At 34.8% G+C, this 72089-nt stretch overlaps 1 protein-coding gene across 1 annotated transcript; it reads right to left on the reverse strand.

The window, feature by feature from the left end:
* Positions 1 to 38505: 38505 nt before the first annotated feature.
* On the reverse strand, positions 38506 to 43142 carry LOC120264909 (protein EFFECTOR OF TRANSCRIPTION 2-like). Its single transcript, XM_039272799.1, has 3 exons — positions 42919 to 43142; positions 40084 to 40452; positions 38506 to 39914 (listed from the first exon to the last, which is right to left on the reverse strand). The coding sequence occupies exons 1-3, from the start codon at positions 42985 to 42987 to the stop codon at positions 38802 to 38804; spliced, it is 1551 nt and encodes a 516-aa protein (XP_039128733.1). The 5' UTR covers positions 42988 to 43142; the 3' UTR covers positions 38506 to 38801.
* Positions 43143 to 72089: the final 28947 nt, after the last annotated feature.

Below are 72089 nucleotides of genomic sequence, written 5' to 3' on the forward strand. Positions count from 1 at the left end.
AACAGATTTGTATAATATAGCAACGGAATTTTGATGAATAGAAATGAAAACATAGCAACAGAATAAGTCTGTTGCTATTCCGTTGCTAGAGCTTACGCGTCCTAATTTTCCCACAAATTTCCATTGCTAATAAAGTGCTACGGATCTGTTCGGTAGCTATTTGTAAACATTGGTGACGGAATCTTCAGATTACCGACGGAATAAAACTTTAGAAGTTCAACTTGTTTTTATTTCATTACCAATGGAATTTTGATGGATAGCAACGGAAATATAGCAACGGAAAAATTCCGTTGTTATTCCGTTGCTAGAGCTTACGTGCCCTAATTTTTCGGTGAATTTCCGTTGCTAATAAAGTGCTACGCATCCATTCCATTGCTATTTGTATACATTGGTGATGGAATCCACGTCGGATTACCGACTGAATAAAACATTATAAGTTCAACTTGTTTTTATTACATTATCGATAGAATTGTAAAATATAGCAATGGAATCTAGATCAATAACAATAGAAATTATAGCAACGGAATAAGTCCGTTGCCATTCCAAACTTTAAAAAAAATAAAATATTAGTTATTAATATTTTTAATTTATATATTTCGCTAATACATTTTCACTTTTTAAAAATATTTTATTTTCCCATATATATATATATATATATATAAATTAAAAGATTAAAAAAAACTTAAGTCTCAAGTTAAATTAGTTTTTCTACATAATAATAAAAATAAGAATAGGCCTTAATTCTTTGGTTTTTTTTCTTTGTTTATAATGTGGTGGAGAAATCTTAGTGTCGCTAATGTGATGCGATTGTCCTTGTTTTTTTAAATTATTTTTTAATAATTAAAAAATTAAATTAAATAGTGGTACATAAATTTTAAAGAATTTAGCTATGAAGAAAAACTCAAGATGAATTTATTAATACTATAATATTGAATACATTATCAAATTAGAAATTTTAAATAATTTATCTTCAAAAGAAAACTCAAGATGAATTTATTAATATTATGAGATTAAATACATTATTAAATTACAAATTATAAATAATTTATCTTGTTGAAAAAACAAATTCAAGATAAAGTAGTTAATATTATGAAAGTTACTTGCTATCAAATTAAAAATTTTATTTTGTTTGGAAAGTTTAAGTCAAAACTGTGATTTTTCAATTTTTATAAATATATATGTAAATTAAAAAATTTATTCAAAAAGAAAAAGGCAACCCCTCCCATTGCACCATCAACCCTAATCCTCAATCCCTCCGCACCTGTCTTTGCTCGAGCTTTACCTCGTAATCGGTCGACAACTCCATCACCATCACCATCCTCCAGCACAATTGTTTATTTGATGGATTTTATATTTTTTTGATTTTTAATAAAGGAAGACATTGGGCAAGAAGAGGGAACAAAGAAACTCAAGGTAATTCAATGTATGTTCATTATGGATTTTTACTTCACTTTGTTTGTTTGGTGACTATTGTATTCATGAATTAGAGAATTATTGATGATGGATTTTTGGTTGTGATGGAATGTGGATCATTTGTATGGATTATTTATATTTTTGGTATGAATGAAATGATGGATTTTGGATTTTTAATGAGATAATTTTTTTTATGGATCATTTGTATGGATAATTTATATTATTTGTATTTGTATGGACAAGTTTTTCCATTTGTGTGATAAATTGTGCAGGTTGTGTGAAACCAAAAACGTTGTAGCTAATAGCTATGATTATCAATAACAAAAAATAACAATGGATATTCCATTGCAAATAACAAATGATAATGGAAATTCCGTTAGAAATGGAAAAATAGCATTGGAAATTCCGTTGCAAATACATATTTTGAAATTGAAAAATATAAATTCCGTTGCTAATACATAAAATTGCAACCAATATTCTATTTGCAACATAAAAATCACAACAGAAAAAAAATCCGTTGCTAATAAGAAAAGAGCAACCAAGATTCCGTTAGTACAAGGAAAATAGCAACGGAACAAATTAAATCCATTGATAATAAGAAAACAACAACAGAAATTCCGTTGCTACAAGAAAAATAGCAACAGAAATATTATGGATTTTGTAGGTAATGAAGACATAGAAATGGAACTTTCATTACAAATAAGATAATAGCGACTGACGTTCAGTTGCTAAAAATAAGAAAAATATTGTTAGTAAAATAAAACTTTTCGTTGTTAGAACAATAATAGTAATGGAACAGTTCGTTGCTATGCAAAACTAGCAACGGAAATATATCAATGAAAATTTTGTGAACCATCACAAAATGAATATTTTATTATTATATTAATGATGGAGTGCTTATGTTAGGCAACGGAAGTGTCTGTCGGCACAACATAAGAAATAACAACGAAATTTTAGAATACCAACGGAATTTGAATAGCGACTAGCCGTCGGAATGATTCCGTTAATAAATATTTATAGCAACGGAAATGTAGTTTTTAGCGACGAAAAAATCCATTTTCATTTCTTGTATTTCTTGTAGTTTTGCATTAATATCAACTACCAATGATGTACTGTTTGTAACTAATTTGGTATGATGCATTTCCTTTTATTGCACTATCTTGATAAGGTTGGAAAGTTGGATTATGAGATTTGTTGAAATTGTCAAGAGATGACTTTTACTTCAATTCAGAAGCCTTAGAATTATACACTTGGCTCACATGGACCATAAATTTTGAAAGGGTTGAGTTGAAGTTTGTGAGCAGATTTCTTATAGTTTTTTAAATTTTCATTGTTGTTTATGATTTTTTGGAGAATTGTTTGCAAGTACTTTGATTGTGTCTCAATCCTCATTTGCAATTTTTTTTGGAACTACAAAAATAAACACTAATCATGTTTGTTAATAATACGTAATAAAAATTTATTTCAAATCACAATAAAAACAAATGATCAACATAAAAAGATATGTGAATGCAGTAAATGTAGAAATATCATGAAACACAATTGGAAATAAAATATTGAACAAAATAGAATAAATCCTTGTATATTAATAGTTAAATTTTAGAATAAGATCTAAACATAAAATATAATAGTCAATTCTTTTATGAACCTTATTTAATACTTATTTTCAATTATAATACTATCATGCACCTATATATAAGAAATATTAAGACGCTATAACACTTGACTCTAATTGCTCATTCAAGTTTCTCTGGACTTCAATTTAATATCTTAAAATTCTAACATTTTGAAGTTCTCAATAAAATATAATTATATAGTATTAGTTGAGTTTAACAATTCAAATAACAAAAGTAATGCGAAGCATGTGAGATTGTTAATATATTATCTCAGATTGGTTGGCAAAAAGCATTGAATTAAACAAATATTGATCAAAATTAATATATTTTTCATTATTCTTCTTTGAAAATTAGCAGGTTAATTACAACACAGTGCATGTTGTTAGTGGGAACGCATATATAGTGAGTAGTTTTAATATATGGTAAATATTGAAGGAATAGTACTGTTTTTATAATCTTTTATGGCTCCTGTAGCTACAGTTTTTGAAGCAAACTTGCTCTTGCTTGGATCTTATTTTTCCTTTCTACTTTGCATTCTCTTAAAACTTCTAATCTTCATTCGTATCATTCTGTTACATGTATCCTCTACTTTATTGATAATTAGTAATAAAGCAGCATCTCTATTGCGACAGGCCCTAGCCACTAGAAAACCTATAAAAAAAATTTGTAATACAATGTTAGTAAGATGATTTGAAAGAAGACATTGTAAACCATAGTTGAATACTTGTTTCGAGCAGTATACATATGTTGCAACATAAAAAAAATAAGAATATAATAATATTTAATCAAAGAAGAAGAAGAAGAAGAAGAAAAGAAATAAAAAAAATTGATGAACGCACTATTCCTTTCAAAACATGATTGCAATAAAAAATAATAAACTAATTTTCAATTTAAGGTATCAAGAAACCATATTGAAAAAAAACAAGCATAAGTTAATCAAATGAAATTGGTATCAAAACATAAGAGAGGCACATACAATGAATTAATAATGTGAAGCTATAGTTATGGAGTTAGTTTGAGAGGATAGGAGATATGCTTTAATTCATGAAAAAAATGTGTATAGATAGTGGTTGAAAGAGAGAGAGAGAGAGAGAGAGAGAGAGAGAGAGTGAGAAGCAAGAGATTTCAAAGAAGAAAGTGAGATTGCAAGTGAGTCAGTGGAGCTTGACACTAAAGATTTATGTGGTCTTAAAGTTGCAATAACCAAACACATGGAAATCTACCCTATAACTGTAGAAATACACAATATAAAATATATTAAATATGCAACATTGGCACTAAATCTAAGAATTGATATGGATATTAAAATAGGTTTTAAAAAATTAAATGGTTTACTACATAAAGATTCTTGTTATCTAATTTCTTCATGTCACATTCACATACGCAAGAATAGAAGGTATGATTGAGAAATTGGACCATCATAGCTTCTTGGAATTTATGATTTAATATTGATTTTTTTCATTAATTAGTATTTAAGCTTTTATTAATATAAGTTTTTATAATATCAGTATTATTATTATAGATATAGATAGGTACTTCGTTTGGATTAATTTAATTTTTGGAAGATAATTATTAAATTAAATTTTGTTTGGTGACAAATAATGGGAATTTTATTGTCCAATAACATTTCATTGAGTATAATTTATAATATTATAATATTATGTTGTGTTTTTAGCGTGCAATAATATGCATAATTTCTATATTATTAATTTTTACCAACTAAATTTGGATTACATTATTGGCATATTATGTTTATGATATTATTTATTTTTTACCAACTAAATTTGTAAGAGTATAATTTAAAATGTTATAATATTATAATATTATATTATGTTTATATTATTATTATTTATTTATTACCAACTAAATTTGGATTACAATTATTGGTATACATATTTTGTAATAATTATATTAATATAAATAAAAAAATTATCTCAAACTCTAATATAGTATAATAGCACATGTGGTTTTCTTAATATATAAAGGATCACTTCATTAAGCATACTTACTTCATTAACCAAAAGGGAAAAAGTGTAAACATGTATTTAATGATTGAACTTCTTTAAAATATTAATGTACTATAAGTATGCATGCATTAATACAATGGTAAAGTAAACAATTTTTATTGAGGAAAAGTCACAGAATGAAAGAATGAATTTAAGTAAAGATCATTAAAGCTCAATTGTTGTTAGTGTGATAGATCTTACCAACATGCTCACATTAGCTTATGCCATAGTCAGTTTCCAGTTTATTTATTATTATAAATTTCTTATTTGAAACATAGCCTTATTAATTATATTTATACATATTATAAGTATTAAATAGTTATGAGGTAGCCATAACACATTCTTGTTAATGTAGCATAAATGGCTATTGCACACTTCTTTGTAATTATTTCCTTTTTCTCCACATGACCTTAGATTAGAAAATTTGTAATGAAAAAGATAGAGAGAAATAGTGGTGGAGCAAACCTTGAGGTGTGTATCATCATTGTAGTGAGAGGACTAATAGAAGTGAGCCTGGTGGTGGTCGTGGGTAAAACAGGTTGCTATATTAGCTATGTGGCTAAAAAATTGCTGTAAGGATATGGATAAAATTGTCGTGTGTAAACTTAGTGAATAGAAATAGATGAAATGTCATTAATGGATGTGTTTGCCGGGAGAAATAGTAAAAAGTACAAATAGTATTTTATGGGGACCTAGCTAGACATTGAACCACTCGATTCGAAGATCGATTAACATAGCTAAAACTCACATGACAAAGAGAGGTTTTACGTAGGAAGTAGTCTTCAACCAACACCCCATGTTGGTATTATCAAAAGACTCATATTGAAGTGCAAATATCACTTAAAGAGCATCTGATTCAATGCAAATATTTGACCAATTATGCCTCTTTATCCAATTTAGAGTTTCTTTAATAGATAGTGCCTCAACTTCAGCAGGTAGAAGGTAACCAAGCACAACTTTTGAGACTGCACCAATCACACATCTGTTGAAATCACTAGCAACCCATCCTATCTCTGTCAACAAAGATTGCCTAAATAGTGCAGCATCACATTTGACTTTCATAGCCAAGGGAGGTGGTTTCTGCTAATGGCCTGAGTAGTAGACCTTTGATTAGCAGATACTTTGTAGCTTGGGCCAACAAACATTGTTGCTCCATCACAAAACACATATTCAAAATACCCTACACTGTCAATGCTCTTTGCATCAAAAAAATTTCATTCCTATTTTTCCACAATCCCCAACAAAGGAGCTCACTTTTCTATGGATATCATCATCAAAAACTTACATGAACAAAGTGCAAAAACTCCTTTACCAAGCTCAAATGTACATAGGAGATGTCCACACCCACACCTTTGAGGCACTCCACTACAATTGGACATTGAAAGAGCATATGTTGTAGTTTCAATTTCATTCTTATAGATCGGACATTAGTCATTGATAAGGACACATGCAAGTGCACGTGTTGATCGAAATAATAATATGCTCAGAAGCAAGGTTGAATCTACAAGGACTTGATAGTAGTAGTACTAATTCTATCTATATTAGCTAACCAACGATTATTGATCAAAAGTTAAACTCAAAAAGAAAAATCAAAGATAAAAGACCAAATCAAGGGTGACAGACTAGAAACAATAGGAGTTAATGGTGCCTGGATATAATTTCACTTGGGAATTTAGGAAGTAAAGTAATTTCAATTTAATATATACTAAACGAAGCTTTAGTGAATAGAGGGATTTCAAACATACACCGGGTGCTCTGTCAAGACTCCCCAATGCCTAATACCATGTTACGGTAGGAATGAAGCTCTTCTAAACCTACTTCGACACAGTCCCATAGAGATATAGGAAATCCCTAAAAAGGAATTGGAGCTCTAGCAACATGACCCCAATTTGGAGAAATCACAAGTGGCCTATCTCTCGTGTAGATCTCTGGATGGATCAAGAACACGCTCCTTAGGGTATACGGTTTCATATACATGCCGTGTATCTCTTCATCTGGTTGTGTAACTCTCTGGATGAATCTTCATTTTAGCTCTCGAGTTACACGGCCATGAGCTTTGCATCCGCTTGTGTTCTCCTCTAGATAATGCTCTATAACTTCCTGAATGTACACGAGCATGTACTTCATCTATGTAGTCGTGTTCTTCTTAGTAAAACCCTAGTTGGGGAGTGAATGGTAATGCACACAGCATCCATGTATTTTTCTAGATTGCGCTCTTGTCGAAAAAGTACATGGGCAAGTATGCGGGTGTGTACCTTGCTCGTGTAACTCTTTGTTTGTTGATTTTGGCACTGTTTTGCTCCCGATTTCATTCCTTTGGCTTTTATTGTGCTTCTTTTATAACGTGACCAATAGTGGAACAAATTAAGTACCAATTATCTATTAAAAACACTCTTAAGGACCACTTTAAATGCTAAAGATGATCGATATAATATGTATAATATAGCAGTTATCAAATAACACCCCACTTAAGCTTTTTCTTGTCCTCGAGCAAAAAGATTATAAGAAAGATAAGTGCTCAATCTCAAGCTTTCAAAAATTTAAAGTCTCAAGTGTAAATTGAAAATGACAACAAGTACAATACATTCATATTTTATTGCAACAAGTATAAGCACGCCCTATTCAAAGTATTCGATGTGTGTGTGTGTATGATTCAACTCAACAAGCTCCCTTACTAACAAAGAATTAGTTATTCAAAGACACAAATTTTTACAATTGTGGTTTTTACCACTTATGCCAAAACTAAACTTTATAAACAACCAAATGGTAGCTTTCACACATCCTTTGAAGGTAGCTCTTTCTATCATTAGGGCATACAAGTATCCTACTTTGTGAGAGTAGCTTCACAATTCAAAAATGGAAGCTCTCGCCATTTTTTTTTTTGAACAAACCTCACTAAAAATTTAAACTATCCTCTCTAAGTGTTCAGGATGCTGAGCAAGGAGAATATTTTGCAATTTTAATTGTACTAACTTTTAGATAGGGCATATCAATGTTAAGCATGAAAAATGTAGTATGCTACAAGTTGGTAAGTTCCTACACAAGAGATCTTCACAAGTAAAACTAAAGCTATCATAGAATCATAGATCATGCACTTAATAAGTAAAGCGCATAATTCAAACCCCCTGGGAGCCCACCCACCCACCCACATGAAGATATACATTGTCTTCAATGTAACTAGAGAAACTCAATAGCAAGAACAAGTGTGTGAGAGTGTATAAAAAGAACAAGTACTTTCCTGGTAAATTTGATGAGTCTTGCCAATATCACCGAATGTGTTGTTCCTTTGTCCAAGCACAACAATTGGGGTTGAGATAAGATTGGAGAGTTTGAAAGGGGTGGCTCACATCATCTTGTGTATAAGAAGTAGGGGAGAAGTAAAGAAGTAAAATACAAAATATGAATAATAAAATATGAAAACTGAAATATAAAAATAACGAATGGAACTGAGGGCCCGTTTGATCTACGAAAATATGAGGGGCAGGGACAACACAAATCCTCTTTTCCTTCGTTTGATTTGCAAATGTGATTGGGTACATCACAAAAACATATTGGAGTACATCACAAAAGAGTGAAAGATCTATCCCATCAAATCCATGGTACAAATTTTAAGCTATGGGGCAGCACAAACAAATGTCAAATTTGGCCCCCATCAAATCTAAAAAATAAAAGGTTTGTGCGTGTTGCCCTAGCTTTTGCTATTTCTTTCTCTCTCTCAGATCTCTTCCGTTCTCTCGATCCTTCGATCCCTTAGTTTCTTAATCAAGGTTTGTACATGATTCCTCAGCACTGTTGCAAATTAGGACTACTTTATTGCTTGGATCTATGGTTAGTTATCTCTCTTTCTCCATATTTTTTGTTGTTTCTCGGTTCACTAGATGCTCTATTGCTTGATGAATTTGATATCTTTTGTTTGTTTGTTTCTAATTTGTATACACAAGAAAAGATTCTTTTATGTTAGTTTTCATTTTGATTTTGTTTGTTTGTTTGTTTATTTTCATTATTTATCTTTCATTTTGCTATTTGTGACAAGTTGTTTGCAATCCTCCTTTAATTATTATTATCATCTCTATAACCTTTTTTTTATCATAATGTGTGCGGTTTTCCTATATTATGTTATGTTTCCTTTCATAGAATATCTGACATTCTTTATGCATAGCTTATGCTTACGTTTCTGATCTTTATTAAAACTGTTGCTTTCTTTGATAAATGAATATTTGGAAATTAAGTTTAAGTGTTTGATCAAGTGATTTTGCTTAAATTTAGGCAATGATTGGTGCGTGTCTAACATTTGATAAGATCTTATTGTTTGATAAAACACAATGATATGATATGATTGGATAAGATCTTTTTGTTTGATAAAATAAAATGATTAATTTGGATAGAAATATGAATATACAAAATGATATGGTATGAATTGATAATATGAATGTCCTGAAATTTGTGCAATGATAGATGTGTGTCAGAATTTTGAAAAGATCTTGTTGTTTGATAAATGATTAATTTTTATAGAGATACGAATATACAAAATGATATGGTATGATGGGATAAGTTCTTCCATGTAATACTAATCTTGTACAATTAAGCTATTTGCACATAGATACAAATATTAATATGGAAGTCATGTATAATGAGCTAATTAGACTTCACACCTTCTTAAAAGTTATTATTATTATGATAATTATTATTTACTTATTAATTAATAGATAGTGTTTTATTTTTCTAGGTCTCAACTAACCACTACACAACACAATTCAAATGTGGATAGTAGATAATTCTGTGTGCACTTGGTAATGGATTGTCAACGTGTTTTATACTTTTTGTTTGCTTGGAAAGTTTATGTAAAAATGATGATTGCATATACGGGTGGTCTCTTTTTTGTTTTTACTTTCATATTGAGGATAGATAGTAAGAGGCGGGCCATAAATGAAAGAGCATTAGCGAGGTATGAGTGACAAAGAGATGTAATAGATTCCCTTACTAATTCAGGTGACAACAATTGTTTATGGGAAATAAGAATGTGTACAAATACATTTGCACATATTTGTGAGATCCTTAGGATAAGGGGAGGGTTGGTGCAAATTGGCAGAGTTACAATTGAAGAGCAAATTATTGTTTTTTTTAATATACTAGCCCAACACACAAAGAATAGGAGTATCCAAGTAAGATTCTCAAGATCGGATCAAACTATTAGTCGATACTGTCATAGGGTGTTAGCTGCTATTTTAAGATAACAAGATGAATTATTTGTAACTCGACAACTAGTTCCTGACAATAGTAGCGCAAAGCAAGTGGAAATGGTTCAAAATATATTTTACTTGAGCATGAAAAAAATTGAAATTTACAAGTTTTTTAATTGCACTTAATTTAATGAAATTATAATTTTCCAATGTGCATGTAGGGGTGTTTAGGTGTATTAGATGGTACCTACATACCAATAACACCAAATGCAGTGGATAGACCTAGGTATCGAATTAGGAAAGGTGGACTAGCAATAAATGTCCTAGGAGTTTGTACAAGAGATATGCTTTTTACATATGTATCAGCAGGATGGGAAGGATCAACTTCAGATTCTAGGGTATTGCATGATGCCATAATTAGGAAAAATGGCTTGAAAAGTTCCAATTGGTATGACAATAATTATTTTTTGTTATGTGTTTTTGTTAATTAAAGTTTTTAAAAGTCCTAATATCAATTTCACCATAACTGTCTTAGGTTTGTATTATATTGTTGATGGTGGTTACACGAATGGGGAAGGATTCCTAACCCTATACAGAAGTAGGCGGTACCATATTGAAGAATGGGCCTCCTACCGATGCCAACCTCAAAATCGCGAAGAGTTGTTTAATTATAAGCATGCTCAAGCAAGAAATGTGATTGAGAGATGCTTTGGACTTTGAAAAAAATGATGGGGCATACTAAGGAGTCCTTCATTTTACCCCATAAGGACACAAAATTCGAATGATTCTAGCATGCTATTTGTTAAGCAACTTCATTCGCATTAACATGGCCGTAGACCCTGAGGAATATGCTCCACTTGCAAATAACGAGATGCCCCTAGGGGAGTAACCATTAATTGAGATTGTTGAACTAAGTAATGAGTGGACTGAAAAGAGAGATGCTTTGTGTGAGCCAAGAAATGTGGGATAAATTTAGGCATAGGAGTGGTAATTAGTCTGTGAAGAGACAATTATTGATTGTAACTTCTGTTATGTGAAAAACTTGTAGTGGATCTTGCTTAATTATTGTAACTTGCTTTGTGTGCTTGAGCTACATTTGTTTGAATATTTCCAGAATTTTGCTTAAATTTTCACTTTTTTCGTTTCATCATTTGAATGGCATTGTTCATTGTTATTGAAATAATTCATGTATTTAATGTGATTTCTACAACCTTGTATTTCTTCTTTAGTTGATATTGCTATGGAGAAATGAGGAGATTGGTAATGGTGAGCTGAATAGTACATCAAGGAAATGTAGAAGGATTTGGACCGACAATGACGAGAATGTCTTACTATATATTTTGGAAGAATTAGTGTTAGTTGGATACAAGGGCGAAAATGGGACATTCAAGATAGACACACACCAGGAGGCCACAAAAAGATAAGCATTCCCAGCATTGACATTATTGTCAAGAATGTGGTTAACAAAATGAAAAGATGGCCTATAAAGTTGAATGAAGTAGTGGACATGATGAACACAAAGGGGTTTGGTTGGGATGATGTGTGAAAGTGTGTTGTAGTTGACAACCCTCAAGTTTTGAATGAATACATACAGGTAACTATGATTAAATAGGTTGAAATTCCATGTTTTCCTATTCCCTCTTATGCATGATTGGTTTGTGGGTTGATATTCAAAGTGTATGTTCAATGCTTTTGTTAAAGATGTACTATTTTATTTGCCATTTTTTATTCATTTTATAATTTTTTATGTCTACATATTGTTTGGGTGATTAATGTAATTCATATATTTTTTTTGAGACATGTAGAAGCATCCAAAAGTTGGAAATCATGCAAATAAGGAATTCAAAGAATTTGAAAGGTTGCAATGTATTTTTGGTAAAGATCGTGCTAATGGCCGAGGAGCCGAGACAACTGTGGATGTTGTGGAAGGCTTTAAATGATGATACAAATATTGCTATTGATGTTGATTTGGAAATTGATGGGGAGAATATGTCCGGAATACCTATGGCAAATCATATGTCTAATGGACCAAATATTTCCAAGCCTCCATCAAAGTGTCAAAAAGTGGTAGATATTGCAAAAAAATTTATTCAAAGTATGGAAAGTTGTATGTCTGCAGCAAGGTCTGATATAACACTTATTGTCACAAAAATGCTAGACCCTCCTCTTGCAAGAAACTTAGGTGAAGAAGTAAAGAAGCCCGAGTATGAAAAATATTTCTAGGAGTAAAATGGTATCCAAAGGCTTACTTTTGTGAGGAAAATCATGGGAATGCTGTAAACTTTGGATGATATGTTGGGTGTTGGGAGAGGTTGTGCATAGTTTTGTAAAGATGACTTTTTTTGTACCCATGGTTGTATCTTTTTGAAAGATGATATAACTTCTGTTGCATGCTATCTTCTCCTTGTATTTTGATGTTGTTGATTACAAAGTACATAAGATGGATTATTTACTATTTTGTTGTAATTGATGAGAAACTAATGTTATATTTGAGATTCTTGATATATATATATATCATGTTATTTCATGATTTTTTTATTCATTGGATTTGGGCTAATTTTTATTTAGTTAATGCTTGTGAAAGCTTAAAAATATATTGAGTAAATGTGAACGAGCACTTGAAAATGTTATAATTGTGAATGGTATGGAAAATGTTATAAATGGCACCAATAACTAAAAAATTAACAAATTTTAAAATATATTCTTGTAAATAATTAGTAATTAATGTATTTTGAAAATAAAAATATATATTTGTGCTAAATAATTTTAAAATATTATCTTTTACAAATTCTTTTTATTAAAAAACAACATATTACTCTATAAATGGTATTACAGTAATTTCAAAATTTTTTTGGTATTATATTATGTTTAGTTATGCATGTCATACGCTAGATTTAGTATTTGGCTTTGTATTTATTTATTTATTTATTTTAACCTAAGTTTTGTGATAATGATCCAACACAGTAAAGAATTAGATAAAGTTAGTTAAGATATGAAGCATGTGGGGGATATATATATATATATATATCTTATAATTTTTCCATAAATGGCAAAATATTATTATGAAAATTTTGTAATTAAGTCGCATGAAAATTAAATTATAATGAACTATGTTACAACATGTGATTTAAAATATATTTTGGTTTAATACATTTTGAAAATTTAAAAAATATATTTGTGGTGAGTAATTTAAATATTATCTTTTACCAACATAGTAGTATATAAAGGGTATTATAGTAATTTTATATTTATTTGTCCTATACTTTCCCTAATCAAATGAAGAACAAGTCAAAAAAATATTGTACTGCCCTTTGAATATCAACAAGAGTGTAAGACAAGCAGTTGTGCTGTACTACAACCCCTTATGTTGTGTTGTACTCCTATGATGTACCCATATGCAAATCAAACGGACCCTAAAAGTACAAAAGTAGCTCTCAGAGGCGGGGGAGTCATCCTTCTTCTCCTACCTTTCTACCCCCTATTTTAGATGTAGACATAGTGGCAAAAAACGGGAATAATGGTGGAAGATCCACTCTTGCATGCATTGCCAAGAGAAATAGCGACTCAACGATCCACCACTCTATCACGGTGGAGGGTGGAGGAGTAGTGGCTACTGGGTTCGTGCAGGTCCAGCTGATGTAGTCGGTGTTGGAGGTGCTGTAGGAGATGCTGGAGGAGTCGTAGGTGGAGTTGAGGCTACCTGTGTCAAGAGCTGCTACTACTACTACTGTGGCTCAGACTCGGATTCATCTCTAACCAGCACATAACGGTATCCCTTGGCCATCCGCTAAAGGCGGACTATCCTTATGACACGAAGTGTCTCCATACCTTAAGGAACAATGCTGCCCATGAAGCGCATGTGCTTCGTGCCCCGCATTCTGCTCATCCCACAGGCCATCTTAGTGATGTAAGGGCCAGAGTAGAGGACTCCGACGTGAGGGTCAAAGGCTTGATCGGGGATAGATTGCACCACTGCATACCCCAAGTGTAGGGGTATGTGCTCGGTGATTGCATACAGATACAAGAAATTTGTCATGCTCACGATGGACATACCTCAAAGTAATGCAAAGTAATACCTCAAGAAATTTGTCATGCTTACGATGCCCATAGAATCTCTACACCTTGTCTGAGTCCTGCAAAGTAATGCATGGACATACCTCAAGATGGGTGAGTGCAGTGTCGATGCATTCGATCGCGTAGGAAAGCATGTGGCTCCTGGCTGATGCCGCATAATCTAGTATCTTGGGGAATGCCCAAGGGCATATATGTGGTCAGCGTAGCATACTCTGGAGTCTGGATGAACTCTAGCTCATATAACCCTAGACAGAGGGAGAAGTCTGTATATGGCATTTGGACCATCTCCCCTTAGAGTTGGAACTTTATCATGTCTGGACAGCTGATAAGTGCTTGTATATAAGTAATACAAAGTATACTTTTCTTACTTTGAGCATGACTTTTATCAGATTTTATAGCTCATTCATGTGTATTTGTGTTCTTTTGTGCATTTAGGGTTGTGGAGACAAGTTGGGAAGAAAGGAGGCAAAAGTAGTTCATGGACGAGACTGTTAATGAAGTTCTTAGATCGAACAAGGGTTAAGGCACAAGTTGTGCTCATAGACATGTGGGTGTGTGCCAACCTCCATTATACTCAAGTGAATACACAAAGTGGAGGGGGTACAAAGGTAGTCACACTCATATGTTCCGACTTGTGAAACATTGTTAAGAGCTTCGTCAATGTGGCTTCATTGAAGGTGCGTCATGATCTACCACATGGATATGTAAGAAAGTGAATTCGGTAGTATTTCAGCTAAGCATTGTAGCAGTTTACTATAGCAAAACATTGTAGCAAAATTCATTGTAGTAGTTATTGTTTACAGCGCGCAGGAAAAGAAAACCTGAAAATCTACATGGTCGTGTGGAAATTCCACACGCTCCTGTGGATACCCGATTTCAACCCTATAAATATCGCTTTAAGAGTTCTATTTGGGGGATATTCTTGCTATCTTTTGCCCATCTTCTAGGGAGATCGCGGCTAGGGTTTGGAGAGGCTTTTGCTGGGTTTTAGGAGCTCTTATACAGCATTCGACATTGAGTTTCTTTGGAGGAGAACTATTGGGGGAGCTTTTGTCAGTAATGATTCGATGAGGTGTGCCCTAGGTTTGACAAGTGAACCTTTGAAGAAGATGAGGCGGTTCCTCAAGACCATCGACATTGATGAGAATGGGGTCATCTCTATGGATTGCTTGCATGTACCTTCGATTTCATTGTTGATTTTGTATTGCTCCATGGAGAGCTAAACCCCTAGTGGGTGCTTGTACTTGTAAACCTTAGGATGATTTTGTTTCATTGACTCTTATTATGTTTCCTTTAATTGATGTTTTAATTGAGTTTCAATCTCGTGTGCTTGTTAATTTGATTTTCCCTTAGAGTGACACTAGGGTTGAGAATCTATCTAGGTAATCCTTTGAAGGGGTGAAAACATCATTAGGGTTAGACTTAGCGAGATAGACGAAGGTTGAGAGGGTGAGTCAAGAGGTAGCGGAACGTCCCCTTTCCCTTATGATGTGATTTATGTTACCTCCACGTTCCAAGAGTTCTTTGCGGTCATGATAGAGTGAAGTGCTAAGAGACAAACTCCACTGGGGCTTAGTTGCGCTAGAGAGAGAGAGTGAAGTATTGAAGTAATACTTAGTGTTGTGGCTTAATCGTGACTAGGGGTCTTTTGCCTAGACCAAAGGGTTAGATCTATACTAGGGGATAGGGTTTATCACTTGGAATCCTAGAGCTTCAAGCAGTCCCACACAGTGTGAGGTGTTGAGAATATTCCTTTCCGTTGGGGCATAGTGTAGAGGGCTAGTCACAATTGACCTTAGGAAGCTGTGTGTACTTGACTGTGTCAACATAATCCTCATCATATAAATCCAGTAACACTGAAAAATGGGTAGAGACATCCCATGCGGATGACGAAAGGCTCGGAAATAAATGGCATCCTCCGTGTCAAAGTCAGTATCGGCCATAGTACGGTCAAAGGAGAATGAGGCAAGAACCTCCAAAGTGATATCTCGCTGGACGGGCTCGTGAATGGAGAATAGTCGGTCCCAACTGCCCACACTAATAAGCTCTCTAACCTTATCAGCATGACCAATCTCCTCTAGTGCATCCCAGTCAATGAAGTGTGATTGTCCAAACTTGAGGTAGTGGAGACGCTCGAAACCTCTGTTGATAAATAGGGCCAAGAAACTCAACTTCCGGTGGTGGGCTTGTCTCCTTATCATGGCGAGGATGTTTCTGAGCCAATTTCTTGGTCCGTAGTGCCACACCTATGAATAAAACATCAAAGAAAGTCAGTTCAGCATGAATATGATGTAAATCGGGCACCACGCACGCGAGGGCAATGAGCCGGAGGAGAAACAGGGACATTTAGCCTGTGTCCCAGCCCACGCAGGCGCATGGGCAAGCTACGTCGCCCGCATGGGTGCGACCCAGGGTCACACGGTTGCATAGGCTCCCGACCTTGCCCAAGTTGGCCAAGGTCGGGCCCCTACACCTTCTAAAACCCATTTTTACACATTTAAGAGATGTCTAGCATGATTTCCTAAGAAGATTTACACATAAACACCAAGAAAACTCCATGGAAGTGAAAATGAAGACATGGAAGGGATGGAGAGAAGTGAGAGCTTACCAGTGCAAATCAGATAAGAAAACTCGGTAAAAATGACGACAAAATCACGTCTAAACCTCCAAGGAGTTGAGGAAAATTGGTTTTAGGGTCTAAGAAATGAGATTTATAGAGATGAAGAGATGGCAGATGAAGAGGTGTCTTTGGGGAAGATGAACATAAATAGTGTCTCTTCATTTTCTTATAGATACATGGGGTTGTGGAAATTCCAAAGTTAACACATTGTTTTAGAAATTGGGGTTGGGAGAGCCAAACTGGCTGCGGTATTTTTGCTACAGTGTTTTCTACAATACCCTGCTACAGTACTGGCCTGAAATACTCCCGAATCCATACTTTCATCGAGGTAATGCAAACGGGCACACATTTACGTCGTGGATCGCTCTTGCTTCTTTAATAACGGACATGTTGGTGGAGATCTTGTTCTATATGCACAAGTCAGAATGCTTGAATGTGACTACCCTTGTGCCCCTCCAAATAGTTATGCTAACTCGAGTACGAGGAGGTTGGCACACATTCCTGCATCTGGAACCCGACCTATGTCTTCGCGTTTGAATCTTAGCACGATTTCATCCAAATTAGTGCATTACGACCCAAATTGGCTTCTTTCTCTCATAATCGGTCTCACAACCCTACCTGCATGAAAGTAACATAAATACACCCATATTAGTGTTAAAACCCGAGAAAAGTAATGCTCAACACAAAGAAAGAACACTTCGTATGCTTATCGCACAAGCACTTATCAGAGGGCAACTTTCTTTCATGAACCCCCGTGAGGTAAAGACAGTATGTTAAGCTTAGTGACGTTAAACAAGCGCATCTTGGGAAGCAACCTAAGTCTTTATTTTTGTTCTAGGTTTTAGTTTAGTGTTTGCATGAATAAAAGCTTTAGTGTTGGTGTCTTGATTTTTACGTACTATTGTTGTGTTTTGCTCATGGATTATTGGTGTTTTAGTGTGATTCATTGTGCTTGGCAAAGTTTTAGATTGTTTGAGCGTATTTTCATGATTCTCTGGATAGTTTTTCACTGTGTTTGCAGTCTTTATTTGTGTATGAGTGTTGCAAAAATTTTTTCTACAGAGTTTATAATTTTTCCGAGTCATCCAAAGAAGATACACAACAATGTGAAATTTTCACACGGGCATGTGTTTCCATTTAGAACTCAACTTCTCCATCCCGAGAATACACAAGGGCGTGTAAATGCCCCTGTGAGTGACCTTGTGACGATCGCAAGCCCATTGGAATTTCCACACGAGCGTGTGGATCTCTGTGGAGACAACTTCTTTATCCCGAAAAGACACAGGGGCATGTAGTTTCCCCTGTGAGCCCCCCTATGAACATCCACACGCCCGTGTGGAAATTTCCATAGGAGCGTGTGGAACACTTAGAAATTTTTCTCGGGAGAATAGAGAAGCTACAGGGGCATATGGGGGTGCCCATGTGGGTCGGGCACACGGGCGTGGGTAATTTCCACATGCCCGTGTGGATGCATTTAGAGGTAAAAAGAGCTATCTCGAGAGTACACAGGGGCATGTAGATGCCCCTTTGAGTCTCTCTTATAGAGGCACACGGCCATGTGGAATTTCCACACGCTAGTGTGAATGTACAGAAACTCAAAAAGCCATGATTTTTCTTTAAATCTATTTGTGCCTTTTCATTTCTAAACGCTCTCGTGCTCAAAGAACGCTTCCATTCACCTTCCTGCCTTCTTGCAATCTATTTATAGAGTTTTTGGGTTGTTTTTCGGCTACATTTGAAGTTTTCAAGCTCTATTTCGTCAATAAGCTTTCTCTTTCTCTTTTCTTTGCCAATCTTTCTTTCTTTTTCTTAATATGGTCAATGTTGCATGGATTTCATGTTTAAAACACTTGTGCATGACTTTCAGAGTATATTTGGGAGTAAATGAAACAATTTGTATAGATCTTTGTTGCATGCGACCGTGCGGCTGTAGCACCCTAGATGATCCACACGGGTATGTGAAATTTCCACACGACCGTGTGGATTCCTGTAGAACTGTTTTTTTAGCTTAATTTGGTTGATTTTTCATTAAATTTTACAGGAATGGCACCTAGATCGAAGAAACCAGCTGGCAAACGCCCCCGTGAGCCATCTCCAGAGTAATTGGAGTTTTGCAATCCTAGAACATCAAGCGCGGTTCGAGTACTTGTTGAAGCTCAAGTTTGGACAGTCGAGATTTCCAGACTTGAGTGCAATGAGAGAGATACAACTTGGCGATGAGATGGTGGTTGAGGTAGAGGAGCTCCTCTCTGTGGGTAGCTGGAGATGCTTATTGTCTATTGAGAGGCTATCATCCACATATTGACATTGGAGGTGCTCGCACCGTTTTAGTTTGACAGAGCGTACAATAGTTTTCTAGCATCGACGCTATTCAGTTCAGAGCATTCGGACAGTACTATATAATGAGCGTTACACAGTTACCGACCGACTATCTGGGTAGTTTGACTCCTCAGTAAGCATACTGTATGTTATGTGGCCAGGGTCAGTAAGAGCCAGGGGTCTCCAAGGCGATGTGCCATTCTTGACCTACATATAGATATATCCATGCTGTTCTCAGCAGATCAATGAATGGTCGTGGTGATAGCACAGGAGTCTTCAGTAGACACGTGCTGCTCTACTTATATTCTATGCTATAGAGCGAGCCACTCCACCTGGGACACATCATGGCAGAGTACATGCGTCACCAGGGGCAGGGTAGGAATGCTCTTCTCGGGCCCATATATCACTCGATTCATCATGGAGATGGGTTTGATAGACACGATCAGAGGGGCCGAGAAGATAATTGTGCCATCTCCCCTCGGCTTCGAGAAAGATGCGATTGATGGGCATGATCTGCAGATACAAAGATGGTGTTTATATCATGATCATGACACCACCGGAGATAGTCGAGGGAGAGGGTGATGCTGTCGAGGGGTCGTAGCCTGCTCTTGAGCCACATCCGGAGTAGATGGAGAAAGAGGTACCCCCTTGCAGCACAGGAGCCACCATCACTACATATATTCTCTCCGTCTAGAGCCCATGATCATTTTGAGAGGCTCGAGAGTCTTGTAGGGGTACTACAGAGCGACTTGGCTGAGGGTTCGCGTGACACAAGCTGCGAACCACGCCGAGGTGATGGTGCGTCTCGACACACTACAACGGTTACTTGAGCGAGACGTGACCTCACCCTTCATTATGAGACCCAAAGCTCCACCGACGCCCCTATCATTGCCAGCAGCATCACCTGCAGTAGCAGCACCACCAGTAGAGCAGGAACACCGGCGCATGAGGCGTCATTTTATTTCTTTTTTTATTATATTTTTGTTATTTTATTTTAGCAGTTTATTTTGAACTTATATCACTCAGAAAAGGATCCTCCTTCTGAGTTTATCTTATTGCTTTTTAGTTGTATCAAGCTGTATTTCATTTTTATATCTTTATAGACTCGATTTTATTTTGTTTTTGTTGAGCTTTACTGAACCCCCTTGTGTATACATGGAAAATAGTCTTGTGAGTCTTGAAATTGAGGAATAGTCATTGGCATGGTCATGTGGCTCTTTATATGGCCGTGTGTGCTCCACAACCCATTGGAATTCAACTCTCAATGAATATAGTTCCTTCAAACGCACACTAGGAGTTCAGGGGAGCATTGTTTCAATTACCCATCTCTACACACATGTTTTGATTGTTATACTTCTTTATTGTGCTTGCATGTGTAATTAAGGGCAATGTACATCTTAAGTGTGTGTGTGTGTGTGTGTGTGTGTGTGTGTGTGTGTGTGTGTGGGGAGTTCACATTACACATGTTCTATACTTATGCATTCATCGTTCATGCTCATGTAGCCAATGGCGGTTCACCTTAGTTACAATTGTTGTATTCTTAAGTTTAGGAAAATTTTTAACATTGAATACTATCATGCTTTAGTTTTACTTGAATGAATTTTTAGGAATTTTTGCCTGATTAACACTTGTTGCACTAGTCATTCATTAAACCTTGTGGAAACTGACAATGCTCTTTTGCATGTGTACTGCAAGTGCACGGGATTTGTCGAAGTAATAATACTCTAGTGAGTGGGTAGTCGTATCCACAGGGAATAGTGATTAGAAACACAAAGGTTGCTATTTAACTATAATGAAAGATGAATCGATAATGGTGTGAACAAAATCAATGAAAATGAAAATAAGGAAAGAAGAAAGAAGAGAGACACTATAAAAATGAATGAGAGGAAAGACAATCGATAGAAAGTGGGGCACCCGGACTTTGCTCCCCCTAGGACTATTGCTTCAAGTGCAAAACCAACTATTATGTCTCCTAACTGATGCTTAATGAGTCGTGGAAATCCTTAAATACATGGTCCCAAACCTAAGGTCAACCATGACTAACCCTACACTATGCCCTGGTGTAGAAATCTCTCAATCTCAATACCTCACACTGTGCGAAGTTGCTTAAAGCTCTGGGGACTCCAAGTGATAAACCCTATTCCCTAAAATAGATCTAACCCTTTGGTCCAGGTGAAAGACCCTTAGTCACAATTAAGCCCCAGCACTAAGGATTACTTCCACGCTTCACTCTGTTGCTTGCGCAACTAAAGCCCAAGTGGAGTTTCCTCTCTTAGCACTTCACTCTATTGTGACCGCAAAGAACTCTTGGAACATGGAGGTAGGATAAATCACACCGGAGGAAAAAAAGGGACATTCCGTTACCTCTCGACTCACCCACTCGACCCTCTCCAATCTTGCTTTGTCTAACCCTCATGGTGTGTCACTCACTCACAAGGATTACCAATGTAGGCTCTCAACCCTAGTGTTACTCTAAGGGAAAACCCATTCAACAAGCATTCAAGATTGGCGCTCAATTAAAGACATCAATTAAAGAAACATAATAAAAAGGTCAAAGAAATAATATCATCCTAGGGTTTACAAGTCCATGTACCCACTAGGGGTTTAGCTCTCCATGGAGCAAGATACAATCAATAATGAAATCAAAAGTAAAAGCATGCAATCCCTAAGTAAAACCCCATTGGTATTCGTGTTGATGGTCATGTGGAGTGGTCGCGTCTTCTCCAAAGGTTTCCTCATCAAGCCTAGGGCACACTTCGCCAAATCGATCCAATGAAAGCTCCCCCAATAACTCTCTTCCGAAGGAACGCGATGTTGAAAGCCGTAGAACCACTCCAAAAGCCTTGCTAAAGCCCTCTAAACCCTAGCCGCAAGCACCCCAAAGATGGTGAAGAGATAGCCAAAAGATGGGAAAAAGATTCTCCAATCGGGCTGAAATCGTGACTTAAATAGGGCAGGAATTGGACATCCACATGGGTGTGTGAAATTTTCACACGCCCATGTGAATATGCAGAAATTTAATTTTCAGCTGCCTGTAAACAGTAACTACTACCGTAAATTGCTACAGTGCTTTGCTATAGTACTCCGCCAAAATACTCCCGAATCCACACTTTTCATCAAGAAAATATATACGGGCACACATCTATGCTGTAGATCATGTTGCATCTTCAAATAAAAGCACATTTGATGACAATCTTCTAGCTTTGCACAAGTCGGAACACATGAGTGTGGTTGCCTTTGTGTCCCTCCAATTTGCATATGTCCTTGAACATAATGGAGGTTGGCACACACTCGCATGTCCTTGAGCCCAACTTGTGTCTTCACATTTGTTCACTCTAAGATTTTATCAACCAAGTGCACTTGCAATCTACTGTAGCTTCTTTCTTCTATATTTGTCTCCACAACTCTAAATGCACAAAATAACACAAATACATATGTATTAGTGATAAAATCTGAGAAAATTAATATTCATTATAAGAAAAGAATACTTCGTATTACTAATACACAAGCACTTATCAAAACTCAAGTTTGACGTTTAAGGGATTGTTTTAGCTAGTTTCTTGTTTTAATTTCTTTTAAAAAATGTTTTTGTTTTGTTATGCATTGGGGGTGGAAAGAGCTACCACCTATAAAGTATGAAGCTGCTCTCATAATTTGGATACTAGTTATGCCCTAATGAGAGAAAGAGCTATCTCATAGGATGAGAGAAAGCTACTACCCCGGTAGAAAGAGCTACCACCTCGAATGTGTAAAAGCCACCTTGGCGGCTGCGTAGGAAAGGGCTACCTTAGAGGATGTGCGAACATACTACCTCTTCTTTTTGTTTATAAATAAGTCCCTCTTAATAAGAACTTTTAGGGAGTACATGTTGGGTTGACTTAAATGAATTTACACACACTTACACAATATCAGGTTGTTGTCATTTTTTATTCAAGTTTTTAGCTAGAGCAATGATTTCTCTTATTCGGTGTTTGAATTTTTCCTTGTAGATTGCCTCTTTTGCATGCTTTTGGTGAACCTAGGGCCAATCACTTTCAATTTTCCTTATTATATGCTTGAATGTTTTATTTTTGCTTGGAGGACAAGCAAAAGCTTAAGTGTGGGGGAGTTTGATAAGTGCTTTGTGTATAAGTAATACGAAGAATAGTTTTCTTACATTGAGCAATACTTTTTATCAGATTTTATAGCTCATTCATGTGTATTTGTGTTCTTTTATGCATTTAGGGTTGTGGAGACAAGTTGGGAAGAAAAAAAAAGCAAAAGTAGATCATGGATGCAATGGTTGATGAAGTTCTTAGATCAAACAAGGGTCAAGGCACAAGTTGTGCTCATAGACATGTGGGTGTGTGCCAACCTCCATTATGATCGAGTGAATACACAAAGTGGAGGGGCACAAAGGCAATCACACTAATATGTTCTAACTTGTACAACATTGTTAAGAGCTTCGTCAATGTGGCTTCATTGAAGACACATCATGATCTACCGCATGGATATGTAAGAAAGTGAATTTGGGAGTATTTCGATGAAGTACTGTAGCAGTTCATTAAAGCAAAATTATTGTAGTAGTTACTGTTCACAGTGCGCAGGAAAAGAAAACCTGGAAATCCCACGGCCTTATGAAAATTTCACACGCCTGTGTGGATGCTCGATTTCAGTCCTATAAATACCGCTTTGACAGTTATATTTGGGGGATCTTCTTGCTATCTTTTGCCCATCTTCTAGGGAGAGCGCGGCTAAGATTTGGAGAGGCTTTTGCTGAGTTTTAGGAGTGATTATATGGCATTCGACATTGAGTTCCTTTGGAGGATAACTATTGTGTGTGTGTGTGGGGGGGGGGCTTTCGTCGACAATGATTCGGCGAGGTGTGCCCTAGATTTGACAAGGGAACCTTTGGAGAAGACAAGGCGTCTCCTCAAGACCATCGATATGGACGACAAGGGGATTATCTCTATGGATTTCTTGCATTTACCTTCGATTTCATTGTTGATTTTGTATTGCTCCATAGAGAGCTAAACCCCTAGTGGGTGCTTGAAATTGTAAACCTTAGGATGATTTTGTTTCATTGACTCTTATTATATTTCCTTTAATTGATGTTTTAATTGAGTTTCAATCTCATTTTCTTGCTGATTTGATTTTTCTTTAGAGTGACACTAGGGTTGAGAATCTATCTAGGTAATCCTTTGAAGGGTTGGCAATTTAATTAGGGTTAGAGTTAGCGAGATACAAGAGGGTTAAGAGGGTGAGTCAAGAGGTAGCAGAACGTCCCCTTTCCCTTCCGATGTGATTTATGTTATCTCCACGTTACAAGAGTTCTTTACGGTCGCGATAGAGTGAAATGCTAAGATACAAACTCTACTGGGGCTTAGTTACACAAGAGACAAAGTGATGTGTTGAAGTAATACATAGTGCTGGGACTTAATTGTGACTAAGGGGTCTTTTCGCTTGAACCAAAGTATTAGATCTATACTAAGAAATAGGGTTTATCAATTGGAATCCCTAGAGCTTCAAGCAATCCCACACTGTGTGAGGTGTTAGGAGTATTCCTTTCAGATGGGGCATAGTGTAGAGGGCTAGTCACGGTTGACCATAGGTTTGGGACCGCGTCTTGGGATTGCCACAACTCATTAAACTTCAATTAGGAGAAATAATATTGGTCTTGCACTTGAAACAATAGTCTTTTGGTGAGTATTGTCCGAGTACCCCATTTTTACCATCGATTACCTCTCTTTCTTACTCTTGCATGTTCTCTTTTCTCTTTTACTTTTACTTGCATTGATATTTTGAGTCAACATCATAACTTGATTTTCACTATAGTTAAATGGCGATATTTGTGTTTCTGAGCAACTATTACCTGTGGATTCGACTACCCACTCACCGGGGTATTTATTACTTCGACGACCTATGCACTTGTGGTACACACACGCAAGGGGTGTGTTAACGGATCTAGCTCACGTGGACCTTTAGGACCTCGAATGCCTCCATAACCTCCGGGGTGAGCTCCCTCTATGCTGGCTCATCCACTGAAAAGAGTCACTCCCACGGATCGTCCCACAGTAGCTTATGTACGTCATGGGTGAGACCTATATACTCAAGTATAGGTCAGTCGATAGTTCAAGTTTCCCCAAACTTCAACTGTTGAGTCGGGCGTATCGCTCTTGTTAAGATGGTATGCTGAAGCACTGGGGCTGTGACTGCTGTGGTGGCTACTATCGTGGTGGTGATGCAGTCCTGGAGGACTCTCCTCTCTGTCTTTTCACCTTGTGGGCAATCTTCTTCGTGATTACTATTTCCTACATGAGCAAACTGAGTTAAAATCGGTGGTAAAATATGGGAGAAAAAGTGAAACAATGAACTACAAGACCGTGTATCTCAGGTTCTTACTAGCAAATTTCTCAAATAGAGATATACACAGGCAGGTACACGGGTAGAAACATGCCCATGTATCTCGAGCTAGGACTGTGTACCCTAATTTTTCTTCTAAAACTATGCAAATAGAGATCTACAAAGGTGAGAACATACCAGTGTATCTCTAGCTGGGGCCATGTAAATATCATCTTCCTCTCTAGGACGGGGGGTTACATGGGTAACAACATGCCTGTGTAACTCCCTAGGTGCCCATGTTTTTCAAAAACCGTAAAAGTCAAACTACACATTCTCTTGGTGAAATCTATAGATCTAAGTTCCAAACTAAACTAGATGTCATAGGAAATAGTTCTACCGAAAGAATAGAACAATAAGCTAAAGATAATGTGTGAATAAATTCAAAGAAGCTTACCGATAGGCAATGGTGAGCAGGGGTTCGAGAGGAGAAAAACAAAGTGAAAACCTTGAAGAACAAGCTCAAAGAAGTACAAAAGGTTTGTGAAATAATGAGAAGTGAGAGTGGGGAGATGATGAGGAAGTATGGAGAGCTTTTCCGATTTCAATAGTGAAAAGAGAAAAAGGTGAAGAAGAAGATGAAGGGGAAAACCCTTTCTTTTCTTAAGTACATGGGAAAGGAACAAGGGATGTGTATCTCTCCTGTGCCCGTGTACTTGCACATGAGATCACATGCCAAGAGAGTGGCCATGCACCCATGTGGCAGAGTGCCAAAGTAGCCACTCATACTAAGATTTTCACGGCCGTATACATGGCCATGTATCCCTTTGGTTACCCATGTATCTCACTATTTGCATAACAAGTGAATGCAAAGGTCATCTAGTGAGTTACATGACTAAAAACACGACTGTGTATCTCTTTGTTTTTGCAAAATATGTGCATTCTGAATGCAAACAGAGTTATACATGGTCAATTACACGGGAGTGTATAGACCGTGTACTGCTCCCAGAACACAGATGTCATGTTTTTACATCCCAATTTGATCTAAATTCGCTTAAATGTCAAACGCACAACTAAGATAAAGCATTTTTGACAATTTTTTACTATAAACAAGGACCTAATTGCATGAAAATTGCCACAATAATTGTTTCAAATCATGATTTATTCAAAACTCACAAAAATAAGCTAAATTATGAAAACTAAAGCAAGAAACTTTGGTTGCCTCCCAAGAAGCGCTTGTTTTACATCAATAGCTTCATGTACCTTTTGAAATCAAGGAGGCTTATGAAGTTAGAGCACCTCCTTGCCCTCATGACCAGTTTCACATTCCAAGTAAGTAATAGGTTCAATAATTGAGAAGATCTCATCAAGAAAGTAATTCTTCTAGTATTTGATGCTATTGAATCCTTAATACTAGCTGCACTTGCTCTAAACTTGTGTTGGCCCCTCTTCCTCTCTTTCCACATTGGAGGCAGTAGTAATGTATCCTTCTCAAAGAATGCCATCACCTCCATATTCTGGATCTTATCTTTAGCTTTTTCAAGTAGTGCATCCAAAGGGTTTTGTAAGATTCCCTGCATACATTCAGAAATTACATCATTAGTAACATCAACGGAAAAACATGTGTCATCCTCACTAGACAAGTGCCTCATGAGCTAGTGAAGTTTGAATATGACTTTATCTTCACCAACTCGCAACACCATTTTTCCATCATTCACATCAATTAGTGCCTTGGATGTCGCAAGAAATAGGGTGGTCCAAAATTAAAAGGTACTTCCACCTTCTCATTGACTTCATGAATGACAAAATCATTCGAGAAAATGAATTTATCCACTTTCACCAACATGTCCTTCACAACACCTTTAGGGTGACGAATTGATCGGTCGGTTAATTGAATTGCCATCTTTGTTGGAGTTGGCTCTCCTAATACCAATGTCATGAAGATTTTGTAAGGAATGACATTAATACTTGCACCCAAGTTGGCTAAGGCACTTTCCTCAATAGAACCTCCAATCACACACGGATTCGTAAAGTTACACAGATCCTTCAATTTCCTAGGCAATTTTTTTGGGAGGATGGCCGAGCACTCTTTACTCAAAATCGCCATCGATACTTCTCCAATTTCTTCTTGTTGGTGAGGAGATCTTTAAAAAACTTAGCATTCTTAGGCATTTGCGCTAATACCTCTATAAAAGGGAGATTAATGTGTAGTTGCTTGAACAACTCTAGAAATCTCTTGAATTGTTATCGGTTTTTCTTTGCTTGAGCCGGGAAGGATATGGGATCATCGGTTGACTTTCCTTCATAATTGGCTTCTCCAAAACTTCATTCTCACTTAGTTCTTCTTCAATCTCAGTTGGTTTTGTTTTTTCAGAACCTTGCTCTTTTTCTACTCTCATTTCATCTTCTTGGGCGCTTCTCAATGTAATTGCTTTAACATGCTCTCTAGGGTTTACTTCCGTATTGCTTGGAAGGCTTCCTTGAGGTCTCTTCAATAACATCTTAGCAATTTGGCCAACTTGATTGTCTTTTTGGAGAAAAGCTTGCTGATTTCTCAAAGTAGTTTCAATAGATGTTAGGTGATTATCATGTGATTGATACTTCAAATCCATAGATTGCACAAACTCAACCACCAACTCATCTAGACTAGGCCACTTTTCAGGGAATCCCGACGGTTGATTTGGCCTTTGTTGCCTTTACCCACTCTCCATGCCAAGTTAGCATGATTGCTCCAACCCAGATTATAAGTGGCACTATATGAATTTCCTCTTGTGGTCGGTTTATCACACTAACAAAGTTAGCTCGCTCAACTTGTACCGAAGATGCACTAACGATGGGGCAATCAGTGGTTGGGTTTCCTCCACTACAAATCTCACTTGACATCACGGGAGTCGATCTTGGAGCCATCATTCCATCTATCTTCTTGCTCAATGACTCAACTTGAGCCACCAAAGCTGTCATCGCATCTACTTCAAACACCTGACCACTTTTATTGTTTTTCCTTTAGAAGTCCATTAATAATTATTCATCACCATATCATTTAATAGTTACCTAGCCTCCTCAGGTGTCTTGTTCCCAATAATCCCTCCAGCTACGAAATCTATAGTTTGGCAGAGACTTGGGGTTAAGCCTTGAGAAAATGTTTGGACTTCCATCAAACATGGTAAACCGTGTTGTGTAGAACACCTCAAAACGGTAATTATACTCGCTCTCAAGCCTCATAAAGTGTTTCACCTTCTTGTTGAAAGACAGAGGCTATGTCATGTCAAAATTTTGTTGTCCTCCCCGATGGAAAGTATCGGGTCAAAAATAGCTTGGCAAGTTGGTCCCAAGTAGTCACGAAAGCCCTAGGTAGTGTTTGCAGCCATTTTTTAGCCCTTGACTTCAATGAGAACAAGAAGACCCTCAAACTGATAGCATCATTGGAAACTCCATTTAGCTTCAACATATCACAAACTTCAAAAAAAGTACTCAAGTGTGCATTGGGGATCTTCATCCAGTAAGACATGGAATGAACATGATTGTTTGACCATTTGGATGAAGGCGGGTTTGAATTCAAATATTTACCGTAACGGGAGGTCATACTATGCTCAATTGGGTGCCCTCCAATATAAATCTAGCATAGTCGGCCAAAGTTCTTGGTTGCCTTCTTGTCTGGCCATGTTAACTAATTCTGTGCTCTCAAATTTTTATGTCAAATTGTCTCACTCTCCTATGTAAAGTCCTCTCAATTTCTGAATTTTTCTCGATGAGTTTTGATGTGCTAGGAGAGTGAGACAATTGAAAAATAGCCCAAAACAAACAAGATCAATAATAATCCCCAAAAGGAAAATCATAATGCAAAGAGAAAGAAAAATTTCTATAAATAAAGAAAGAAAAGAAAAGAAATAGATAGTCTAACAAATAAGAGTGTTTCTAATATATCTAGCCCTGGAAAATGACACCAAATACTTGATAAGGATGCACGCAAGTGCATGTGCCGATCGAAGTAATAATATGCTCAAAAGCAAGGTCAAATCCACAAGGACTTGATAGTACTAGTACTAATTTTATCTCCGTTAGCTAACCAACAATCATTGATCAAAATTTAAACTAAAAAAAAATCAAAGATAAAATACCAAATCAAGGGTGACAAAGACAAGAAACATTAAGAGAAAATGATGCCCGGACATAATTTCACTTGGAAATTTAGGAAGTAAAGTAATTGCAATTTAATATATACTAACCCTAGCTTTAGTGGACAGAGGGATTTCAAACATACACCGGGTACTCTCTTAAGACTCCCCGAAGCCTAATTCCATGTAACAGTAGGAGTAAATCTCTTCTAAACCTACTTTCACACGATTGCATAGAGATCTAGAAAATATCTAAAAAGGAACAAGCGCTCTAGCTACACGACCCCAATTTGGAGAAATCACAAGTGGCCTATCTCTAGTGCACACTCTTGATTCCCTTCATCTATGGGTGATCTCCCATGATGAATTTCTCGATCACAATCATGAAATCAATGACGAGTGCATAACATTCATATATTTTATATCATTTTTATATACTCATTTGGCAAGAATTAACGTCATATTATGAAATTTGATGCTAAATATAGTGTGTTTCATATTTTGAGGCTTAGGACAGCACTTCAAGATGAGAGAGAGACAAAAGAAGCATTTCAAACCTCAAAATAATGAAGTTAGAGCTCTCTCAACATCATTGAATAAGAATAAGGCAAAATTGGGTGGCATACAGGTGGTTTACGGCCATCCCTTACGGCCATACGTAGATTCCAGAGAACTTTGCAGGCATCCTTATGCCCGTAAGGGGGGATTTAGAGCCAAATAAAAGAACCTTACGAGCCAAGCTTATACCTGTAAGGGCCATCCAGAGGAGTTTACGACCATAGTATACGCTCGTAAGGGCAGTCGCAAGAAGCAACACTAGTAAAGTTTATGGTCCAGCGCTTAAGGCTATAAGCTGAACCGTAATACAAACAGAAGACCTTACTTACGTAACTTACGATGGTAAGTGGTCCTATAAGGATCATGACTATCTTCTCCAGCTCCTTTATGGCCACGTCCTTATGCCGGTAAGCAGCTCATAAGTAGTAGGGTATAAATAGATCTGATGAGGATTTTCATGGTATTATTTTTTTTTTCTTTTGGGTGATTCTTGGAGGTGACGTTAGGGAAGAAAGAAGATGAATATCTAGCACTTAAGGTGTGATTCGAAGGGAGATTTGGATCCACATTCAAGGGGATTGGAGGTCGTAGTAGTCAAGCTCACCTTGGCGACATGCGTGAAAGCTTCCTTAGGGCTTCTCCAGCTATTCTTCATCGGCATGATTGAGAAGGGGGTTTTCATGGATTTCATGTTTCCTCCTATTATTTGTGTCTTCGATGCTTGCCCTCCATTAATAGAGGGCTAATTTGTAGATGTGTGGGTATAGTTGAACTCTAGGGTTTATACTTTTAACATTGGTTGTTGGATCTTTGATGCTTAAATTGTTTTCCTAATTGTAATCATATCTATTTGAGTCTAATTTTGTGCTTGAATGCTTGATTGCTAACATGGTGAAAGCACTAATTATCATGTTTGGTATTGCTACATGACATTAAGAAATTCCCACCTAGCATAGACTTACCGCAATCCGAGAGGATAGTGAGTACACCTCAGTTAGGGTACTTGGAGTCTTTATCTCCTGCAATCCTTCCAAGTGGGGTAGTGATAATCTCCGTGCTTTTTGCAATCATGTGGAGTGGATTTTAGGGGAAATCACATTTCTGCTTTATATTTGGATTAGTGGTAATCTCTCTCTTTGCGGGAGATTATCTATTTATGAGATTGTCATTAGCCCATAATAAATATTCATATAGTGTTAATGCGATTGTGTGGATGTTTGTATTAGCTCTGCACCTATTCAATTACTCTTTGCCTAAGAAATCAAGGTTTAGTATAATTTTAAAAATCTTTCGGTTCAAATAGGATTGCATGTTTAGACAACTTTTGTCCTGAACTTTATAACCCTAGAGGGATGCTATGCCCAGACATCACTTTCTTCCTTGACTTCTTTCCCATTATTTCCAATATTTTCTTGTACTTGCTTCCTTTTATTCACACACACAACATTCGATAATTTAGGCTAATTTTCAGGTTTAGAGACATTACTAGTATTCACTTTCTTGCCTGTGGACCAACATTCTGCATTTACACACACTTTATTATGCGATCGGCATGTACATTTGCGTCCTTATCAATCAATATGAAATAGCCACTCTCATTCCGCTAGATCAACAATAAAGAGACATAGATGAACCCAAAAGGCCGAAGGTAATCTATATTAAAAGTAATATCAAAATAAAGTTATCCAAAGTTACATCAATCCAGACACCCACGGAAGTTAGCCTTCCATGGGGTTCATGTACACATCTAAGCAATAGAAATAAAGCTCTAAAACTCTAGCCATGGAAAAGAAAATGCATCTCAATGTCTTCAAGGTTTGATTACATGTGAGCCGATATCATCACCCTTGGTTAGTCACTCCGGTGACTCCTTCGATCTCCTCCTTGATGCTTTGATCTCTTCCAAACCCTAGCCGTTAGTCCTCTGGCCTTTGCCCCAAAAATTAGGTCGGAAAATTAGATCCCAAATAATTTTAATAGCCTTCTATTTATATCCCCAAAAATCCAACCGATACATGAGCAAGTACACTGGCGTGTATCTTGCCCGTGTAGAAACCATATTGTGAAATGGGTAGAGTCTAGATCATACCCCAACTAAGACCACATTGCCAAATGTCATGTGGAAGCAATTTGCTTCAATAATTGCACTGAAAAGGTAAATTTATCAAAGAAAATAAACTTTAAGAATAAAACACATGTGTTGCAACAGTTGATAATACTTTTAAAGGTTAGGGTTAGGATTAGGATTAGGGTTAGAGTTTAGCATTAACCTAACTAGACATGGTTCTCTATATTCTATGTGATCTTAGAGTGTGATCGCTACTACCCAATAATATGGTGTCATATGTGTGTATTGATGCATGTGATATCATGTAGTATTGCTTTTTCTATTTAAATTGAAAAGTAAACTCTTAATTCTTAAATACTAATTACTGTTTTTAATTTTAAAATCAACATTTTTGTAAACTTAATTGCTTGGATTATTATTTACTTAAAACCTAACTACTTATAATATGTAATATTATTGAATATAATGTTATTGATGAAAAGTTCTTCATAGTCATTTAGAAAATGATTAGGATATTTTAAAAAAAATTAGAAAGAATAAGGCCCTCATTTTGGAATTTTACATTTGAAATAACTAGTCAATTGAAACCTAACTACAGTAAAAAAAGCCGTGTGATGAAAAGATCCACTACATTAATATTGTCGACGCATGCACTCTTACTCTACACTATTTATTTATTTATTTATTTATTAATTCCCTCTATTGCATGTCAAATTTATATATATATCTATGTCTTTTATTAAATATGGATGTTTATAGATTTAAAGAAGCTCGATTATTAAATACATGTTTTCTGCCCTTTTGCCTAGGTTAATGAGGAAAGTGTGTTGAATGAAGTGAACCGTTTATATATTAAGAAAACACATTATGAATTAATATAGTATAATCTAGAATGAGATTTATGAACATTATTTATATTAATATAATTATCACAGTGTATAACAATAATTATAATTTAAAATTTGCTGGTAAGAAATAAATAATAATATATAAAAATATTGTAATAATCATGCAAACTATTCATGTTAAAAAAGTAAATAATATTATATCATAATACAAATTATAATCATAATTGGTGCCTAGTGAAATTTTAAATTATTTGTGACCCAAAAGTAGTTCACTCTTATAATTGGCATTAAAACATTAAATTTACACAATAAAATTCATACATATATAATTAAAACTTATATTACTAAGAGCTTAATAAAAAAAAATGTCAAATTATAATGAGACCTATATCGATATTGTTATTAATTCTTCAATTTTGTGTTATGTCCACACTTTTGATATATTTTTATATTGTGTATTTCTAAAATTACAAGCTGGGGTTCCATGGTTTTGGTTATCGCCACCTTCAACACCACATTCATCTTTAGTGTCAAGCTCTAGAGACTCACTCTCAATCTTGCTTTCATTCTCAATCGTCGGCTTCTCTCTCTCTCCTAACCACCATCTATACACATTTCCTATATGGATTAAAACATTAAAATCTCCTATTCTCTCACACTAACTCTACAATTGCGAGTGCGCATTATTCATTGTATGTGTTTCTTTTGTGTTTTGTTAAAAAATTAATTTGATTAACTTGTGGTTGGTTTTTATTTTTAGGTTGGTTGCTTAATATCTTAAATTGCAAACTGGTTTATTATTTTCTTACTAGAATCATCTTTTATTGTTCACACATGTTTTGAAAGAAATAATGTGTTGATTTAATTGTTCAACTTATTTTTTTAAGGTGAGATATCATTATGTTTTCATATTTATATGTTTATATCATATCATATGTACAGTATTTAAGGCAAGTATTTTACTAAAAAAATTGAAAAATCAGCTTACTTAAATTGTATTACAACATATTTTTGCATAGGTTTTCTAATGACTAGACTTCGTAGTGATAGAGAGGTTGCTTTATTACCAATTATCAGTAACGCAGAGACTACATGTAATAGAATGATACTGATGAAGATTAGAAGTTTAAAGAGAATACAAAATAGAAAAAGGGGGAAAAAGACCTGAGCAAGAGTAAGTTTACTTTTTAACAACTACAGCTATCCCAAAAGAATATAATGCAACAGTAAGATTTTCTTCAATACTTACTGCATCCTTTATTTAGACTCTATTAAAACTACTCACGATATATATATATATATGTTCTCACTAAAAACATTCATTGCATTGTAATTAACATGTTGAATGTTCAAATAAAAATGATAAAAAATGTATTAATTTTGAGCCATATTTTCTTAATTCTAGTTTTTTGAGACAACCAATACAAGATAACATATTAATAATCTCATGTGCTTCACATTAGTTTTGTTATTTGAATTATTTAACTCAACCAATACTATATAATATTTTGCAAAGAAATCCCAATTGCTAAAGCTTTAAGACATCAAACATGGTGTTGTATGTTCCCTTACATATATGTACATGGTACTATTAGTATTAAAAATATGTATTGAGTGAATTATGGTGTTTAGATTTTAATCTAAGATTAAACTATTGAGGCATAAGGATTTATTATTTACTATTTAGTCTAATGTTTTATTTGCCAATGTATTTCAAGATATTGTGACATTTACCACATTTCACATGTCTACTTACATCAATTTATTTTTCTTTTTTCTTTTTTTTATTTCTATAATCTAAAATAAAATTTTGATTGTATATTCTTAGCAAACATGATTAGTGGTTTCTTTCTTTGTAGGTCACTACGAATGAGAATTGAGGTAGAATCGATGTATTTGCAAACAATATTGCAAAAACGCACATAAAATCCTAACTTTTGACATAAACAACACTGAAAATTTAGACATATGAACTTGGCGCACAAACTTTCAACTCAACCATTTCAGGCTTGATGGTGATTATAAGCTAAGTGTATAATTAAAATACTGCTGAATTAAGGAAAAAGTTCTCTCCCAATAGTATCAAGAATCAAGAGGTCTCATAACGCAGCTTTCTAGTCTTAACAGGATAGTGTGGTGAAGGAAGCACATTATGCCAAGCTGGTTATAAATAGTACTTTATTGGTACCTTATATGAATGGAAAAGACAGTTAGGTTTTAGTTGTTATTTATTTATATATGGATAAGTCGTTGATAAGTGTGTGACCCTTATTTCTCTATGTCAAACTTTGCATTCTATTTTCTGTATAATATAAATGATTAATGAGTTCGATGCTACTTTTTAAAAATCCGAAATTCATTTTGATTGTTAAATTTTTTTTATTCATGTGCAAATATTAAAATGAATTAACTAATTATATAAAAACTTGTAAAATAAAAAATAATACTTTATATATGAAATTTTTTATGATGGCGAGGCATGCCAAAGTGACCAAATATGTGAAAAAACACTAATTTCATGTATTTTCCCTATTCCTAGAAATTTAATCTGTTAGGGTTTGAATAATATAACTGATCTCATGTTCATTTCACAAACCCCTGAAACTCAATCTATTAGGGGTTGAATAATATAACTGATCTTTTGTTTATTTCACAAACTCCTTACAATTCAAATATAATATATGTGCAAAATCCCATAAGCCGACCAAAAAGGAGAAATTTAATTGATGAGAAATCTAGTTCTACTGGACTCGAGTGTAATTGAGATCTAATTCTCATTGGACTCATGAACAAATCTAGTATGCATATAATTTACACCCTATTTTTGAGGAGCACTCTCTAGTTGTCATTGACATGATCTCCATGAGATGGTTTTACTCTTTATCACTGTGTGAATACTAGCATAAAGTGATCCACATCCTTCTTGTGCTTTACATATTTTGTTTTTTCATACATAGAACCGGTTAGGGAAAGAAAAACCTGAGACTTGTCGGTTATAGGCTATGGTTCCACTTGTTAGAAAGGAAAAAGAGATGGGGAGATAGAGAGGCAATTGATAACTTTATTAATTACACACAAAAATATTGAAATAAGGACAACTATTCAGTGGCACAAGCTTCCCATATTTTTGGTGAACACATCACCACACTCCCACACTAGATACAATTTTAAAAGATGGTTCCTTATTGAGTTATAGACCACATAAATCAGGTCTAAATGAGACTCAAATTAACTAATCCTACTCAAACTCAAAGTAGATAACTATACTCAAACCATAATGCTATTTTGACTCAAATCAATTAATAAAACTAGATAAACATGAACTTGTGTTTGCCATGAACTTCAACAACCTCCCTTAAACAAGCTCATCAAAGGTTGATACTCTAGCTGCATTTGATCTTCACACCTTGATCTAGTCAAGTGCTTTGATCTATGTCTTCTTCGGTTTTTTTTTTCTTAAAAAAAAAAGAAATCTTACTGCACCTTCCTTTCTGGCTATTTCAGTTTCACTTCTAAGCTTCTACTTTGCGGTATCAACCTCTAGATTTGCCATAGCATATGCCATTCTTTTGAACCATGCAATTCTCATTTCTACAAACCAACTTGACCAATGCGATCAATTTATCTATTCTTGAAGATCACAATGTAAGAATGCCAATTTCATGTCAAATTAGAAGATAGGCCATGGATGTTATGCTGTTAATGCAATCATTAATTTGATCATATCATACCTTGCAATATGAGCAAAGATTTATATATAATACATTCCAAACTTCTTGCTTATAGCTAGCCTTTAGCAACTAAGTGGGCCTTACACATGTCAACTTCTCCACTCTTGTTTAATTGTCTAATATACCTACTTAACACTAATTGTCTTATGCCCTTTTACTAGATCAGTCAACTCCCATGTGTTCTTATTGATTGCTGTAATTTTCTTGCTTATTGCTTTCCACCGTTTTACTTCTTTAATAACCACTTCAAATTTGGTAGGATAACGATGTGAAAACATAGCAAAATGCAAAGTAGATGTTCATATTGGTCAAAACCTGTTACCTCATAATCTGTAATCCATGCAGGACTTCTAACACTTTAAGGTCACTTATCTTCTTGCATACCTGCTGCAATTAAATGTTGTTCATTCTCCTTTAGGAGATGCTTTTCATTTTCATCCATTAAAATCAACAAAAACTTGTTGCTCAACAACATCACTGCTCCATTTCCAAAATTTCTCTTCATCAAAGATAACATATCAACTGATAATTATTTTTCCTAGTGTTAGGATTATAGAGTTTATTAGTTTTTGATTAGTTGCTAACACTAAAAAATAAATTGCACTTTACTTCCTTGGCATCTATCTTTATTTAGTGAAGGTTATTGTGTATCTTTTACTTGGATTTATTGGCCCACAAATATTTGAGTGAACTAGCTCTAAAGCTTTCTTCTTTCTCCATGATTTTCCTTATGGTAATTGATTTTGATATTGTTTCCTAACAACACAATATGCACAAACTTTAGATAAAGCAATCATTTGAGAAAAATCAGTCAATAATATTTTTCTACTGTAAAGTCTTCAATCCATCAAAATTCACGTGATTATAGCAAAAGATCCACAACGATGCCATATCTTTCAATTTTGCCGAGAAACATGAATAAGCGATGCTGTGGAGTTAAAGTGGGAGCATACAATTTGTTGTCATGCTGGTTTTGGCTATTAAGGCCAATTTTGCATGTTTGATGGGGCATACTCCATTTTATATATTTAACGCCTTCTCTTGCAACTGATCCACATTAAGTACTTTGTTATTTCAAACTAACAATATTCATTCCTATGACATCGATAGTATTCAACATTTGATATGTGTACCGACATCATTCTACAAGTTGTTGAGTGATGGTCTCTCTTCATTCTCTTCCTCTTCCTTTAAATTAATTTTTATAATCACTGCTTCTTATAGCTTTATATCTGCCTCAGCCTCCATCTCCTTTATTCCTCAATATCTTGTTTAAATTTCTATTCATAAACCAACAATGATTAATTGCGCAAAACAAAAAAATTTTGACTTTGAGATTCTTCAACCTAAAACTTTGTATTTCCGCTTTCTTTGCCTCTAGCACAATAATGTTGAACTATTTTTGAAACTCCATTTGAGAAAACTTGCCAATATTACTTGGGCTTTAAAACATTCATTATCAATATGGTCCATTGATCAGAACGACTATCAAAACAAAAAATTGCATGTTGTACAAAATTATTTGTCATTAAGACTACTACAACATTGCTCTAATATCACTTATAAGGAAAGGAAAAACCTGGGATCTCTCGTTATAGACTGTGTTTCCATTTGTTTGAACGAAAATGAGATGGGGAGATAGAGAGGTAACTAGTAACTTTATTAATCACATACAAGTCTATTACAAAAGGAATCAAAATGTGACAAACTACCCACACTCCGATGGATTCCTAAACACATCACAACAATTCCACACTAGACATGTCTTGTTACCCACCACTTGACACATACAACGTTTATGTACATAAAAAGGGTCTTATAGAGTCATACACACAAATCAAGTCCTACTAATCATAAACTCCAACACAACCATTATTTTATTGTATAACATAGAAGACGATGTTCCTTCTACCATGACATGTTCTCTGGCCATTATCAATATGTTATCCGTCTGACCCTTTGGCCTTTATGAACTTCGCACCTCTGTCTACCTTGAACAGGCATTCTCTGACAAACATTTCCATTTTCAAGGGACACTCCACATCTCTGGTATTCTTGGAAATGATAAGTTGCTGCACGAGATGAGCATTCTCTGATTGTCGTCCTTGATATGATGCTATTGACTCTCATTCCTTTATGGTCTTCGCATCTTGCTCTCCCTCGAGAAGGTCTGCTCCTGCACACATTCCCATGTCCAAGTAATACTCCACATATCTGACTTTCTTCACAAGGATCAAGTTCTTCAGATGACGTTATGTTTGTAATAGTAAATTCTCTGGCTGTTCTTGGTATGATTCCATTGACCCTCATATATTTATGATCATCACATCTTTTTCTTCCCAGCAAAGGCTTGCTCCTACAAACATTCCCATAGCTAAGAAGCACCCCGCAGATGTGATATTCTTCACTATGATCATGTTCGACATCTACGGATTTATCCTCAGTATGAAAATTTTCAGTAGGACTTCTTTCCCTTAGCTCTTCACATTGTTGGGTTCCATTGCAGGGTAACTCAATAAAACGTGAGCTATCTTCTATAGCCAAGCGGACCAGTGATGAGTTCTCTGTTGACGATGAGGCTTCTTTGCTTGTTATATGCCCATTCGAAATGATCCATTTTCCTTTATGCAGCAGACACCTTTTGTTTCTCAGTACAGGTTTTCTTCTACAGATAGAACCATCACCATCAGTTACCCCACATATATCATATCCTGAATTTAGGACCTCACCTCCTTCATTTGGCCGAGGTTGAATTCTTGATACTTTACGTACAAGCGGAATAAGAAAATGTTGGAGATAATTGGAGGATCCTAATTTATCAGGTGGAACACTTTCACTGATCATTATCCCCACTTTTTTATTGAATGTTAACTGTTTCCATTCTTGAAGATTGTTTAGAACTTTGGGAATTGGTTGCCCAGTCATAGTGCTAGAAATCTTCAGTACATCGTCACGACGACTGGTGCCATTTGCACGAGTGTTCCATGCATAATCAAAGGTATCAAGCAACTTGCTCTCTATCTTCTTTGCTTCTTTCTTGTCTGTCATCTGCAAACACATAAGAAAAGCTCTTAACTTTTATGAATACTTTAACCAGATTTACAATGCTAATGCAGTTCAATTTTAATTTTTAATGTCGAATGCATAAGCCTAAATGTTACCACCTACTTTAGAAAGGCAAGATATCCAACTAATAGTAAATGACCACCATACTTACCGGAGCCCATCTGAACAAGATAGAATAGCCCTTTGAGAAGGCTTCTTTGAATAAACCAGGTCCTTTTACAAGGCAAAGGTCTTTGAAGTTATTCGCACACACACTCGGATTCCCCCTTTCTAAATGGGATCCTGAACGACCATACTCTTGAAGTCGAGCTCTGACATTATCTGAATGCCCAAGGTAGACGACAACAATGGCATCTGGTGGAGGTTCTCGAGATTTACGGCCTTCTATGGGAATTTTCGATATGGCAAGCTCATAAAGCCCAGAGCATGAAAAACATTGAGGAAGATTATGGATTCTATATCTTTCAACACCATCTTTGCCCAAGGTATAATCTTCCCAGTCTTTAGGTCCAATGAGAACCTGAACAGAACAGGGAAATAAAAAGCATTGATTATGTCCAAAAGAAATACACCAGAATAAATACCTTGTGCCATCATCCACATAAATTTGTCTCTGTAAGTAACATTAGAATATGTTGATAATGAACCATTTTGATCTCAAGGTTTTATGGTCTGGAAATATTATTCTGGCCAAAAGAATAAAAGTATGTGATTGTACCTTAGAGAAAGGAATGACTATTAGCTTGACAATCACACGTAGAAAACCAAAATTCATAATCTAGTTCATGATTTTGCATCCAACTAAGCAATGATTAAAATTTTGAAGTGTCCTGATTAGACCTGGCCTATTTTGCTATGAAGATTTTTTGCCTAGAGGCAAACTTTATGCCGAAAACCTAAAATTATGCAATGGCACATTTTATCAAAGAAACATATTCAAATGTTACTCACAGAGACAAATTTATGTGGATGATGGCACAATAATGAATTTGCAAGGAGTAGTTCATGATGTTTATAAGTGGTGTAGGACGTGAACATATTTGCCACAACAAAGAACTTGCAGTTAGCATTGGGGTAAGTGCATCGATCAATTAGTGGCCAAGATCTGCATTTTGTTGAAGTTGTTGTGTTGTCTATAAATTTGATAGCTGTTGGGGCATCCATAAATTTGGTAGTACAAATAAGGGAAGAGGGTAGTTCAGAAAACTCATTAATCATAAATGGTTCTATACATGAGACAAGTGTAGTAAAGATCAGTTAGTCCACCATATTTTTTCTTCATAGGAAGATAATAAGATAGTTCCGTGCACTCTGATTCATTATTTGAATTCTGATCTAGGAGTAATACCAAAGTCAAAAAGAAAATTTTTGTTTTTTAACAATCTAATATAAGTTTATAACCCAAGTGTTTACCAAGTGAGTTTTGAAATCTTAAGAGCTAAGTGCTTCGGAACATAGAGCTAGCAACAATTCATTAAAATATTATTAGATTGCAACACCTCTTGTAATGGACATCGGATGAAATTCATCCTTAAAGAGCAAAAAAAGCTCTAAAAGACTTAAAAAAAAAAGGGGAGCTTGACATAGGAGACTAGGTTTTCTTAATAGAAGTTCCATAAGGAAGCCTCGTCCAGTGCAAAACCATCACCATACCAGCTATATATGTATATTTTAGACAAACAAAAATTTGGAGCAAAATAATCTTTGGAGTTGGACCTTATAAATCTTTGGAAAAGGAAGTATTTATGGACCAACTCCAACCTCAAAGAAAATGTTTACATGGATCTCAAAGAAATGGCACAAGCTCTATTTATTTATTTATTTACTTATTTATTTATTTATTTATTTATTTATTAATTATTATTATTACTACTACTACTTTGGCCATGTTAACATTTCCTGGTTTATCACTTTCTAAATTGGTCAAGTTGAGACCCTGTCAACAACCTAAGCAAAGATCGGCTTCCTACTTTCGCCAGTTTCTTAGCTTTGCTTAGTGGGTAAAACATAGATCCATCACAGTGTTCTCAATCCATGAAATATAACATATTTCCCATAAAAACACCAAAAGTATAAACAATTCCCTCTAAGTAATAAATTTATAATTTAGACTCATCCTCAGTTTTAATTATCTCAAACAACAATAGTATAATGATCATGAGGATTCTCATGACACTCAGATAATATTGAGCTTTATAAATTATAATCATGTTTGTCAAAGACAAATGGCCATAGCTGGAAATATATTTGACTCACTTCAAAAGCATAGATTCATTCCAGCAGGGCATAATAATCATTACAAGTCTCAGACACATTAAAAATATTATTTAAACTTTAAAATCATGTTTGTCAGAAACAAATGCTCCTCACTGCAAATATAATTTACTTACCTAAAATGTTTCAACTCATCCCCCAGTTAGGCACTTCCATCTTCGTCTCAAAACAGGATTTTGAAACAAAAACCTCAACAACCATGCTATGATGCCCTCCATTAAAATAACCAACTTACACTTCAAGCATCATCTCCAATTTCAACACTAACAAGCATAAAATCATCAGTAGATCCTCATAATCATATTTGCCAAAGATGACTACTTGACGTAAGGCGAATCAGAAACACCCATTTGGCAAACCTTGACCGGACCAATACCCGCAATTAAGACCACAACTTGAGCATGTTTATTTAAGGCTATTATTGTAATCATTTTGGGAGGAAAATTGAATAATCACTTCTATTCTCACTACACCTTTGTTATTCATTTGTTTTCTACAACAGTCCAGTTCTCAACTCTTAGTCATACACGCCCAAATCATCTCAGAACAGGATTCAGAAACAAAAACATCAACAATCATACAAGACAAGATCTACTAACTAGAAAATACCACCAAAAACAGAAGAACAGAGACATAGAAACAGATTAGGACCAAGAAATTCAGGAAAAAAAATAGAAAAAAAAAACAAAGAGAAATAGAGAGAAGGAAAAACCTGCCACTTAGAGAAGTCGGAGTCGTGCTCGGTGTGCTTGCACTCCTCCCTCTTCGATCTGTATGACATCTCAAATCAGATCTCACAATTGGTAAAGGCTCATCCACGGACTGACTCTGTGAAAGATGAAATTTAGCCTCTGTTCATAGCTCCTCCAGCATTCCCAAAGTAGCTTCTTATTTGAAGGGAATCTGCGTCAATGAGACGCGGACAGGAACAGGAAGCGCGGGGCTTTGCATGAATTTAGGCGTGTAAAAGAAAGGCCTTTAAGAAAAGCATTTTTTTTTTAATTTTTGAATATACACGAATTAATATTTAATGATTTTTAATATTAAAAGTTTTTTTTTTAACTAAATCTTGTCTTAATAATGTTTAAATTCGAAATTTATATTGAGAATAAAAATTTGTCATTACAACTTTTTAAGTTTTTCCAAAGATGAATGTACTTATTTAATTTCATTTATTTAAGGAATGTTTATTTCATGGTAATGAGACCACCAAGGACGGAACCAGGGGGCTAGCGAGGGGCTCACCTCGCCTGCAGCGAGGCTCTTTTTGTTTGGCGGATCCATGAAATCGAGCAATTAGCCCCCTCACCAGTCATGCAAATCACCAGTGACCCACCCATCTCTCTCCCTCACACTCATTTAAAGCGATGCATCGAGTTGAGCAGGCAGACCCATCCTAGCCATCCCAAGCGGTGAGCAGGCACCCATCCCAAGGCAAATGGTGGCTCCAAAGCAGAGGCGAAGGGAGAGGGGGGAGGGGGTGCGGCCTCCTCTCTCTCTCTCTCTCTCTCTCTCTCTCTCTCTCTCGAGATCTATAAATATCTATATCTATCTATAGATCTATAAATAACTATATCTATATCTATATATAGGTTGTTGTATTTTTGTATCTATATCTATATATAGGTTGTTGTATTTTTATATTTTTTACATATCTCTATATCTTTTTTTAGCGTTTTTTATTTTTATTTTATAAAAAATATCAATTTTTTATATACAAATTAATGCCTATAATTTAAAACATACTAATTTTTAAATAAATTAATAAAAACTTATTATTTTATGTATTGATATTTTATAAATTGCTTAATATATTTTTTTTTCAAAAATATATGTTTTAGTTTTTAGTTTTTACCGATTAACCTATATAATATATAAAATTATATTTTTAGTAAAGTTTTTATAAAAATTTATTGTTTGATGCTCATTTTAAACTATAAATTAACATATAAATAAATTTTTGTAAATTTTGTAAAATTTTAATAATTAATTTTTACAATTCAGTCCCAGCTAATCTATAATTTTGAGTTACATTTACGCTTTCAACCACTTCATTAGCTCGACGAGACTTTCCCAATACCGCATGCCAGTCCGAGACCTCATCGATTTAGTGAGTGTTCTCGTTTCCCTTTTATTTTCTTATTAGTAAATTAAGGTTTAAAATTACTGTTTCATTCTAGTTTCTTTAATTGTTTTAGTGACTGTGTTTATAATTATTATAGATAAATGTTTTATGTTTTTTTGTGATTGTTTTAATTAAATGTCACAATATCGCATTATTTTGTATCGAATACAATTGTTATGTTGACTGAAATATTTTTTTTGACAATTTGCCCTCAGCCCCCCCTATCAATAAGTCCTGGTTCCGTCCCTGGAGACCACTAAGAAGTCGTTCATGGGAAAATTTTAATGAAGTGAGATTTTGGTTGAATTTGATAAAATACCGAAATTACTTAAGAACAAATTCAAACTCTAATTATCTCCATTTAAAAAAAATATATTATTTATATATATATATATAACTCTAAGTCAAAAATTACTCTGTTTTTTTTTTACCTTAAAGGATTCGTTTGGTTTGTAGTAATTATGTATTATCACAGTAATGAGATTATCATATTTGGTTGAGAATTTATATTACTGGTAATTTTTAATTACCATGTTTGATTAATCATGGTATTTACCTAAATAATATGTCAAATTTATCAAAATAGGCCTACATATAAAATTTTGAAAAATTTAATTTAAAGTATTTAGATAAATAAATAATTAAATTATAATATCAAAAATTATTTTTTTGCACAATTTTTTAAAATACCTTTATATTTACCAAAATACCCCTACATATAAAATTTTAAAAAATTCAATTTAAAGTATTTACATAAATAAATAATTAAATTATAATATCAAAAATTATTTTTTGCATAATTTTAAAAGTACCTTTGTATTTACCAAAATACCCCTACATATAAATTTTGAAAATTTTAAATTGAAGTATTTAGATAAATACATAATTAAAAATAATATCAAAAATTATTTTTTTGCACAATTTTTTAAAATTACTTCGTATTTATCAAATTACCCCTACATATAAAATTTTGAAAAACTTAATTTAAAGTATTTAGATAAATAAATAATGAAAATATAAAATCAAAAATAATAAAGGAAAATTAAAACTAGGGTATTGATAATGAGTGTAATAAGGAATTGGATAAAATGAGTGGGGGTATAATTGGAATAAAGAAACATTACACATTACCACCAACCAGGTAACCTAGATGGACACCTATTTTGGTGGTAATCAGATTAACACCTTATTTATTAATATTTCACTATTGGTAATCTCAAATTGCCATCAACATTATCACTCCTACAGTAACCATACATGGTAATCTAAATATATTACCACTAGATTCCCTGTAATGTTTTCACATTACCGCAAACCAAACACAACCTAACTATTGAAGTTGTGTGGATGCCCACTGTTTTATACTTAGTATTAATATTATTATATTTATTATTAGTATCGATTTTAAGTTTTAGTTACTTTTGAATTGAAATTTTTAAACAACCCTTGTTCTTATCCTTAGCAATTCTCCAAATCTCCGGTAATCCTATCGTGCAACTCTTGAACAACATTCACCTTTGTAATTAAAAACAAAACTTAGGACCAAACCTTCCCTTCTTCTGTTTTGTATGTGGTGGTGCTGGCGGCATAGACAAGAAGATCTTATCATCATGAGTTATTCTTTTATTGTTGAGGTAGGTTGTTGCACTCTTTGTTGATGTATTTTTGGGAGTTGATGTTGATGGTTTGTGTAGTTGAATTGTCTCAATGAATGTGTTGCTATAAAAGTGGGTTTATACTTGGGCTTCCCTTTGGTAATCATGTTAAATCATGTCTGTATGTAAACCTATGAATTCTCTATTTCAAGAATCAAATGTTGCTTATTAGTTCTGGGGAATTGGGTTTCAATGGCGTGTTCAATACTAGCATAAATTTTGTCTTTTTAAACACCAAGTTTTGATTTCTTCTTATTTGGTGTAGGAGTACTTGTTCTGCCATGGTTGGGAAGATTCAATTTCTCTGGTTTTATTTTATTTTTAGGAAGGGAATCTGTCAATGATGGTTATCTTGTGTTCTAATATTAAGATCATTATGTGGGCCAACTTTTTTATTGTTTTTTATTTCTAGTGCTATGATGATGATGATGATGATGATCAGCCATTCAAAACTGAATATTATAAGGCTCGTGAGTATGTTCTTTTAAAATGCCAATTTAAGCATCATATATATACATGTATTTTTGGGAAAAGCAAAGACGCCGTTGGATATGCTCGTGAATATTTATTTATTTATCTTCTTTCCAAGATTCTTAAGATTTTAATACAATCCAAGGGAGTCAATTCCTGAATCTTATTGGGATTTTGATTTTATATTTTTTGTTATTCACTAGCTATAATTATGTTTCCTGCTATTCTCCGGTCAACTATATGGCTATTATAAGTGATTAGAAGTAGATTAAAAACTATAGAATACCACATGGATTACTGTTGAATGATTAGAGTTGAATTTATGTCTATAGGCCTTTTTGCACAAGGTTGATCAAGTTCGATTTAGGTTTAGAAATTTTAGCAAGTACCAGGCAAGTAACCACATATAAATCCTAGTATATGTATATAGTTATAAATTTTAGTTTTTGCATGTCCAAATTTACTTGTCTAGCTAATCTTATTTATCTATTTATAATAATTATATATCAGATATTGATCATTAATTATTATTTAAATTATTCTTTGAAATTTTGGTTATTATATATATATATATATATATATATACATTTGATTATTCAATTATTTGTTATTTTATAAATTATTTGTTAAATAAATAATTTTGAAATAATTGGATTATTTTGTTTATTAAAAACTGGGATATTTTGTTTATAACTATATAAATTACCTTTGATATTTTGTTTTGGCTATAGTTATTGGGAAACATATTTATTTGACTGCTTGATAAGTTCGTATTGAGGTTAACCACTATGATTTTCAGGTTTTTGTTTTGTTATCAATATACCATGTCTTATGATTTGTATTTGATTTCGAATTTTTGGTTTTCATCATGATCTCAATATTTTTAGTTGTTGCTTACTGGGCTATCAAGCTCATAAATTTATTCCTATTTTTTTATTCAAATCAAGATTATAGTAGGCTAGTGGATAGCCTAGCTCTGATTGTTGACTAAAGACAACTACAAGCTAGTGGATGTTTTTCTATTTTCTATTTCTTGGTAAACCTTGAGTTTGTTATGTTTGTCTTGAATCACTTGTAATTACAAATCCAATAGTTTTTATTGAATATGTTATTCTCGTTAGTATTGAGTGAATTCAAACAGGTTCAGAGGCCTTGCATACTTACTGGATTCTACCTCGTGGTTATGCAGCCATTTGTTGGCACACAATCTGGCAAACTGGGTTCGGGGCGTGACAAGTTGTATGTGAAGAGAGATTTTTTTTTCTTAAAGGTGTTTTTATAGCAGATATTAATAACAAATAATATCAAATAGGGAAAATATTTCATTGAAGAGAGTGAAAAAATAGCAAAAATGGAAAACATTAAATTAAATTACAAGTGAAAAAGGAAGAACGAAAAAATATGGATAGATTAAATAATTATTCATATATAAAAATTATTTTTTTATGGATATATACATTTATATTATTTATTGGGATAGTATAAATATAAATTTTTGTTGGCACATATATGTATAATTTCCCAAATACTTTGAGTATATATAGATCTTTTATCTAATTATGGACCAATTTGCTCGTGATCATATGTCCCTTTCATATACCACTTTTATCATTCCAACACTAAAACTTGATAGGAGTTATACTTTTGTGTCTCAATCTCCTTAATTTACCAAACCATGAAAAGCCACATTTTTAACTATAAATGAGAGTCCTATAAAAGTGTGCTTCTATGAACTCCTTAATTTACCAAACCATCAAAAGCGACATTTTTGACTATAAATGAGAGTCCTATAAAAGTGTGATTCCATGTACACCCTAAACTTGGTCTGTGATGTAGATAAACAAACCGCATATGTATGGAGATGGACCCCATAGTGTATGCAAGTTCTTAGTTTGAAAGAAACATACATAACTTATGAAGAAAACAAAGAATATTGCTAAAATAAAAATAATATACAAGTGCCACGCCTCGATGTAAACATCAACAGACCAACCACATATGTATAAATAGGCCCTACAATGTATGCAAGGCCTCAAATAAAATAAACTAGAACAATCTATAACTATAAATGTAAATACTATTAAAGGATTCAATTAGTCATTATAAAATTAAAGAAAGGTGTATGCAATTCTTTTAGAGTTTATAAATCTCCCAATATACCTAAATTAGGGCTTGCTTGGTTAGCAGTAAGTAGATGTAAGTGGCTACAAAGTAAATAATACCATTTACATTTAAAACTAAATACAAAATCGGAGCAGTTTGCTACATTTCAACTTATGGCCAAATGAGCTGTAAGTAAATATTTAGTAAAACAACAACGTTACAATCATAGACCACAAGATTACTTGCCTTAGTTCTTTGAAAAGGTGTATGCTCGTCCCCTCCCTTCTGCAAGATTCAGGTGAAAAATTACACCTCCCAACTCCATTGCCTTCCCCAGTGAGGTGATCTACCGCTTGGCCTCATCATCTTCCAATGAGATACACTTCGGCTCTGTCACTCTTTTCTAGTAAGGTGATCTACCCCTTTGCCCCATTATCTTTATGTGAAGAGCTTTACTTGTCGTCTCCGTCATTTTCTGATGAGAAGATTCATAAAAACCTCTAATCCATCTTCTGGTGAGATTGCCCTTCACTACCTTCTTGGCTCTCAATTTCACTAATTGTATTTACATTTTTGGGTTCGTATCACTAGCATTAAAACCATGTCTATTTTTTATTATATGCAAATAATTTGTGACCTTTTATAATCAAACAGTTGTTGTTTCAAGCTTTTAAATTTTGAGACACTTATATTATGTGAAATTTAAACTCATGTAGAATTCATTGAAATGTATAAACAAGTCCTTTTAAAAGGAACAATTCTTATATTGAAAAATTTTAATCCTAACATCCCTACTAAAATTTATAATGATCCAGTGAAAACATACTGTTACTATCATGCCTTAACCCTAAAGCAAGGCATGTGGCAACCTCCATGATATCTTGAAATAGGTGATGAACAAGTTTACAACACCAAGACATCGCTAGGCTATTGATATTAAGTAATATTTAATTTGGTTTAATTAGTCACTTTCCCTTTGCCCATGACTTAAACCATGAAATTATAACCAAAATTGACAGTAATGTGGAAAGATTTGTCTAAGTTAAAGAATGTCCTTATATCCTCACATGCGGTCGCCGGAATCTAAATGCCACATGTTTTGTTGAGTTTCTTCTTTCATGTGACACATCAACAAAAGAGACTCTTCTCCTTTTTCTACAAAGTTAGCTCTCTCTCTATATTCCCTATTCAAATTATTTCAACATTCTGACTGACAATATCCATACCTAGGCCATTGATAGCATTCAACATTCGATTTGTCTACCAACTTCATTCTACGAATTGTTGAGTGATGGTCTCTTTATTATCTTCCTTTTCTTTGAAATTAATTTTTTTTGTTCTAGTGGTATTCTTATTGGTTAGAATGATCACTGCGTCCTTCAGCTCTATATTTGGCTCAGCCTCTATCTCCTTTGTTTGTTGAGTGATTTTCTAATAAGGCCTTAATATTTATTCCTCAATATCTTGTTTAAATTTCTATTTATATATCAACAATGAGCTTTATAGTTTATCAATTAAGAACTCATTTATATCTTTAGATTCTTCTATAGCACAAACAATAAAGTTAACTTTGGTGTCAAGAATCAAAATATATTTTTTCTAATAATAGTATATTTTCATTCTTGTCTCCATAATTTTGCATCTTATTTACAAGTGTCATCACCTAAGAGAAATAATATAAACTCTTAACTTCATAACTTCATTTGAAGTGTTTCGAATTCTAAGCATAAAACTTGAAACTACTGCCTCTTTGTTTTTGCAGACCCTTAATACTTCTTTTTATTGGAGTCCCATATCTGCTTCAAAGTTTTCTTGTAAAGAACTGCCTCTAAGGTTCCATGTTCAGTTGTGCGAACAAAAAGTTTTTAACCTTGAGATCCTTCAACCTAAAACTTTATATTTCAGCTTTCTTTGTCTGTAGCATAATAATATCAACAACAATTTCTGAAACTCCATTTGAGACAACTTGCCAATATTACTTAGACTCTAAAACCTCCTCCATCAATATGGTACAATTATCAGAATGGCTATCAGAACAAAAAATTTGGAAGTTGTACAAAATTATTTGTTGTCATTAAGACTATTGATGTAAGTAAAACAACATCACTCTGATATCACTAATTAAGAAAGGAAAAATCTGAGACCTATCATAATAGATTATGTTTCCATTTGTTGGAAGAAAAACAAGATGGGGAGACAATAGAGGGATAATTAGTAACTTTATTAATCATGTACAAGTCTATCAGAAAAGTTATCAAAGAGCAACAAACATCACACTCTGATGGATTCATGAACACATCATAATACTCCCACTTTAGATACGTCTTGTTACCCACCACTTGACACAAACTACATTTATATACATAAAAGTGTCGTATAGAATCACACATCACACAAATCAAGTCCTACTAATCATAAACTCAAACAGAACCATTATTTTATTATATAAAACAGAAGGCAATGTTCCTTCTACTATGACATGGTCTTTGGCAATTATCAATATGTGATCTATGTGACCCTATTGCCTTTATGAACTTCACACCTTTGTCTACCTTAAATAATCATTCTCTAACAAACATTTCCATTTGCAAGGAACATTCCATAGCACTGGTATTATTGGAAATGATAAGCTGCTACACGAGATGATACATTTATGATTGAGCATTCTCAAATTATCCTTGGTATGATCCATCGACTCTCATGCCTTTATGGTCTTCGCATCTTTCTCTTCCTCAAGAAGGTTTGCTCCTACACACATTCCCATCTCCAAGAAATACTCCACATATATGACTTCCTTCACAAGGGTCAAGTTCTCTAGATGGTGTTATGTTTGTAATAGTAAATTCTTTGGATGTTCTTGTTATTATTTCATTGATCCTCATGCCTTTATGATCTTCACATCTTTTTCTAACTGGAAAAGGCTTGCTCCGACAAACATTACCATCTTCAAAGAACATCCCCACATATCTAATATTCTTTCACAAGGATCAAGTTTAGTAGTAAATGATATTCCTTTTGTTAAGCATTCTCTAGTTGTCATTGATTTTATTTCATTGACCCTCATGCCTTCATGATCTTCACACCTTTTTCTTCCTTGCAAAGGCTTGCTCGGGCAAACATTACTATCTCCGAGGAACACACCACATATCTGATATTCTTCAAAAGGATCAAGTTGTGTAGTAGATGATGTTTCTTAATCTAGGCCATCTACTTAATTTAACACTGTAAGAGTCTTGCAATCATACAAAAAGATCATTTCCAGCTATACTTAATATACTTCCTCTCACCTAGGGTTTCAACTTTACACCAACCATTGTATTTGAAGCTTAAAAACAATATCGACGATGGCGTTGAGAGTGCAAAACACTTCACTGCATACACTTTTAAAACTAACTCGAGTCACAGGTGAAGGCACATTTCTGGAAGTATGAGTAGTGGTCATGTGCAGATGGTTCCAGAGTCCACGTGTGTGTGGGCCCCGACCACCACTTGCTCCATCGAGACTTGTGCAAACCTCTGCCTTTTTTAGCTACTTAGCCTCTCATTTTGGCAAAAATTAGTTCGTTTAGATTAGGATCTAGAACCAATGTTTTGGAAAGGAAACCTACTAGTGCTTTTTCTTATACATGCTTTTGTGGTGCTGAATGAGAGGAGAGAGCAAAAAAGGGGAGGGGGATGTGAAACACATGCAAGTCCATGATAATAGATGTAGTTACATGCAAAAAGTAAGCTATGGTGTTTAGATTATAAGAACAGCTCTCACAACAACTCATTAAAACTCACCAAAGTGAGGTTTGAAATCTTAAGAGCTAATTTCTTCAAAACATAGAGCTAGCAATAACTCATTAAAAAAATTTTAGATTATAACACCTCTCGCAATGGACATCTGATGAAATTAATCCTTAAAACCCAAAAAATGTCCATTTTTCAAAAGATAGTATAATTAATTTCCCCCCAAAATAACATAGTTTACTTATTGCAAATTAACCTAGTTTATATTTTGCAAAATAGTAGAATTTATTTTCTGAAAGATATTTTTATAGTTATCTTTCTGCAAAAAAAATTGGTTATTAATGTTAATCAAGAGGGATTTAGTTAAAATAGCTCTTGAAAGTTTAATGTTTTACAACTTTTATAATTAAAGTATTTGTAGTAGTTAAAATTATTATTGCAAAATTTATAATAATTTGCTTAATATTTTAGTAATTAAGAATGAAGATTTATAACATGTTTATCTTTACAAGGGTATATAGTCCAATATTAAGGAGGCCATGGATTACAAGGTAAATAGGGAGACCCGGCTTAGTTCAGTCACTTCTCTATTTCCTAAAGGGATCCAATTGCACTTTCATCCTGGAGGACAGGTACCCTATAAATGAAAATTTTAGATCCTAGCCTATTATACTAATTAACTATGAGGTATAATATTGTATGGTACTTAGTATATTTTCTCTTCATTGCAATAGATATATTAGTATATATTCTTCATTATATCTTATATTTCATAAATAGGGTAGGACTTATTATTACAATAGTATCTTATAAATTATCTAAGTTATTAGAAGAATTTTATAATCATTTATATGATTTCAAAAACTCAAATTTAAACTTATATTAGAAGTTTATATGTAAATCTTTATAATGCCTTTGATAGTGAAGAAGATTTAGCCCCTTAATCCATCCAGGAACATGGTTCCATTTAGGACGGGGGCTGACCAAGACACTTTATCCTCACGAGGCCAACACAAACCAGCATATAGAGTAGAACTAGAATGGTTACGGAAAGGATCACCATAGAGGTGATCATTTCCGCTATATCATTCCCTATCTAGTTTTCCATCTTATTCATCATCCTATTCGCCATCTCGTTCACCTGGTTGTTTGCCAGATAGTTTACCCGGCCGTTCACTTTCCCATTATAGTAGGGTTTGAATTAATTATCCCTAGACGGGCCTTGGAGAACCAGCACAAGTAAACTAAAAGCTTTGAAAACTTTCAACATTCTTTTTCTTTCTATTGGGAATGGAAATGTTTTAGGATGTGGAGTGTTGGAGAAATATTATTTATAAAGGACAAACATTTTTTTTAAAGCTAGTATTCTTTTAAAAACCAGTGTTGCCACTTATATATATATATATATATATGCTATTATTTCCTCATAATAAAAGTATAAAAACACATCAGTTGTTTCTTTTTCTTTTCCTTTATTTCACTCAATGCAAGTTATGTGTTTTAATTAAAAGGTTCCAACTTCAAGTAGCTGGCTTTAAATAAAAATAAAAGGGTCAAATTTGACACTAGTTATAAAATGAGGTGTCAAATTTCTTAACGGTCTTAAATATTTTTCTATTGTTTTCGATCTAGCAATTACTATTAAATCTTTCATTTCTTAATTAAAATTTTTTCTCAGACTCTGATACCAAGGCCAGAAAACACCTTATTGTTTGATATAATATCCGACAATGAGGGGGAATGACACCCTCACGGCTGGGCGACATTTAGAAATGTGGTTCCATCAAGGACGGAGGCTGACCAAGACACTTAATCCTCCAGAAACATACACAAATCAACAGATAGAGTAGAACAAGAATGGGACTGAATATATTAACAAAATCTTATAATAACTTGATTATTTAATTACAATCTCATCAACATTCAACACAAACACAACACAAATCCAAAACCACAAATAAGGGTAGATAACACCTTATTGTCTGATATAGTATCTGACGATGAGGAGATTAACACCCCCACAACCATGTGACATTTAGAAACATGGTTCCATCTAGGACTGGGACTGACCAAGACACTTAATCCTTTAAAGACCAACACAAACCGGCAGATGGATTAGAACGAGAATGGGAATGATTATGTTAACATAATCTTATAATAACTTGATTATATATTTACAATCTTATCAACATTCCCCACAATCACAACACAAATCCAAAACCACATACAAGGGCAAAAAATACCTTATTGTTTGATATAATATCTGGCAATAAAGGGAATGACAGCATCATGACTGTGCAACATTTAGAAATATGGTCCCATTCAGGACGGGGGTTGACCAAGACACATGATCCATAAGAGACCAATGCAAACCAATAGACAAAGTAGATGTGTTTTAAATAAAAGGCTCAAACTTCAAGTAGCTGCCTTTATATAAAAATAAAAGGATCAAAGTTTTACACTAGGTATAAAATGAGGTGTTAAATTTCTTAACGGTCTTAAATATTTTTCAAATGCTTCCAGTCCAACAGTTACTTTTAAATTTTTCATTTATTAATTAAAACTATTTCTGACACTCTAATACCAAGGGCAGAAAACACCTTATTGTTTGATATAATATTTGACGATAAGGGGAATGACACTGTCACAGCTGGTCGATATTTAGAAACATGGTTCCATCCAAGATGGGGACTGACCAAGACATTTGATCCTCTAGAAGCCAACACAAATCAGCAGACAAAGTAGAATGAGAATGGGAATGATCATATTAACAAAATATTATAATCAGTTAATTGTTTAATTACAATCTCATCAATATTCCACACAAACATAGCACAAATCCAAAATAACAAACAAGGACAGAAACACCATATTTTTTTATATATTATCTAATGAGGAGTGGAATAACACCCTCACGGCTGGGTGGCATTTAGAAATGTGGTTACATCCAGGATAGGGTTGATCAAGACACTTGATTCTTCGGAAACCAACACAAACTAGCAGATAGAGTAAAACGAGAATGGTTATGGAAAGTATCACCACATAGGTGATTATTTTGGCTATCTCATTCGCTATCCCGTTCACCATCTTGTTCATTATCCCATTCTCCATCTTATTCCCTTGTTTTTTCGCAAGGTAGTTCACCTTGCCATTATAGTAGCGATTTAATTGTTCATCGCTAGAGTATCCCTGGAGAACCAGCACAAGTAAACTAAAAATTTTGAAAACTTTGCATATTCTTTTTATTTTTGTTAGGAAAAAAATCTTCGGGATGTGGAGAGTGGAGAACCACTATTTTTAAAGGAAAAACCCAGGTGTTTTAAAAACTAGAGATGGTACTAATATATATATATATATATATATGGTATGATTTCCCACATAATAAAAGTATAAAACACATCACTTGTTATTTCTTTTCCTTTTCCTATATTTCACTTAATGTAAGAGATGGATTTTAAATAAAAGGGTTCCAAGTTGAAGTTGCTGGGATTTAATAAAAATAAAACGGTTAAAGTTTCACACTAGCTGTAAAATGAGGTGTCAAATTTCTTATAGGTCTTAAACTTTTTTCTACTGCTTCTGGTACAGTAGCTTATGTTAAATCTTTATTTATTAATTAAAACTATTTCTCATGCTCTAATACCAAGGGCAGAAAACACCTTATTGTTTGATATAATATCTGACGATGAAGGGAATGGCACTCTCACGCCTGGGAGACATTAAGAAACACGGTTCCATCCAAGACATGTGCTGACCAAGACACTTGATCCTCTATAGGCAACACAAACCTACAGACAGTCTAGAACAAGAATGGTTACGAGAACAAGATGGTGAACTAGATGACAAACAAGATTTCGAATGGGATAGCGAATAAGATAGCAGAAATGATCACCTTAAGGGATAGCGAATAAGATAGCAGAAATGATCACCTTGATCATTTCTGCTATCTTATTCGCTATCCCATTCGAAATCTTGTTTGTCATCTAGTTCACCATCTTGTTCTCGTGTTGTAGAAATTTATCTATAGAGTTTGTGAATTTTCTAAGTCACCCAGAGAAGACACATGACCGTGTGGAATTTCCACACGGGGGTGTGTATCTCTACAGAGTTCTCAGACTCCATCCCGAGAAGACACAGGGGCGTGTGTCTGCCCCTGTGGATGACCCTGTGAATGGCACATGGGCGTGGGTAATTTCGACACGCCTGTGTGAAACTCTGCAGAGACTTCTCCTCCATCCGATAGCAGACAGGGGCATGTGAGTGCCCCTGTGAGTACCCCTATGAGCATCCGTAAGCCGGTGTGGAGTTTTCACAGGGGCGTGTGAACCACTTAGCCATTTTCTCGGGAGGACAGAGAAGCCACAAGGGTGTGTGGGTACCCCTGTGGATCGGGCATACGAGCGTGGGTAATTTCCATGCGCCGGTGTGGATGCATTCAAAGGCAAAAGATGGTATCCCGAGAGCACACATGGGCGTGTGTCTGCCCCTGTGAGAGACCCTTTGGGAGTCACAGGGGCGTGGGTAATTTGCACACGCTCGTGTGGATGCACAGAACGTCAAGGGGCGCGTTTTTTCTTTAAAACGTACTTACGCCCCTTCGTTCTGAAACTCCCAAATGCTCAAAGAATGCCTCCATTCATTCTCCCGACCTTCTCCATGTCTATATAAGGGTTTTGTGGGTTGTTTTCTGGCTATTCTTGAAGTTTTTAATCTCTAGTTGTCGGTAAGCCTCAAATCCCCTTTCTTCTTCACCAATCTGATTTATTCTATTTAAATTGGTCAATGTTGCTTTGATTACATGTTTAAATGCTTGGTGAATGACTTTAGAGTGTTTTCGAATGATTCTGTGTTGTATTTACAGAATTTTTGTGAGTTGGCCATGCAGGTCTAACGTCCCGAAGATCTACATGGGCGTGTGGAATTTTCACACGATCGTGTGGATTCCTGTAGAACTAGGTTTTCAAGTTTGATTTGATCGGTTCTTTTCAAATTTTCTAGGAATGGCTCCTCGATCAAAGAAGATGGCTGGCAAATGTCCTCGCGAACCTTTACCAGAGCAGCTTTAGTTCGCTATACCTGAACATCAAGCCCGTTTTCAGCGTTTATCGAAGCTCAAGTTTGGACACTCGAGATTTTCAGACTTGAGCGCTTTGAGGGAGATTCAGTTAGGCGATGAAATGGTAGATGAGGTCGATGAGCTCTTATTTGTGGGAAGCTGGTGACAGTTGTTGTCTATTCGAGAGCCAACTATCTGTATGCTGATGTTGGAGGTACTTGCATCATTTGAGTTCGATCGATTACACTCCAGCTTCTCTAGCGTTAATGCCATTCAGTTTAGAGTATTAGGACAGTACCATAGCGTGAGTGGGATACAGTTTGCTGTCTGACTTGCTTGTATGATGAGGCCTACATCAACACTGAGGAATATGAGCAGTTATCGACCGATTATCCAGGTAGTTTGACTCCTCAGCGCACTTACAGAGCACTATGTGGCCAGGGACAGTACGAGCCGGGAGTCTCCAAGGTGACTTGCCTCTCCCAACCAGCTTACCTCTACATCCACATCGTTCTTAGTTGATCAGTGAATGGCTGTAGTGATAGTACAGGGGTTTTGAGCCGGCAGGAGTTACTCTATCTTAATTCCATGGTACATAGCGACCCATTCCATCTTGGCCACATCGTAGCACTGTACCTAAGGCACCAGGGTTAGTATGCCAGGGTAAGAGTCCTTTTCTCAGGCCCCTACATTACTAGACTTATCATGGGCATGGATCTGATGGACGCTATTTGAGGGGCTGAGAAGATCATAATGCCATCTCCCCTTGGCTTAGAGACGATGAGACTTATGGGCATGATCTGAAGATACAGGGATGATGTTTATATCATGATCATATCCCCACCTGAGACAGCTGAGGGGGAGGGAGAGATAGGAGAGGGGCCTTAGCCTGAGCAAATGGAAACCGAGGCACCCCCAGTAGCACAGGAGTTACCTCCAGTGCGTATCTTTTCGCCGACTCGAGCCCATGATCATTTTGAGAGGCTCAAAAGTGTGGTAGGGGTGCTACAGTTAGATTTAACTGAGGTTCACGCGACATAGGCCGTGAACCATGCAGAGGTGATGGCGCGTCTCGATACACTACAACAGCTACTAGAGCGAGACGTGACTTCTCCTTTTGTCATGAGACCCAGAGCTCCACCGACTCCTCCGGTATCCCCAGCACCGGCATCACCACCAGCAGCACTAGTAGCATTACCAGCAGAGAAAGCGCCTAACATCGATGCTTGAGGCGTCTTTACTTTATTTGTTTTGATATTTTTCGTATTTTATTTTTGCATTTTATTATAGATTTGTACTACTAAGAAAGGATCCTCCTTCTGAGTTTATTTTTTATTTTCAATTGTTTTGAGTTGTATTTCAGTTTTATATATTTATAGACTCAAGTTTATTTTGTTTTTATTGAGCTTCACTGAACCCCTTGTGAATAGTCATTGGCATGGTCATGTGGCCTTTTACATGGCCGTATGTGGTCTACAACCCGTAAGAACTTAACTCTCAATGAAATTAGCTCCATCAAACTTACCATTAGGACTTCAGGGGAGTATTGTTTCAATTACCCATCTCCACACATTTTTGATTGTTATACTTCTTTAGTGTGCTTGCATGTTTTATACTTATGCTTTCATTGTTCTTTCTCATGTAGACAATGTACATCTTAAGTATAAATGTGTGTGTGTGTGTGTGTGGGGGGGGGGAGTTCATATTACACATGTTTTATACTTATGCTTTCATTGTTCTTGCTCATGTAGACAATGGCGGTTCACTTTAGTTGCAATAGATTGTATTCTTAATTTTAGGAGAATTTTCAACATTGAATACTATCATGCTCTAGTATTACTTGAATTTTTAGGAATTTTTTGCCCGATTAACACTTGTTGAACTACTCATTCATTAAACTTTGTGGAAACTCAAGTTTGGCATTTAAGGGGCTGCTTTTAGTTTGTTTTTTATTTTAATTTCTGTGAAAAAATGGATGAATGAAAAAGAAAAAGAAGAAAAATATGTGTTTGTTTGTTTTATGCATTTGGGGTGGGAAGAGCTACCACCTATGAAGTATGAAGCTACTCTCATAAGTCGGATACTAGTTATGCCCTAATGAGAGAAAGAGCTATCTCATTGGATGAGTGAAAGCTACTACCCTGGTAGAAAAAGCTCCCACCTCGAAAGTGTGAAAGCCACCTTGGCGGCCTTCTAGGAAAGGGCTACCTTAGAGGATGTGTGAAGCTACTACATTCTCTTTTCTTTTTGTACATAAATAAGTCCCTCTCAATTAGAGCTTTAAGGAGTACATGTTGGGTTGACTTGAGTGAGTTTACACACACTACACAATATCGGGTTTGTTGTCCTTTTTTATTCAAGTTTTTAGCTAGAGGATTGATTTCTCTTATTCGGTGTTGGAATTTTTCCTTACTTGTAGAATGTTTCTTTTGCATGCTCTTGGTGAACCTAAGGCCAAGCACTTTCAATTTTCCTTCTTAGATGCTTTAATGTTTTATTTTTGCTTGAGAACAAGCAAAAGCTTAAGTGTGGGAGAGTTTGATAAGAGCTTGTGTATAAGCAATAAGAAGTATTCTTTTCTTACATTGAGCATCACTTTTATTAGATTTTATCGCTTATTCATGTTTATTTGTTTCTTTTGTGCATGTAGGGTTGTGGAGACAAAGTTGGATGAAAAAAAGCAAAAAGTAGATCGTTGATGTAATTGTTGATGAAGTGCTTGGGTTGAACAAAGGTGAAGACACAAGTTGTGCTCAAAAACATGTGGGTGTGTGCCAACTTCCATTGTGCTCAAGAGAATACACAAAGTGGAGGGGCACAAAGGCAGTCACACTCATTTGTTCTGACTCGTACAACATTAGCAAGAGCTCCGTCAATGTGGTTTCATTGAAGACATGACGCATCTACCGCATGGATGTGTGTCCATTCATGTGGCCTCGATGAAAAAATGGATTCATGAGCATTTTGACAAATTACAGTAGTAATTTACTGTAGAAAATCATTGTAGTAATTACTGTTCACAACGCAGGAAATGAAGACTTGGAAATTCACACGGGCGTGTGGAATTTCCACATGCCCGTGTGGATGCTCGATTCAAGTCCTATCACTAAATCACAACAAAGTTTGGAGTTTGGGGTTTGGTCTTGTTCTTGAAATACTTCTAAAAAAAACTGAATACAATGAATAATCCACATGATAAAGATCAATTCAACATTCATATAAGATGTCTAATCCCAAAATCATAAAGAAAATTAACAACATCATGAAAAATATTGGAAAAAAGACAAATACATACCCGCAAACTCAACAATCAAACAAAAACTCCCATGGTGAACCAAATCTTGGCAAAGAGAACAAAAAGATAGCAGAAAACCCACACCAGATCCAAGAAACCAAGGATATTAGCGAAGGACGACCCCCTCCCCCCCTCTCTCTCTCCTTTTTCCCCAATATTTAACCTTGGATCCAAACATTGGTTGATCCATAACCCTACCTTACAAAACCCTCATAAACCTCCTCCCAAGTAAGACCTTAGACCATAATTGCAGATAGCTTCCCTTCACACTACCTAATCTTCACCTTATAGATGGGAAATGACCGAGCGCTCCTCTTTTCTCTTCTTATTCAGTCTTTGTAGAGTGGGTGGTAAGATTGAGAGTTTCTACCTCAAGTGGCATTTGTGAAGAGTATCTAGGTAAGGTTTTAGTTTTTAATTTTGAATCTCAAGTGATGGCATTTTGATCAATGTGGGCCATGTTGTAGCATTGAATCATGTCCTTTTTCTAGTTCATCTTGTTACTATGCTTATTTATGTTTAATTTGAATCATGATATTCTAATCCCCAACCTATTGTCTCTGTGTATACCATAGAAACTATGATTATTTTGGTATACTTTATAGGTGGTTGTAAAATTGCCTGAGAGAGAGAGAGAGAGAGAGAGAGAGAGAAATTATTAGTTGATTCCATTGGATTGGTTTTAGATTTTTTGTTTTTAGAAATAGTTCAAACCTCTCTTCAATTTTAAGGGGTTTTAGAGGCAGAATTTGGAGGAGAATATTATAATTATATATATCGATCTTATCTAAGTACCTACAAAATTTAAGATTTTATACATCTGTAGTTTATGAGATATAACTTTATTAGTAAACTATCTCGGATGAGAATTCTGTCCAGAATCTAAAAATTGATGGATATTTTTTATGGTCATGGAGATTGAATTGGGTAAGGTCAAAAATAGAAAACTTGTTCAAAATATCATTTCTTTTAGAGTCTGTAGGTTGAGAGATATGCATGTTTGAAAGAGATATGTCTAAATTATAAATCTGCGGAAATAGCAGGAGATTCAAATGAATACTACAGATTGAGTAATACTCTAAACAATGTAAATTTTGGATATGCCATAGTCTTAGGTGTCTAATCTTCTTAGAATCTTGAATTTTGTGAGTTAGGAAAGTATGTAAAGTTATGTGGGATTTAGTATTCAATAGTCATGATGGAATTGTTCATGTGCCCTTTAAAGTGGATAATTACTATTGTACCCTCGCAAGAATCTATATTTGGGAATGAATAATAATAGCTTGAATTTTTTACATTTGTGCCTTTTTGAAATCTCATTTTGTAATGCCATTGCTTATTAGCCTCTTAAGCTTTGTAGCATCATCAGTCTCTTGGACTCTTTTTGCATACCCATGAATATTGTTAAATAGGTATTATTAGTGAAACTAATAGGATCTCTTTTCAAATAGAGGTCATGCCAAAAGTCTTGATTTGGTGTAAGAATTGGAGGTTCTCGTGTTAATCATATAAGTAATCCCACATATAAATATGTATATATTTATAATTTCTGATTGCCGGTAATTATGAACAAGTTAATTTATTTTTTAATTTTTTTAATTTTTTTTATATAATATTTAACCTTTGTGAGTTTTGATTAATTTTCTATTATTAAATATGTATTTAATTTTTGAATTATTTTTCACTCCCTGAAACATAAACTCCAACATCTTGACTTTAATTGTTAAATTTTGAAATCTTGATTATATTTTTCAATATTTAAAATATTAAGTTCGCTAATTATTTTGAATATAATTGGATTATTTTTCTATAAAAAAATGGGATCGTATGTTGATATTTTTACTTAGTGAAATATTATGCAAATTTTGACTTGTCTGAAATTCTAATATTTTACCTAGTTTTCAAATATAAAGTTATTTTGGTATAAGCATGTTTAATCTCTGACAACGCCCCTTACGTGTGACCCGCAAGTGCACGGGTTTGTCGAAATAATAAATCCCAGGTGAGTGGGTTATCGTATTCAGAAGGAATAGTGAATAGAAACCCAACGATTGCTACTTAACTAAGTAAAGATGAAACAATAATAGTGTGGCTAAAATCAATGTGAACAAGACTAAAGAAAATAAGAAAGAGAGGTACGATAAAATGAAAGAAAAGGCAATCGATAGAAAGTGGCTCACTCGGGCATTGCTCCCCCTAGGGTTATTGATTCAAGTGCAAGACCAAATATTATGTCTCCTAACTGATACTTAATGAGTCGTGAAAATCCTAAAATACATGGTCCCAAACCTAAGGTCAACCGTGACTAACTCTATACTATGCCCCGTCGGAGAAATCGCTCAGTCTCAACACCTCACACTGTGTTCAGTTGCAAGAAGCTCTAAGGATTCCAAGTGATAAACCCTATTCCTATATGTAGATCTAACCCTTTGGTTTAAGCGAAAGACCCCTAGTCACACTTAAGCCCCAAATACTAAGGATTACTTCAACGCTTCACTCTATTGCTTGCGCAACTACGCCCCAGCGGAGTTCCTCTCTTAGCACTTCACTCTATTGTGACCGCAAAGAACTCTAGGAACATGGAGGTAGGATAAATCACACCGAAAGGGAAAGGAGATGCTCCGCTACCTCTCGACTTACCCTCTCAACCCTCTCCAATCTAGCATTGTCTAACCCTCATGGTGTGTTACTCATCCACAAAACTTACCAAGATAGACTCTCAACCCTAGTGCCACTCTAAGGGAGAAATCATTCAACAAACATTCAAGATTGGAACTCAATTACAGACATCAATTAAAGAAAACATAATAAAAGGTCAATGAAACAATAACATCCTAGGGTTTACAAGTCCAAGTACCCACTAGGGGGTTTAGCTCTCAATGGAGTAAGTTACAATCAATAATGAAATCGAAAGTAAAAACATGTAATCCATAAGAAAACCCCCTCGGTATTCGTGTCGATGGTCTTGTGGAGTAGTCTCATCCTCTCCAAAGGTACCCTTGTCAAGCCTAGGACACACCTCGCCAGGTCGGTGCCGACGAAAACTCCCCCAATAACTATCTTCCAAGAGAAACGCGGTGTCGAAGCTGTAGAACCACTTTAAAACCCTTGTCAAACCCCTCTAAACCCTAGCCGCATGCCTCCCAAAAGTTGGAGAAAAGATGGAAAGAAAGATGAAAAATGGATCCCAAAATCGGTACAAGTCGCGGCTTTATAAAGGGCTGGAATCGAGCATCCACACCGGCGTGTGAAATTTTTCACAGGCCCGTGTGGATTTTTAGAAATCTGATTATTTGCGGACTGTGAACGGTAACTGCTACAGTAACCTGCTACAGTACTCCGCCAAAATACTCCCAAATCCACAGTTTTCATCGAGGCAACATAAATGGGCACATGTTTATGCCGTAGATCGCATCACTTCTTCAATAAAATGCCCTATTGGTGAAGATCTTGCTAACATTGCACAAGTCGGAATACGCAAATGTGACTGCCTTTGTGCCCATCCAAACAATGTAATTGCTTGAGCGGATGGAGGTTGGCACACATTCACGTATCTTCGATCACAACTTGTGTCTTCACATTTGTTCACTCCAAGACTTCATCAACAAAGTACAATCACAATCTACTTTGGCTTCTTTCTTTCATATTTGCCTTCACAACCTTTCATGCATGAAAGTTCACAAATACACATGTATTAGCGCTAAAATCTAATAAAAGTAATGCTCATCGTAAGAAACAAAATACTTCGTATTACTAATACACAAGCACTTATCAGTCTCCAATTAACTAGGCACTAACCCTATCACTAAGGATTAAACACTGACCATGTCGACATGAAAGTCTGATAAAAGACTATAGTTTCTCACCATATCGTCAGTGAAAGAATAACAGTTTTCGATAATCTAGCAGGGTCACCGAAAGTAAATAAATGAATTCTAAAAATCTAACTCGGGTCACTGAGCTTAAATAAATAATCTCTGATATTTTGTTTCAGCCATAGTGATTTAGAAACATATTTTAGACTATTATTAAATTGTATTTTGTTGAACCACTATTATTTTATAAACCATATTTTTTATAAATATTTGTGCTACCTGATGTGATTTGTTTTTAGTTTTTGAATTTTTGAAATTCCTTAAACCCATTACCTTTAGTGGGTTATTTACTGGGCTTTCAAGCTCATAATCTGGTTATTAATTTTTTTTCAGAGTAAATAGTTCGATGAGCAACTTAACAGGCTAGTAAGAGCTTTTGTTCTCTTTTGAAAGGGTTGTCATTATGTCTCGTATGAGTATGTGAATTTTTGTTTATGAAAAACCTCTTTTAGTATTCGAACTCTTGTATTGAGTTTGTGTTTTAAAGGTATAATACCCTAGATAGTCCTTGTATTATACCCAAAGTACCCCTTTAGTCCCTCTAATATATTTTTCTTGTCCGTAGATCTTAGAGTTTTTATTTCGTAGTCAAACGTCCCTCCCCTAACGTCGCTCTGATTTTTCCGCTTATGAGGATGACGTGGTTTTTTTCATGAGTAAAAAATTGATATAATACCAGTTTAGTCCCTCTCTTATTGCGAAATGGCCTTTTAGTCTATTTTATTATTTTTTGCCCTTAGAAAGTCCCTTTAATAGGGGACTAACTGAGGTATATACCTAAAAAATCAATAAAAAAAAAGAGGGACTTCTTAAGGACAAAAATAATAGGACTAAAGGGCAATTTCAAAATAGCATAGGGACTAAATTGGGTATTATACCTTAATTTTTTAATCATAAAAAATACCAAGTCAGCTCGCAGACAGAAAATCAAACTGTCGTTAGGGGGAGGGACTCGTTTGACACGAAATGAAAAATATAGGGATTCTACACGAACAAAAAATATTAGGACTAAGTGTGCACTTTGGATATAATATAGGGACTATCTAAGGTATTATACCATTTTAAAATTGTAATTCTGACATTATATTTCTATTGTGAGAACAGTTTTGAGGCCTTGCATGCTTACTGGGTTTCACCCTGTGACCATGCGCTCGTTTGTCGTCGCACCTGGTCCAACAAGCTATGTTCGGGGCGTGACAATAATAATAGCAAAGTAGATAATTTAAAATAAAATACCAAGATGTATATAGTACATATATATAACTCGAGTAAATTTTTTCAATGAGCACCGATCTGCTTTACATCGCTTGAAAGCACTAACTTTCACTCAGATCGAAACGAAGCACTGTTTTAATTATTTCTGCCGGGTAATCGAGGGTTTCTATGGATTTTGGTTATGTGGATGCTAAAAACCTTTGCGTGATGCCTCGGTCCACGCTCACCGACTCATCATCTCAGCTCACTTAACCACGTGGTTTTTCATCCACGAGGACGATAATAGCTGACGTGTACATCCTACGTGAACAAAAAATATCACATTGGTTAAGTAGTTGAAGTAGCTGAGCTGGCGAGTCGATGACGTGGACCCAGGACATCCACGCAAGCTTTCTGACATCCACATCACCAAAAATCCACCAGAAATCCCCAATTACCCCGCCGGAGAACTGAAATTAAAACTTAGTATTCATTTTGATACAAACTGTAAGTGCTCAAACTGATATAAAATCAAACTTAGGTACTCACTGGAAAAATTTACCCTATAAAACTCACTTCTGCGCGGGGGACTAAACTGTAAATATAACCAAAATAACAAAATATAAAGGAAAGATTATACTTTATTTGATAAGAGGTGAATCAACATATGTAGATCTTAAATAAAAATATATAAATTGAGAACACAATAACTCTCAATTGCTTAGGCATTGTGCTATTTCAGTTTTCCCTTTTTCAGACTCACTGTCCATCTCTCTTCAGTCTTTACTAATCTTCCTCACAAATCTATATTTATAACTTTTCAAATTTACAATATACTCCCTCCAATACATCATATCAAGTTCAGACTAAATCACATCTTTGCAATTCCGAAATCAATTTGGACTGCAATCTAATCACTCTAATAATTTGTAGTCGATTTGAGTCAATATTTCAACAAATAACATCCTCATTTCCGGATAAATGTTATAATTTACATGAAACTATCACCATCATAGACCTTATTGATTAAGCTATATAATGTCACCATGTAACCATTACTTATGAGTACAAATAAGCACAGAAGAGTAAACAAGTCATCCACCTTCATACTGCTGCTTACTTGCATTTACATGAACAATAAAAAGGGTCTCACATATAATTATCATTAAGTATACGTTTCCATTGGAAACCGTCTAAAATGACACAAGCATTCACACATAGGATTTTTGAACATTTTACTCCCTATGAAGATTATGGAGAATATAAAGAGAAGCAGAAGAAAGGAAGATACACACCGCATAACTAAGAAGATCCAACCCTGTGGCTATTGTCACCATTTTGCTTCTCTCAAACATCTTTACTAAGAGAATCATGACAATAACATGACCTACCTTTGTCTTTAATTCATCGAGTGAACTGATCTTCATCCATTTCGGCCTTTCCTGCGCACAACACCAAAGCAGGGAATTATTAGAAAAATGTAATAGTCCAACATCAGTTAATTCAGTAAATACAGGTATGAATAGATAAGTCTGGGCCTCATCTTATCAGTTTCTTTAGTTTTTTGGGTTATATGAGTACGCATAGAATTTCTATTAATAGATGCAAGGGAGAATCATAAAATTGTAGAGGGAGAGAGTCCATAATCCAATCTTCAGAAGACATTAGAGAGAACTCAAGTGATGATGATATATAAAGTTATGCGAACTCAAAATACTTTAGTTACCATACCACAGATTAGATGAACCAGGGGTGCATTATGCAAAAAAAGAAAGCCAAAAAGGCATGTTGACATGGCCAATGAGATCCTGGCTTCCTATTTGTCCTCATTTTGACTTAAATTTTCTGGAATTATTAAAATATAGATGAGGAAACGAAAAGCAGAGAACAAGGTTAGGGTGTTTCAATGGAATGTGAATGAGAAAGCATCTTTGATATTGATGACGCCTACTGAAGTCTCACAAACATGACCAAAAGGATGATGGGGAAAAAGTTAAGGGATAATATCAGCTATTTGTTGCTCAATTTCAGTCTATCACAATGTAATTCTTTACTTTTATGACTTAAGTTAGCGGATATTGTTTGAAACATATACGTTATACACATCCTGCTTTACAAAAAATAAAAATTAAAAATAAGCAAATAAGAATAAGATAGCAGGATAGATATGATATTGCAATAATTCAACAAGTTACATAGTATAGTTGTAAGCATTTAATTTAAAGAATTTGGAAAATATCTTTTACCTTTAAAGCAAACATTCCAAACAAGGAAGATCCCTTGAGAGCACGATCTCTATGGGCAGGCACTTCCGGTGAATTGCTTATGAATAGTCCATACAAGCCCATACCAAATATTAACATCACAGTACCAGCAAGATAAACATCTGAAAGCAAAATGGAAATGCAGATATAAAGCCTTAAGTATAGTATGCACTGTATGAACAAGTCAAATTAAAGTGAAACAATGGGGAACTTAGTAAATTTTGCAGAAAAATCTTGCAGTAGGAACAAGTAGATTGAGACTTATGTTTACCAAATATAAAAAGAAGAAATTTTCATGTTATCAAAAAATCTCCATCATGCTAGGAACCTAGTGAAATATTAGATCATGATATGGGGCTCCCAGACCACCTTCAATCAGTTATACATCTGATCCACTGTCGCGTCAAAAGACTTCACATGTCCTTCTTCCTTTCTTCTTTGTGGTATTATCTCAACTGCAGTTCAACAAGAGAAGCTCACATAGATGATGGATGGCAGTTAAAAATTTCAAAAATGTGACAGTATTCTTATTATTCATATCAAACTGGATTTCTTGAGTAAGTCTTTGGAGTTTGGAGTTTGATAACTCATGGTTAGCTTTATAAACATACATCTAACTAGGGTTCTATTTTATATAGTAGCTTGAATTTAGCTAGCGCTAATCAGTAGTGACAATAATTCAATTTCTTTTTGATACATTGTGAATATATATCATAACATCTTTAATTTATTCCTGAACTCGATCTGGCAGTAAGATATGGCAAGACAAGATCTAAGTGTATAACTAACACGATGAGTACACCAACTTACATCTCTTTCTAATTGAGCATGTATGTGACTATATTTACATTGTGGTAGATTTCAGTGTTAACTTTTAAGTGAAGCACATCCATCGAGCTAAATAAAATACTTCGATAACCTATCATATTTGTTTCATAAAATTGGCTAAAATTTTGAGAGAAAAAAATTATTTATTTAATTTTTGAAATGAACTCAATATGCTTTTAATCATGGTTTTTAAAATCGTGTGAGGCGTGCGCCTTGAGGCGCGCCTCAAGGCGAGGCGCAAGGGCAAAGCCTCAAGGCGCACGCTTATGAGAATGGAATTGAGGCTTAAGCCTCACTGAAAAAAAGCGCACGCACTGAGGCGCACCGCCTCAGTGCGTGTGAGGCTTAAGCCTCAAAAATCCAAATTTTGTAATATCATTATAAAGCAAATAAAAATATTTATATGTATATACTTTCATTAATAAAAATCTTATACATGTAAAATTCAATAAAAAACTCATCGACACCTATCAACACCTATGGTTTTGCATGTAATACGTACCAATTTAATTTTTTTAATCTAAAAGATTATGTAAAAAATGACAAAAATTATCAAGATAAACTACAAATAAAATAAGATGAGTTGCAAATAAGATTAGTTACAAATAAGATAAGATGAGTTACAAATAAAATAAGTTATAATTTTATTAATTTTTGAAAAAAAATATATTTATTTTATAGATAAAAATAATATATTTTAATCAGATAAGATAAGTTTGAAAAATATTTATTTTATAAATAAAAATAATATATTTTTATCAGATAAGATAAGTTTGAAAAATATTTATTTTATAAATAAAAATAATATATTTTAATAAGTTTCAAAAAATTATTTATTTTATAAATAAAAATAACATATTTGTTACTTTGTATTTGGTAGACAATATTGTTGTTTTTTCCAAAAAAAATTGAGGCTTACGCCTCAAAACGCCTCGAGGCTTACGCCTCGCCTCACGGTTGAGAAGCGCCTCGAAGCCCGCCTTGGGTTTTTAAAAACCTTGCTTTTAATCGGGATAGATTTAGGTTAATCAAAAGCCAACCTTACAAAAGCATTGGCGCCTACAGTTTTTCATGAACATATTGCTAGCATGGGCGTCGTTAGTATGAATGCTTCTGATTAGTTGGCGTTTATTTTTCATGGCTTGATATTCATGTTGATGTCATGACACTTTTGATTAGTTTTTTTTTATAAAGTTTATCGTTTATTTTTGCTCTGAACTATGATCTCATAAAGACTTTAAAGTTGGACCAATTGGAAATAGACAAGCATAGATCACATTAGCTTGTAATTTCCATGCTACACATCCACACTTTATCTATGTCGTTAGTTAAGTCGGTATGTGTGAGCATTGTGGGTTTAGTTGCATTGTACTAGCGACGACTGCCCTTATGTTCCATGTATAGATGAGGCTGATGGACAAGATTGATTTAGATAATTTTTCAGTTGTAATTACATTTGGTTGTTGATAGTAATTTATACACAACTTTGAATTCCCGAAAGTACATGATTGTATGGTCCAAGTGGGAGATTGTTGGGTTGTGAACCACACAATATGTAGGGATATAAGGACTTATGTGCATAAGTTGTGTAGACGTACACAACTAATGTTTATAATTGTGTATATCTTATTATATTCAAGTTTTGAATGGACCCAAATTGTGATCTGATTCAAGTTTGGATTTGGTCCTAATTATCTAATTTTAAATGTGTGAATATACATATTAATCATATGTTGTGTAGAATTTCTGGGATTAAAATTGTCAAATCTATGATGGGCAGATTTGTAATTAGCCCCATAAAGATTTCTTATAAATAGGGTGTAGTCCCTGACTGAGCATGCAATAATTGAGATTCAGAATTACGTTTTCTGAATTAGGGTTCCCATCTCCCCTCTCTGCGTGTGATTAGTGAGAAGAACCACAAGACCCAATCACCTTCATCGTAATCAATGGATTCAAGTACAGGTACGCTTCCGCCACTTTCTTTGTTCCTAAGCAATCTCCAAACAAGAAGATCCAGGGTTTGAACTAGGGTTTATACCCATTAGATCCATCATTAAGAACTTGTCTTATCCAACTTCTTAATTGATCCTCTTCAACTAGATCATGCTTAATCTTAGCACAGTTTAAAAATTTAGCCAAGGGATCTTAAAAACAAGTTAATCAGCGTCAAGCATATATGTAGAAAATAGAGGGAATGCAACATAAATTTTGGGCAACAAGTGGTGGACATTACAAAATCTTCCAATTACCATGTTACCACCAAGGAAACACCAGGTATATTTTGGATCAGGGAAAAGAAAAGAGTAAAAAAGAGAAAAGCCTTCCTTTCATAAAGGTATGATGGTTGGCCCAAGGACATATCAAATTTCTTTATGATGGCATTAGAATTTGTAAGCCTCTAAGTTTCTTTTTATGATGGCATTGGAAAAAGCCTTCCAAAATTGGAATTTCTTGAGCTCTCTCATGGGTCTAACAAGACAGCCTCTATTGTAAAACATCTTTGATAGCTAGGCAAGTCAAATATATGTGAGGAAAACAGCTTTCAAGGGTGCCAATACTTCCAATCAAATTCACTAAGTTGCAGTCAAGATGATTATTCTTGGACTAGTCGGAAGAGTTGCGCCAAGGAATATTATCATCCTACTAGTTGCAGAATCTAGTAACCATGATATTGAAAACTACAAGTCAAAAACACTTGATGTGTTTAGAGTTTCAACAGAAATTTAATTGACGAAAAAAGTCACAGGAGCAATGTTTAAAAAGGGCAAAAGGCGTGTCTGAGGCATTTTGTCTTTGTGAGGCGGCATGAGGCGTAAGCCTCAATTTAAACTAAAAGTATATATACATATATACAAGGTTGTCAGATCCGGCTAAGCCAAGGGTCAATGGGTTCAATCGGATCAAACCGGGGTTGAAACAAGTCAATAATAAAATAAAAAAATATTATAATAATTAATAATGAGCAAATATAATATTAAAACAATAATTATAATATGAAAAACTTCTAAATGTTGATATTTAAATTGATAAATGACCTTATATACACTAGTGCCTGGTTTTTAAAATCGGATGAGGCGTGCGCCTTGAGGCGCGCCTCAAGGCGGCGCAGGGAACGACCTCAAGGCGCACGCCTGAGGTTGAGCGAGGCTTAAGCCTCAGCATGAAAGGCGCCTGCCGGGGCGCACCGCCTCGGTGCGTGTGAGGCTTAAGCCTCAAAAAAATCCTGATTTTTGTAATATCATTTTAATTTTTTTAAAAGCAAATAAAAAATATTTATATGTA

This window comes from Dioscorea cayenensis, chromosome 7 (assembly GCF_009730915.1).
Source record: "Dioscorea cayenensis subsp. rotundata cultivar TDr96_F1 chromosome 7, TDr96_F1_v2_PseudoChromosome.rev07_lg8_w22 25.fasta, whole genome shotgun sequence".
In the NCBI taxonomy this organism is placed as follows: domain Eukaryota; kingdom Viridiplantae; phylum Streptophyta; class Magnoliopsida; order Dioscoreales; family Dioscoreaceae; genus Dioscorea; species Dioscorea cayenensis.

Excerpts from the sequence above, each read along its gene's own strand:
- LOC120264909 (XM_039272799.1), bottom strand. The coding sequence starts at position 42,987 with ATGTCATACAGATCGAAGAGGGAGGAGTGCAAGCACACCGAGCACGAC. Across the intron at positions 40,453-42,918 it reads CCGACTTCTCTAAGTGGCAG|GTTCTCATTGGACCTAAAGA; the intron begins GTTTTTCCTTCT and ends TGTTCTGTTCAG. Across the intron at positions 39,915-40,083 it reads TCTTGTTCAGATGGGCTCCG|ATGACAGACAAGAAAGAAGC; the intron begins GTAAGTATGGTG and ends ATGTGTTTGCAG.